Genomic DNA, 72,089 nt, shown 5'->3' on the forward strand with positions numbered 1-72,089 from the left:
AAAGCAAAAATATTTTACACTTTCTGGTTTTACATTCTGAAAAGACAATTATAAAGTTGTAAAGCTCTAAATCTAAACTATACCTTAATCATGGAGACCTTAAGGTAAATAAAATGAATTTTTGATTAAAAAAAGCTACCGATCGAGGGTAAGGGTTAGGGGTAACAGTGATAGTAAAGATAAAAATAACTAATAGAAATTACTTTGAAATATAAAACTGAAAGATAAATTAATTAAAAACCAAAACAAACTACCGATTGAGAATAAGGGTTAGGGGTAGCAGAAGTAGTAAATTAATATACTAATAAAAAATATTATAAAAAAGAAAATTAATAAATAAGTTAATAATAAAAAAGCTACCAATCAGGAGTAAGCGTTAAGGGTAACAGTGATAATAAAAAAACAACAACTGATAAAAACTATTAGTTCAATTTTATACTTGTCTTATCAAAATGTAAAATTAGAAAGTGTAAAACATTTTGCTTTGATATTGGTGCGAAATCATCATAGGAATTTACCCAAATAATTTTTAGCTACAACTTTGGACTCTGAAGAACTCATAAGTAAATTTTTAGATTAAAAAATATTTTTTTTTTTTTTTTATGGTAAAAAATACAATATATACAAATACAAATGTAAAGTACTTGAACGTTTGAAAGAAAATTGCTTTAAAAAATTATGTAATACCTATTTGTATACTTTTATGTACACTGATAACTTCTTGTTAGTCCTTACACCATACATTTTATAACTTTTTTTGAGCAGTTTTAATTAAAAAAAAACTCAAGATCAACAAAAAATCAATAAAATTATTAATCAATTGTTTTTTTCCAAGTACTATTATTTGAATTAACCCTAAAGGAAATTATTTATAAAATGAAAAGTTAGTGTGCACTCTTTTTAATACCCATTTCTGCCAATATTGACTATGAAAACCTTAGTTACCATGGGCACCACACTGTCTCCTCCCCTAGATATCAATTTTTACTATCATGTACGTTTACATTTTTCCTGTTGCTCTTTTAAGAGCAACCACAAAAAATGCAATATAAAGTTCTATAATGACATAAAAAGGGAGAAGTCTTAGAATTGCAGTGAAAAAGAAAAACATTTCTCATCTTTAAATATACAAATAAGAGTAAACACAAGTATAAATTAATAACTGTAAATCATACTATACTTAAATAATATCTGTAAATTTTCTTTGTATGTGCTTAAAGTTATTAAAAAAAAAGTACTTCTTATATTTTATTACTCAATTATGATTGCTAATTCTCATAACTATAATTGTTGTAAAGACTTGAGGCAATGATATATCCACCTAAGAAGAAATCATTCTTTTTAATAAATATGTTTTAAAGAAAACTTAACGGATACCTAATAAACTTTACATAAAAATAACTTAACAAATATCTAAATATCTAACAAATTTAATAAAAACAAGTTTGAAAGTAAAACTTAAATTATATAGTAAACTTGATAATGGATCAAGAGAAACATTTTTTGTATAAGTTAAAAAAAAAATAATACTGTACATACTTAAAAACTTTTATTACTTGTATAATGGACTCATCAGCTGTCTTTTTATGAATAATAATGTTAATAATCTAATAAGTAAATGAACTTTTCAAATTAATAAAGATAATTAAATGCAGTATTGTACCTTTATAAAAATAAAAACAAATCTATTCATCTAACTCATTAATTGATAATTGAGTTTAGTTATGTAAAATTGAAACTAAATAAACCTATTTTTAGCCATATATTCAATGGAGACAAAAAAGTAACACTAAATCCTAAACTTAAAAAACAAAAACCAAGTCATCTTGGCCCACACCCAGTCAAACCACCACCAATCAGCCCAAAAATGGATTACATATATACCAATACCAAAAATTTAACTTAATTATTAAAAAATATAGAGAAAATTAAGTTCGACTTCTATGCAGGGTTGCCACTCGGTCAGGAAAAGTCAGGAAATCAGGAAAAGTCAGGAAAAATAAAAAAAAATGACAAAAGTCAGGAAAAAATAGGAGGTTTTGAAAAAAATTAAGGAAAAGTCAGGAAATTTGATAAAATAAAAAAAAGTCAGGTTTTGTCAGTTTAAATTTACAAAATTCCTTGTTTTCCAAAGCCTTCAAATGGTAAAAATAATTAAAAGTCGGAAAAAATTCCATAATTTTCCTAGAAATTTACAAAAATGTTTAATATTTCCAATGCCTTTATCTAGTATAAATCAGTAAAATATGCCTTATAAAACTGCAATAATTTTTTATTAAAATATTGAACAAGTACCCTACTTGAACAAGCAGTTTTGTATAAGCTTTTTAGTATTGATGAATTGTAGCAAGGAGTTTTCCATAGTGAAACTGTGATATATACACAAAAGTTTATCTAGCATAATTTTAGAATCAAAGTGTTTTTTGTTTACGTAAGTAATTGAGTTCTTTATAACTAATCAGTTAATTTAATATTTTATGTAACAATTTAATGTGTATACTTTACCTCTTTATATTTTTTTCAAAGTTGTTTAAATTTATAAAAAAAGTTATAAGAGAGGTATATGCTAAGATTAAGTTTACTTATTATTTGTATTTTTTGTAGAGTAACTTAAATTTTTAAAGTAAATATGATTATATTTATTTGTTACAAATTTTATACTAAATAATAAGAGGAAATATTTTATACAACAAATATATAGTTTACTTTTTTATGTCTTTTTTTTTTACAGTTACTTAAGTATATTTTTTTAAATTGATTTTTAATTTAAGTATTCTATATTAAACAGTTTGGGTAGTATTTTATTAAACTAAGTAAACAATTTATATAAGTAAAACTGTTCAAAATATAGTTTTAATTGTTTGCTAATAAAAGATCCTAGTAAAGTAACTTCACTGGAATATAAATAAAAACAAATTATACAGTAATCTTCCTTTATTCTACCAACATATGTTTCTGTGTGTCAACGAATCAACACACTTCAACTGGGTTCTGTAAAAAAATAATTACTGTAATGAGAGAATAGAAGCATAGAATAAAGTAGGTGTATATATGTTTTCATTAAAATAAGATATATTCTACAGATAATAGTTATTAATAGGTGAAATACTTAACATTAAATCCGACTGTTATAAAACTTTATGATATTTGTAATTATTAAGTCTAAAATAAATAAGTAAGCTAAATTACACAACAAAATATAATATAAACAAACAACTTACGTTAATAGGAAAGATAACTAAATCAAAATTTACGGTTGTTAACTAACTAAAAAATACATTTTTACAACTAATAATTACGTCACAATGTAAATGAGGCCACCTAAACTATTCAATTTGTACTGCAAGAACATTAATTTTGTTTTTATGTAATCCATTCTGAACAAAAATAAAAACATCAACCATCAGCTAGTAAATGAACAAAATTCAACAAAACTTAACGGCGCTGAAGGCAATAAAAGTCACAGAAACTCAGTGTAACATGTACATTATATATTGAATGTTAGTAATGATTGAATCAAAGATAAGTAAAACATGTTTTAAGTAAATACTTTTTATTACTAGATATTTAAAACTTCTAGGTTGTTTTACAACTTATATGCTAAGTCTGACTCAAGTTTACTTTTTTAGTTAGATAAATAGCTTTTTACTGGTAAAGAGTAAATTTATCTTTTGTATTAAGGTGTTAGATTAGAATTATTTGTACAGAAAACTATTACTTTATGTATTGGGTTTTCAAACTCAAACTAACCATTGTTTTTTTTTCAGATCAGTATCTATTTTTTTTTATATTTTAATTATTCCAAAGTTTATATATTCAAAAAATTTGTGTTCTTTATTGTTTTAAGGTTCAACTGTAAAAGATTGTTATTGTTTTAAGATTTTATTTGTGAAAGTTCGTTATTAGTTCAAGGTTTTAATTGTAAAAGTTCCTTATATGTCGTTAGTTTATCTAGATACATTCATGCTAGGAAATGCAAAAAAATTGTGTCTTTTTTCAGGCAAGCTGTGTTTATAAGGTAATAAAATAAGTATTTTGCTGATAGAGCTGTTTATTACAAACATCAATCATACACAGATGGTTTAAGTGATGTACTTGAAGTTTGATGATAGAATTCAGCAAAAAACTGTTGTTTTTAACCTGTATTAAAATTATATTTAAAACTTTATATAGTTTCAAGTGTTAGATTATGTATTTTAGAATAAGTTTGATTTAGAAAAGTCAGGAAAATTTTAATAAAAAGTCAGGAAATTTTTCTCAGCTTGATCAGTGGCAACCATGTCTATGTGATTGATTTTTAAGTAAAACAATTTTTAGTCCAGATTGAAAAGCTCCAAGGTAGCTATGATCTTTTAGATTTCTTGAAATTTCCTCCCATTCTTCACATTCAAGATAGGATAAGGTTTAAGAACCATAATGACTATTTATCTAGGGATATAATAATTGGTCTCTGAAAATCTTGTTGAATAGTTGAGTTTTATTTACTCTTGTAAAGTAAGGCTTAAAGAAAACTAGCAAAGTATCTTATTTAAACTTGTGTATAAAAACTCCTAACTCATACTTAAACATATTTTCAACATTTAATTTTTATACTGTTAACACCTTCTTTCCCACCTTTAAAATGAATGCACCTTAATGCTCTGTTTATAAGTTTATCAATCTCAGCAATTTTAGTTTTACTCGCCCTTCCCCAACACAACAGACCATAACTTACATGACTCATCAGAAGTTAGTTAAAGATATAATACAAATAGTTTTGATTTGAAAAGTACTTAATTTTGTATAAAATACCTATTGTCTCCAATAACTTGGTTTTTACTGCTTCAATATTATCAGACCAATTGAGGTTACTATAAATTTTAACACTAAGATACTTATGGTTTTCTACCTTTAATATAGACAAGTTACCTTTTTTTATGTGTAAATTTGTGTTTTTCAATTCTTCTGTTTTACAAGAGTGAAAGAGCATGTACCTTGTTTTATTAAAATGAAGTTTAAGCCTATTGCTGATTAACCATTTTGATACATATCTTACTGAATTTATATATATATATATTCTCGTTGATAGGTGTTTATTTTTAGGGTAGTGTATAACTGGGTGTCATCTGCAAAATTCAAGACTTTTACAGTTGTTTTCTTTTGTAAAATGTTGATATAAACTAAAAGCAATAATGGACCCATAACTGAGCCTTGTGGCACTCCATGTCTTTACTTTTACGAGTCAATACATACCCATCAACATCTACTAACTGTTTTCTTTCAGATAGGTATGATTCTAATAACTTGAGCATTTTTCCTCTTATTCCATAATACTCTAATTTGTTTAACAATATTTTTCTGTCTACACAGTGAAATGCCTTACTCAGGTCTAACAAAACTGCACAAACAGCATTACCTTTATTAAAAGAGGACAGTGTACTTTCTACAAACTCTGATAAAGCTAGGGTAGTTGAATGGCCCTCGCTGAATCCAAACTAGAAAGTGTTAAGGACATTAAACTTAGTAAAAAAAATGTACAAACAACTATATATATCTTTTTCAATAATCTTATTTATGTTAATAAAAGTGATTAAATGAATTGATATTTGATGTTAATGAAGATACAGCTGAAGAAAAGTTTTTTGAAAATCATTAAAAAATAAATTGGATGAAAATTGCTATGTTTAGAAATTTGATTTTGCTTCATAAGTTAACAAATTTATCAAATCTTTTTATACTGCTTTAAAAAAACATAAGCTTATAGATATGCAATAAACTTGCCACTCCCAATTCTGCTGATCTTTTATCTTTAATTAACATTTAGAAATCTCTTTTGATTAAAACTTTTTAAGATTTACAAATCTTTTGAGAAACGTTTTAAATATAGTCTGCAAGAGTATACTTAAAATTCATGCTCCGAGTTATTTTGAGGTAAAAATATGTTTGAATATAAATATATAGAAACCTAAGGTAAAGGTATAATGGTTTAATAATCTCAGGATGAACTCAGACTACTTTATAGTAACTAATGCTAGTATTTATTCCTGAATGATTAGTAATCTTGTTAAGATTTAAATAGATGCTAATAACTTATAAAAATCTACAAATAAAATCAATATGTAAAAATGTAGGTAGAACCTCTAAATCAGAGTTTCCCAAACTTTTTTCAAATGGCCCCCTTTGAATAAATTAGAAAAGCTATGACCCTCTTGTACCAATATTACTTAAAAACTACCATAATAAAAACTAAAGACCTCTTTTTTTGCTTTTCATCAGCAACTCCACAATATCTAGGGCAAGTTTCAAATTATGACCTCATGGACCTCCTGGTGGCTCCTTTACTGATCATGGCCCCCTGAGTATCTGTCATGGCCCACTTTGGGAAACCCTGCTCTAAATAGTTATAAAACATTTAAAACTCTTAAATTTTAAAATTCACTAAAAATCTATCTACTCCTTCATTTTTCAAGCAATCTTCTCTAAATTTTCAGGAAATGTTCCTTATTTTAAAAGAAAAAAACATTATTTATGAATTTTAATATCTTGATAAAAATAAATTATCAAAAAAAAAAAAATTCAAAAAATTGTCCAAAGTAACTCTTTTTAGTATATTAAACATCAGACTATATTTTATAATAAATAAATGAACACTCAATTTTTTATTTCCAATATATTTCGTCAAATTCTCTTCAGGGAAATTACAATTGAAACAATGCAATAAAACACAACAAGTAAATATACAAAAATTTTACAAATTAGTTAACCAATCGATTTAGTAAATGTAAATGTAATCAACAAAAATGTAATCAACAAAAACTTAAAAAACCAATACAAAATGGTCTTAACTAAATAAGGCTAAGGTGTAGTCAAATTCTTTCTTTTTACATAAACTTGGTTTATTTAAATGTATTAAAATGGTTTCAAGTCTAATTAATTCCAATGTATTTGAACATTCTTGCATTACACTGAAATTAGGTAATGTAAACTTTTTTCTACAACTTGGATTATTCACAAGGTGTTCTGCTATTGCAGATTTTTTAATTGCATTTTTAACTGCAACACTCTTTTTGTCTTTTTTTTTAATTTTCTTTAAATTTAAATAAACCTAATTTATGTAAAAAGAAAGAATTTGACTACAATTTGTGTTGATTTTTAAAGTTATTGTTAATTACATTTTTGTTGATTACATTTACGTTAACTTTTATTTTTATTGTATGAAGATCCCTTAGGGGAGAAACATTGTAGCCTTTGTAAATAAATAAATTTAAAAAATTAACTTTGTCTCCAAAACTAAAATTGTCGAGACCTCTTGTGCCCAAGGAATAATCCTTGCATATATTATTGTATAAAGATTAGACTGTGAAAGTTTGAAGAAGGTTGCTTGAAAAATGTAGGAGGAGATAGCTTTTAAATAAAATAGCATTTTTTTGCTGTTTTTGTTTTCCCTTCCCATAGGGCACCTATTATGCGGCTCGACTTTGACTGGTCATATCTCAAAAAATAATTTGGTTTTTTAAACAATAAAAAACATCTTGAAGCTTAGAAAAAACTTTCTTATTATTTAAGAGTTATTAGATCAACTTGTAAAAAACATGGCTACCTCCCCTATGACCTTAATTTTATACTAATAATTCACTATTTATTTTTCTTTCAAAAGCCTAGTAAATTTTAGAAAACCTTGATTTTATTTAATAAGATATTAGGCAACCTTGCTGTTAGTATTTTACCAGTTTTGTTGAATAACCTAATTTTTATTGATTTTGTATTTTGTTATGATTCAAAGATTGAATTTATGGCTTTAAAAAAATTCTAGATGATTCAGGATAGTTTTTTGTTGCTTAAGGTTTTTTATACTTATAAAATCCAACTCTGTCTTTTAAATGTATGTATATTTTAGGCAATAGACATTAAAATGCTTAATACAGTAAAAAAAATTAAAGAATTCTTTTAAGTATTAAGGGCATGGAGGGAGGTAAAAACATTTTTTAAAATTTGATCTTATTTTATAGAGTTTTAACTAAGCTACAATATGCTTTTTACAGATTTTAAAAATTCAATATAATTTCTGAGATACAGCGTGTCAAAATTGGAGGTAACAATAAGATCCTTATGGGAGGCGCAAACTAAAACGGCAAATAACCAGAAATTACTAAAAATCTATCTCCTCCTAAGTTTTTTGAGATAAATACCTCAAATTTTCAGGAATTGTTCTTGCAATATTTAAAAAGTTCTGCCAGAACTAAATTTAAAAAAATTAAAAAATCTTAATTTTACAACAAAAAAAAAAAACAAAAAAATTTTTTTTTTCGTTTATTTTTTATCTAAAGTTTTTATTTTTATTTTTTAAAATTCTTTCCAAAAGAATTTTCTAAATATATCAAGGAACATTTCCTGAAATTTTGAGGTAGTTTTCTCAAAAAACGTAGTAGAAGATAGATTTTTAGTGAAATAGTCTTTTTTTGCCAATTTAGTTTGCGCCTCCCATAAGAAACCTATTGTTGCCTCCACGGGCTATATCTCAAAAGTTATTTTGAATTTTTTAAAACTGTATAAAGCATTTTGTAGCTTAGTAAAAACAATATGATATAAGATCAAATTCAAAAAAGGTGATTAACCCCCCCCATACCCTTAAGCTTTAAACAATGTTTTTTTGACAAAAATTTAAAGTTTTATGTTACTGCTTATTTACTTACTTACCCTAATTACTAGATCTTTAAGAAAATAAATTTATTAAAGAAAATTTATATGATAAATGAATTAATTTATTGAGAAAACTTGTAATGAATACTCATCAAGATAGCTCTTCTTGTTTTCAGACATTGTGCTTATTAATTATCTAATTAAAATTTGGCAGAAATTAAATAAAACATGTCTAAATCGCCTGCTGTAGGAATTGATTTAGGTACATCATACTCATGCATTGGTGTATTCCAACATGGAAAAGTGAGTATTTTATATTTAACACTAAAAAAATTAAGTTTTTTGAGGTTAGATTTGCAAAATCATTATTAGTACCCTCCCTAGTTAAATATTAACTTGTATATTTACAACTCTCATTATAAATACACAGGTTAGCATCGTTGAAAATGATCAAGGACACTACAAAACTCCATCTTTCATTAGCTTCACATACCCTGAAGTTCTTTACGGTGATGCGGCCAAGATCCAGGTTGAAATGGACCCCACCAACACTGTTTTTAGTTAGTTTTCTTTGGTTGTTACGGTTTATTTTACTGATTGTATGTACTTATGATGGTGTAGGGTGCGCAACTATTGTAGGGTGCACTGGCTCCTGACCCTACGATAGTCTCTGATCTGTCTTTTGGCCCTACAACATCCTCTGATCCGTCTCCTGACCTCAACTCAGTCTGTGATCTGTCTGTTGATACCTTCGGCATCCTCTGATCAGTTTCCTAGCCTCTCGTCAGTCTCTGATCTGTCTGTTGGTCCTACGGCATCCTCTGATCCGTCTCCTAGCCTCAAGTCAGTCTCTGATCCGTCTCCTGGCCTCACCTCAGTCTCTGATCCATCTATTGGCCCTACGGCATCCTCTGATCCTTCTCCTGGCCTCACGTGAGTCTCTGATCTTGTGCTTCTGTTTGTAGTCTTGTCGATCTAACTGAAGAAGAACTCTTGTCAATTTCCACAATAGACGTATGTGTTTTTTGTTTGACTAAAGTAGTTTTGTCCTGCGGTAGCGGCATCTCGCTTGCTGTTTTGTTTACGACCAAAACTAACCGAATTCTGATTTTTATGCGCCGTACTTGTGACATCATAACTTGGTATTGCGTGATTGCGTTTTGCTTTTCTACCAGCTATTCTGACAGTGTGCTTGCATTCGAGTGCGGCTAATTCGACTTCTAATTCGCGTATTTTTTTATCTGTTTCGCGCCTACACTTCTCACGAATTCTTCTATCGGTGTCACGTCAAAATAACTTTAAGATACTTGGATTTCTGTACTCAATTGTAATTATACTAAAAAATATACACATCTCTTTAGAAGGTAATATATTAGAAAATAAGACGAATTTGATTATCGTACTATGGTTTAGCTTGTCGATGCAGTTGTACCTACAAAAATTTTTGAATGCGTTAATTGCAACTTCCATATGCGAGAATTCTTCGATAAGACTTAATGAGGAGAGGAATTTCAAGACACTCTCTATTATTTCAAGCTCCCTAAAGGTTTCCCTTAATACGTCATAGTACTGTGTATTGCTTAAAACTAGATACTCGAACCATACCTTAAACTCGCAGGGTTCGTGCGCGTCAGGCTAAGTCAGACCAAATCAGTTTTTTTGAAATAAGTTTAAAAACGTCAGGCTAAATCAGTTTTTTATTTAAAAATTTGAGAATATCAGTTTTTCTCAGTTTAAATGCTTGAAAATTTTTGATTAAAAAAAATTGAGAAGTCTTTTTAAGATCACATTGAGATATGAATTTATAATTTAAAGGCTTTATACCAAATACTTTTTAAATTAAAACTCTTAGCAGTTTATTCATATATTTTACTGTTTGTTTAAAGTTATTAGAGATATACATAACACTAAAACTTAGCTTTAAGATATAAGTACTAAGTTTTGTGGGAGTACAAATTTTAGGTACAACTCATTTTTCTTTACAAGAACAAACGTTAAAGATTTTTTATTTAAGTTTAAGCTTTTTATATCTGATATGACATCAACAATCACTGTATTTATTTAGAGTTTAGGATTTATATTTATGTATCACTTTTAAGTATTAGTCAAAATACTAGTAAAAACGTTTTTTACTTATTTTAATACTCATGTAAGCGTTTCATTTTAAATTTTAATAAACCACGACAATGCACGTCGTTTTATTATAAATCTTCTGGTTATAATGTTTCCAATTAGTGTTATTTAAATTGAACAATTGTATTAGTAATTTTAAATTTTTACACTGGTAATAGATTAGATATAACAACTATTTTAAGACTTATCACTGATTTTGTTATGTTAAGGGCATACGGGGGTAAATCACCCTTTTCACAATTTGTCTTATTTTATTGAGTGGTAACTAAGCTATGAGTTGCTTTTTGCAGATTTTTATAGCTAAAAATATTTTTGAGATAAAACTGGTTGAAGTCAGTAACTATAAAAGTACTAATCAAGACCCCCCAATACTTAAATTGACTTCTAAAGGGGATTTTCCTTACTTTGAAAAAGTGTCAGGCTAAATTGGTCTCAGTCAGGCTAAATGAAAAAAAAAAATCGCGCACGAACCCTGACTCGTACTGTGTTTTCTCAAGTACATCGTGCCTACTTTGTCTTTGTTAATCTCAGCTCTTTACAAATCAATTTTAAGATTAAAATCATAATTTTGTTACAGTATTCTATAATATTTTTGAGATGTCTGTGGGCTGATTCGACTACTCTTATTCGCCTATATCCTTTCCAATGGAAATCTCTCGAGCCTGCTAGGAAGGCTTGGTCACGTCCCCGTTCGATAGCCATTAAGCAGTTAGCTACGCGCTCTTCTCATATACCAGTTGGTAGATGTCTGTATCTAGAGTTTGCAATAATTTGTAGTACTTACAATTAAGTTATCTGTAGGCTACTGTTTTGAGAGGACGATACGCGGGTAAATCAGAAATAAATAGCTTATATTTATCTGTTTTAAATTCATTCCAGTCAATAACAAATTGGCTGCTACTAGACCTAGAATAATCTATGTCCATAATAACTTATCAGACTCTGATGTATCCTAACTTTAAAGTCTTAATAAAATGATCAACTAATTTTCGGTCACTATCTACAAAACGTAGAAATTAAAAAGAACGTTACGGACTTAATTACGGTTGCGTGCGCAGTGCCGGTGTCACCATGAACCGGTCACACAATGTTGTTACTCAGTTATACGTGGGCCTGGCTCTTAACTGACTTAACGCGCTTATAACAATATCGGTGACGGTTACTTAAGTTAATGTTTAGAATTGACTTGGCTGAGTTATTTAGCTAAGACGATTTGTCAAACGCAAATTAAACTTATACTAGTATTTAAACTTAGCTTAACTAAGTAGTAAGATTGTTGGAATGCTTAAACTACTAGCATAAAGAAATCGAGTATCAGAACAAACAGCTATGTATTTAAAATGAATAATAATACGACAAAAATCCAACAACTGTACTAAAACAGTCGGAAATACATAGCTCCATAAAAAAACATATCATAAATACATCACGGCGGCTGTTAGCGCAACACAACTCCAAGCAACTCAAGCTTACGCGACTAAAGCAAACGACTAACCAGCCATTCGAGCGTAACTCGAGCTCTTTTAAGGTAAATACTTTGAGAGAAAAGAAAGAAAGCTACTTTCGACTGCGAAAATGCCAATAGCATTACAGTATAACTATCCAGGGATATCATTATAATAACGCGTTTTAGTCAGTAATCGCCAGGCCCGCGTATATATAACCAACCATATCCCTCGTATTGGTTCAGTGTAGATTCCGTTTTTAACTGTTATCACGACTGTGTGTTCTAGAATATTCTCATCTATGCAATTGAGTTTGTGTAAATTAATCATAAAGTGTCTTTTTAATTAAAATTTATTTGTTATTGGAGTTTAATCCAGCGATATCTAAATGTTTCAAGTTTGTGATTTATTATAATTTTATAACCATCATAATTTAAAACAATCAGCTTTCCGTCTTTGTCTGATTTACCATTCACTATTTAGATCAGGGTTTCTTAATATTTTTCAAATTGCCCCCGTAAAAAAATAAAAAATGCTATTGCTCCCTCCAACAAGACTACTCAAAAAACTTCTATTTAAAAACACCTAAGACTTTTTTTGCTCTTCATCTGATACTTAAGAATATCTAGTGAAAGTTTCTAAATTTTATGACTGCCCAAAATTTAAAATCGCTTATATAGTTATTTCTCCCGACTTACTAAAATTGACCACTTTGGGAATCCCTGATTTAGATATTTTGCACGTTTCTATTAAAATCATATAATGCAGTTCTAAGTTTTGGATTGAAATTTTATTGTCAACTAAGACATTTAAAGGTCAATTGTGTTTTTAATTTTGTTGGTTAATTAATCTGCTCTTTGAAGTTGTTTCGTTATCATTACTGTTTAAGATGTTTGCCATCAATATTAACCATAAGTCTTAACCAGTCATTATCTTTTAGATTTGTATACCACTAAACAGTAGGTACAAAGTTTAAACCATGTGTTAGTAAAACTTAACACTTATTGGTTATTTTTCTATGATTTTTAACCCTTATTGATATTGTTTGTTCTAAAATACTTTATTTAAAATTTATTTGATTTTTCTTTTAGATATTTATATCTTTCCTAACTTTTTTGGTTTTTAGCTGCTTGTTTAATTTTATATTGAAGTTAATGATTTGAATTTTTTGTTTGTTGAATAAAAAGTTAAATTTTATAGCTTTTCTTATGTTTGTTTTGTAAATGTGCATAACTTAATTTACCTGCTGTACCTTCTGGTAGTTTGTTTTCTTTTTGAATTGCGATTCATAGTTCTTAATAACAACTTGTTGTATTTTAGTCTTTAAGTTTTTTTGTTTAATTAGAAGTAAGTCTTGCTCTACCTTTTTTGAAATTTGATTGTAGTATTACATTTGTTTTAATAGTTTGTTGCAAAAATATGTTTAGTTCTTTAAGTTTGATATAAAGTGCTGTTTCTTTTGAAATGTGTTAAAAAAAAATTAAATTAATTTTGTTACAATTAAAGATTTTTATCATTTGTTTATTTGATATTTTCTCTTTATATCTAACAGTTTACAAAAAATATTTTTTGTTAAAATGTTTAAGCTTATTTTATTTTGAATTTTGTTTCAAAAAATATATTTAATATTCATCGAAAATACTATTACTTTAAGATAAGAAGTTTGTAACGAACAGTTTCTTATTAAGATAGGAATTTAAACTTTTTTAAAGTTTTGTTTTAGAAAGGTTTTTTACCTGTATTTCATCGATAAGAACAAATGTTTATTTACAACAATTTACATCAAATAGTTGCTTACTAAAAATAGTTTTTATTTTAAGGTCTATATCGAAAAAACTTTTACTTTCGATTTCATTTGTTTAAATTTCCTTTTACATACAAAATAATTAATATATCATACTAAAAACCTTCTACCTTTTAATAAATTAATTCTTTACTACTTTAGTAAATCAAGTTTTGATTTACTACTTCAGAATAATTTTTTTCTCTAATTTTAGTTAAGTTGCAGAAATGTGTTTTAGTTCTAAAAGCTTATTGACAAAGAGTTTTGAACCTGAAAGTGTTTAAAATTTTATGTGCATTAAAAGTAAGTAAAATTTTATAAACAATCATTTGATTATTTTAATTACTTGATGATGCGTAGAAAAATCACAAACAAATGTTGACTGTGTCGTAGATAGATTTGAGCGTTGTTTTCAATATATAAATATTGTTTACTTTGAGAAACAATATGTGAAAATATATATCACCTACTGAAATTAATATATACTTTTAACTGTTTAAATATAAGACTTGGTAGTTACACAATTTTAACATTCTAGGTACCAATCGTTTAGTCGGTCGCAAATTCAGTGACCTTGATGTTCAAGCTGACATGAAACAATGGACATTCAAGGTGGTGAATGCCAATTCAAATCCTAAAGTTCAAGTGAGACACAAAGTAAGTAAGGTTTTATGTATATCTCCTTTTTTTAGTTTTACTTTAAAATCTGAAGGTCCTTAAAGGTAAAACAGTGTTAGTTGAGTAACAATTGGTAAATAAATTTTTAGTAATTAAGCTATTTAGTATAGATCATTTTAGCTCATATAGCTTTTCAACTTATGTAAAGTCACCTCTCGCGAATCTACGCACTTGTTTGTTACACACTCTCGTTTAGTTACGCATTTTAGAATTCTCAAAAATACAGAAAAAACTTTATTATTGTAGTTTTGATGCAAAATCAGCAAAAGTTTTCTAAAAACCACAACTTAAGAGTTTCATATAAGGTATGCAATTTTTGAAGAAAATTTTAGCTTGTATACATAACTTTATGGTTCAAGTATTTGTTAAAATTAGTTTTAATCGACGCACTTAACAATAAAACTGATATTTTGTTAAATCGATTTTATATTTTAAGTGATTATCTTATTTTATAAGCACAAAACAATTAACTATGCATTAGTAAAATAAAAGATAGTAAGTATATATTTATCTAACTATATAAAAACTATAATTTATACAGCTGTTTCATATATGAAATATAAAGTTTCATGTACTCCTCAGTAAGCTACAGTTTATTATAATAGTAAACAGAAATTTAGATTTTGAAAATTTTTATAATAATTGTGACGTAGTAATAATACAGTTTATTGTACAGTTTGCTGAATTTGAAATAATACGCTGTAGTTGTTAATTTATGCATTTTAGAAAAATGTTTTAAGCTATTAGAAAATTAGCTCAAATTTAGTTTGTCGAGCACTATCGACCAGAACTTTTTATAAAACCTTTAATAGTAAGTATATATATACTCTAAACAAAAAAATCAGAAGTTAAAATATTTTTAAATTTACCCTTTAGGAATAACATACACAATTGATTCAAGTATTATAAACTTGACCAAGTCGTGACCTCACACTGCAAAAAACAAAAAAAAAAAAAGTCTAAAGCAATTGACAAATTTACAAAATAGTATTTTTAAATCAAATATAATAAAACAGCCAATATAGTAGGTATAGCTGCTACCTCTCGTTTAGTTACGTTTTCTCGATTAGTTACGCACTTTTGCTGTGAACACAATGTGTTTAGATTCGCGAGACGTGACTGTATGTATATCTATAGTGAAGTATCATGAAAAAATCAATATTTTCATTATATCTTTACACCAAAATATCTTTCTGCGCAAGAAAAATTCAAACATTTTAAAATGTTAATTAAATATCTTGTTATTCTAAATTGTTTTCTCTACAGAATGCGGAAAAAAAATTCTTCCCTCTAGAGCTTAGCTCAAAGATTCTTCTCAAGATGAAGCAGACCGCCGATGCTTACTTAGGTAAGACCGTGACCGACGCAGTCGTCACTGTCCCTGATTACTATAATAACCACCAGCGCGAAGGGATTTCTTTATGCGGAAAAGAATGCGGATTGAATGTCAAACAAGTATTACACGGTAATCAGGCAGCAGCTATTGCAGCATGTTGTAAAAAGACATACAATGACAGAGAAAACATGCTCATCTTCAATCTGGGTGGAGGCTCCTTAAATGTTACCATCTTATCAATTAAAGATGGTATTTTTGAAGATAAGTATACTGCTGGAAATAAACATCTTGGAGGTAAGTAACTGAATATATTTGTTTTGTATTATAAGTATAACATACTAATTATGAATATATACTTCAATTAATTATTAAACTTTAAACTTTGTTTTGAGTTAAAGTATGATTATTAACATGGATGCAAAACAAAAGTTTTGTTAACAATTCCCATTATAACTGTAGCTTAAGAAATCTATACCTTTTTAAACTTCCTTATGTAATTTAACCAAAATTATTCATAAAACCAGGTGAAGATTTCGACAACAGGCTCGTCGACCACTTCATCCAGGAGTTCAAACGCCGAAACAACAAGGACATCACCTCCAACAAGAGGGCTCTTCTTCGTCTTCGCACCGCCTGCGAACAGGCCAAGAGAGCAATTTCCTCGTCCGCCCAGGCCAGAATCGAGATTGAATCTCTCTACGAGGGAGTGAACTTCAAAACCAACATCACTCGCGCTCGTTTTGAAGAACTCTGCCGAGACCTCTTCCGAGCCACTCTTGACCCAGTCAAGCAGGCATTGGATAAAGCTAAAATTAAAAAGAACGAGATAGACGATATTGTACTTGTTGGAGGCTCCACCCGCATCCCGAAGATCCAGAAGCTATTGAAAGAATTCTTTAACGACATGGAGCTCAACAAGTCCATCAACCCCGACGAGGCCGTTGCCTACGGTGCTGCTGTCCAGGCCGCCATCCTCAGCGGAGACACCAGCGAGGAAGTGCAGGGTATACCTCCATTGCACGTCGCTCCGCTCTCACTTGGAATTGAAACTGCTGGAGGTTTAATGAAAACCATCATAAAGCGAAGTTCCTCCATACCATGTAAAAATTCAACAATTTGCAAAAGTTTTTTGGACAATCAAAAAGGAGTGCAACTAAAGGTGACATATTTATTATAAAGTTTCGATTAAATTAATTTTAAAATTTAATAACTACCATTAAAAGTGCCGAGTTAAAATATTTTATTGTTATTAAGTATTGAAATTTTAGTCTAAATAACCATTTATTTTCAACCAAATTTTTCTAGGTTTTTGAAGGTGAACGTGCCATGGCCAAGGACAATAACTTATTGTGCTCGTTCAGGTGTTTTGGACTAGAAACAACCCCTGGCACAAGAGCACAGATCGAAATAATCTTCGACTTTAGTGCAATAGGTGACCTTATAATCACAACCCGCGAATTAGCATCAGAAAATACGAACAGGATAAGAATTGGATTGTACAACGTATCCTACAAAGGTGGTTTAAACTAATATTTGATGTTTTTTTTAATGTATTAATCGAAGTTTAACTTTCGTTCTCCTGAAAAACATAACTTATTACAAACAAATATGATTTAACCTTATGACTAATAAATATAATTCATTTATATTAAAGTTAAGTATGGTAAAAGTTTGTCTTTCTCCAGGTCGTCTCAGCAAGGAGGACATCGAAAAGATGATCAACGACGGCGAGAAGTACAAGGCCGAGGACGACAAACAGAGAGAGCGCGTGCAGGCCAAGAACGAGCTCGAGTTGTACGCCCTGAATGTCAAACAGTCCGTCGAAGACGATAAGGACGAGATCAGCGACGAGGACAAGAACGCCGTTGTGAACAAGGCCAAGGAAGTGTTGGAGTGGCTCGACAACAACCAGACCGCCGAAAAGGATGAGTACGAGCACCAGAAGAAGGAGCTGGAGGGAGTTGCCAACCCGATCATGACCAAGTTGTGCCACGATGAAGCAGGCATCCTCTACATTAAAGATTGCGTCATAGTGAAGGAACAGATTCAATCCTTACAACAAAGGGTTGAAAATTATAAACACTTTGGATTGAATCACTACAATGATATTCTTAGCCAGATGACATGTTGGCACTATGAAATTCATCGTAGTGAATTTATAACAAAAATAAAAAACTTTGAAAATTTGAAAACAAAAATTTCCCTGCCGTATTGGAAAATTTGTGGAATTGTTCTTGATAAATTGGCATCCAATGGACTTTGCTGTGGCCCAGACTTAATAATCAACAGAAGACTAAAGTTAAAAGAATTAGAAGATCTGATGAATGAACTTTTTAGTGAGTTTTATTAATATTATTAAAGTTTTAAAACCTGAGCTGCTTAAACAATACACATGAAAAAAGAAACAAACAAATTACATTCAATGAAAGATAAAAAACTAAACATAACATAGTAAAAAATTACAAACAAATAGTCTTGTATGATCAAATACAACTTAGTATGCACAAAAAACAAAACAAAAAAATCTCCATATAAAAACTTATGTGTTGACTATAAAAGATTACACACTTACAAAAATTATATATAACAATTTATAATATGTAGGGGAAAGGCGTAGGGAAGAAAAATTATTCTTAAAGATACTATTACTTTAAAATAAGAAAGTAAAATTTACTTCAAGCCTTCATTAAATGAATTTTCAATTGATAATCACTGTATTTACTGGTGTTTATAATATTTAAATCTAGTTTTTGTAGTTTTAATCGAAAATGTTCCACCCTTCCACACGAAACCACATCCTGTGCTAACTTGTTCCACATTTTTGTTGTTCTGTAGAAAAAAGAATTTTGCCACTGACTGTTATTGAAATTATATTTGCATTTTATTTTTTATCATTTCCTCTAAAATTATAATTGGTCAGAGAAAAAACAAAAAAACTGATTGAAAAATTCTTTATATTTACCATTAACATTTAAAAAAAGTGTCATCAAATCAAACTGCCATCTTCTATTTTTTAGAGACTCCAATCCGAGCTTTACCAATCTATCTTTGTATGAGGTATTTGAAATGTTGCATCTGTTACAAACAAAACGGGTAAAGTTTTTCTGCACAGACTCAATAATAATAAAATCTTTTTTTAAATAGGGGGACCATATTGGGGTATTGTATTCGAGTTTAGGGCGAACGTAGATTTTAAGTAACTTAGTAAGAATACTAGCAGAACTGGTCTTAAAACTTTTGTATTTGATAAGATGAATTTTGAGCAATTTTATATAAATATTTTACATATTTAGTCCATTTTAGATTTTCAGATATATATATTCCTAAGTATTTAAAAAATTTTACTGCTGGTATTTTAGTTTTATTAATTAAAAGGCTTATAGAGAAGGCTTTATTTTTATTGATAGATAGAACTTGGTATTTTTTTGTATTTAAATCAAGTTTTCTTGTTTTTAGCCATTCGTAAATATTATCTAGTGTTAATTGTAAAGAAGTTTCTGACTTGCTTACTTTTGCGTCATCTGCAAATAGACTTATTTCGCTTTAAATGTGAGTATTTAAAATAATATCGTTGATGTATTTCAAAAAAAAAAAGAAGAAGACCAATGAATCCACCTTGTGGTACTCCACTGTGAATTTTCAGAGGATCTGATAATGTGTTGTTAATGAGTACACTTTGTGACCTATTATTTAAAAATTCGTTTAACCAATTCACTAAGTTATCAACAAAACCATATTAAGTCAAATTTTTTTAAAATTTATTGTGTGACACAGAGTCAAAAGCTTTTTTGATGTCAGCATAGACCACTGTGACTGATTCATTGTTCAAGTAGTTATTAACCATGTATATAAACATGTCAATAGTTGAATTCCTGATGATCGGTGGGGAACAAAGCCAAATTGTTTTGGTGTTAATAAATTAAAGTCGAAGAGGTGATTAAATATTTTTTAAGAAATAATGCGTTCAAAAATTCGGGAAAACGTACTTGTTAAGGATATTGGTCTATATCTTGCTGCGTCGTGTTTGTTACCTTTTTTATATACTGGAATTACATAAGATGTTTTCTATTGTTTTGGTACTTCTGATAATGCTAGTGAGCAATTAAAAATTAATAATAAAGGAAAAACTAATGATAGAATAGAATGCTTAATAAGATAAAGTTGAGTTTTTTCTGGCGTTCTGATGATTTTATTTTTTGAGTGCTTAGTCGATGCGTTAATGTCTTTATAACTTATAAAAAAACTTTTTATTTTACTGCATTTTTTGGGGTTGTTTGAAACTTTGATGGTTTTGATCTTGTTTAAATACATTTTGAAAATTTTTATTGAAAAGTGAGGCTCTTTCAAAATCTGAATTTACTGTTTTGTCTTTATGGTCATCAAATAGGGTAGGCAATGAAGTATTTAATTTAACTTTAGATTAAACGTAGCTATAAAACTTTTTTAAATTTGGGTTAGTGCAGAAGTTTTTTTCATATTATAAATTGTAATTTTTAAGAGCTAATTCATATTCTTTTGATTTACTTTTATAATCTTCGGAGAATGATTTATTTTTCTTATTTTTTTGTAAAGAATAAGTTTTTTTTTAATAATTTTTTAATGTTAGATAGGTATTTTTTGCAATTGTTATTTTTAGGATAAGGTGGAATAAAGAGTTTAAATGAAGTTTGAATTAAGTCGATAATTTGGTCATAAAAGTGTTGGAGCTTTTTTTATTTATTGAATAATAAAGTCCAATCAATGTTTTACAAGTATTTGTTAATATTTTTAAAATCATCCTTCTAAAAATTATACGAAACTACTTAAGAATTAAGTATTTTTTTACTTCCAGTTTTAATGTTAAATGAGATCAAGTTGTTGTCACACGTGGTTGTTAATGGGAAATTAGTTTATAGGGATGTTATTTTGTCTAAACCAAAATGGTTGCAAATTAATAGATCGAGTATGTTTCTATTTTTATTTGTAGGTTTTTCAATTACTTTACGAGTTAAAAAATTATCTGTGCAGAAATCAAGAAACAATTTATGGGATTAAAGTTTGTACTAGGACTTTTCCAATTTATGTTGGCAGATTGAAATCTCCAAGAACAAAAAAATAGCTATTCGGCAAAAACAACTTAATCAGTTTAATTACATTTTTAACAGTTGGGGCGCATTTTGCAGCCAGTGGAGGAAAGTAGATATACAAAAATCTTAGTTTAGTCTTTTTATTAATCACATCTATACCTAAATATTCAAAACAGAGGATATTAACAGGGTTGCAACATGGTCAGGAAATCAGGAAAACTAAAAAAATAAAAAAAGACAGGAGAAATGGGGGTTTAAAATATTTTTTCTTTCTTAAACAGAAGTTAGTATCAAATCGAGTATCTGTGTTGAAGAGTTGGAAACAAATACAACCATCCAAACTTTCTTCAATGGCTTTGAAACAATTCTTAAGGCCCTAGGAAGTTCGGAAATATTGACATACCTTACAAAAACGATGAACACTACAGGTGTGTTCTTGTGCGGATCGCTTGGTCTCCATGGAAGATACGAAATAGATGATATTCAGCGAATCACAAGGAAGTACTTAAGTAAGTGCTAATATGAACTGAACTAAAATTAATTAATAAATATATTCTTTTAAACTGTATTATGAAAATTAAGTTTTGGTCAAAGACCTCGTCAGTGCTTAAATAAATAAATCTAAAAAGATATGTAACAGTCATAGAAAGTACATAGTTATTAAACAATTGAGTAAAAACAGAGTTTTACTTCAAACTTTTACTTAAAAAAAAAAATATGATTGAATTTATGGTAAAGTTTAATTTTTAGTTAAGTTTGAAAATCGAAATAAAAATAATAATAAGAACCTTTATGTAGGCTTCTTTTTTCTTCTGGTTAGTTTTCAAAATAAACATTGCTTAAAAAAATAAGTAATTAGCAGTATTTTAATGTAGCTAAATTTTATTGTGACGTAACTATCCGAAAGTTGAGTAGTTTAATACTTGTGTTAGCTATGAAAATTTGAATTTTTTCTTGAATGGTTTTTATAAAAAAAATATTTTTAAGAAAAAAGTAGCTACATTGAAACTTTTTAAGAGCATGCATAAAACCTATATTACAAACAACTTACGACTTAAGTTTTGAAGTGGATTTTTTGTAAGTGCGGGCAGGAATAAAAGAGTTCGTACCGTTTATTTAAATTATCCCTTCAGTTGGTTTTGGTAATCGCGACCTTTTCTAGTATGCAAGTACTGCAAATACTTTGTGGCTTTTTGGCTTTGCCAATATGGTGGATTATTTCCAAGTCTATTTTATAATCAATGTTGTTATTTTTAAATTTCCAGATGTATTTCGATATTTCTGTGCCGTTTTTTTTGTAGTTTTTAAAATTACTGATATGGTTGTAACATCTTTTTTTTAAAAGTTCAACCCGTTGATCCCAAATAGTTTTTTGTACTGTTTTCTGATCTTATTGATGCTTTATATATGACATTTTCAACTAAGCATTTGTTATTTAAAAGAAATTTATATTTTGTTCGACAGTTGCAAAGTTTTTCTTTTTTTTTTAAGTTTTTTGTGTTTAGGTATTTTCAATTATGTTTTTAGATTAATTTCTTAATAATGCTCATGCAGCAATATGGAATTTTACAGTTATTTCTATTAACATTTTGTTTAATTTGTGAGATTCTTTAAAATGTTTATCTATTAGTTGCAGCAAAGCTTTAGCTATATTGGATCCTACTGACTGGCAGTAGGGTGGGTTGAAGTAAGTTGTTTTTCTTGTTCGTGTTGGTTTCTTTTTGTTTTGGTGGTTTTGGTAATTTGAGGATTTAAGTTTGGATTTGACTAATATTAGTTAATATAAATTGTATTATTTATCTGTATTTTAGTTTAACTTTTCTTAAGTAACTTATATGAATTTTAAAAAATTCTTTTTTTTCTTGTTTTGTTCATAGAAAAATATACCACTTGTAAGGAGTGCAAAGGAAGAAATTCGAGGATTGTCCTAGACGTAGATCATAACCTAAATTTTTTGTGTGATAGCTGCCAACTTTATCGTGTAATTTATATTTGTTTTTTTAAACAAAAATTTTAATGTATATTAAAAATTAAAAAAAAAAAGATATTTTATATAGAAAAAAATCATATTAGGTATCAACAAAGTGTTCTTTATTAGTTATTGTTAAAATTAATTATCAAAAAGGAAATCCACACTGATGAAACATTTATTTATGAGAATGAAGAAAGTCAAGATGTACCTTTTTTGGACCCCACACCGCTCTCTCTCGGTATTGAGACCGCCGGAGGTGTCATGAACACTTTGATCTACAAGAACAACTGTGTACCGACTAAAATATCAAGGATATTTACTACCTACGTCGAAAACCAAACTGGAGTCCTTATTCAAGTGATTTTTTGAATAAATATTTTTATTAATAGTAAAGTCTTAAAATATATTACTATCATGGATGCAAAGGGTTCAGAAACATGTTGTTGTTGACAATTTCCAATATGGTAATGAGAAATAAATTGCTAAAATTCTTTTAAACTTTCATAATTTCAATTAACTTGTTTTTTTTCTTAATCCAGGTTTATGAAGGTGAACGTGCCATGGCTAAGGACAATAAGTTGTTAGGTAAATTCGAGCTCAGCGGAATTGCACCAGCACCCCGCGGTGTTCCACAGATCAAAGTCACCTTCGACATTGACGCAAACGCAATCTTGAATGTCACCGCTTGCAACATTTCGACAGGAAAAGAAAACAAGATCATTATCACCTACGAAAAAGGTAGTTTGGGTGAAGCAAAATTTTTATGTATTAATTAAAGTTCAACTTTCGTTCTCCTGAAAAACATAACTTATTACAAACAAATATGATTTAACCTTATGACCAATAAATATAATTCATTTATATTAAAAGTTAAGTATGGTAAAAGTTTGTCTTTCTCCAGGTCGTCTCAGCAAGGAGGACATCGAAAAGATGATCAACGACGGCGAGAAGTACAAGGCCGAGGACGACAAACAGAGAGAGCGCGTGCAGGCCAAGAACGAGCTCGAGTTGTACGCCCTGAATGTCAAACAGTCCGTCGAAGACGATAAGGACGAGATCAGCGACGAGGACAAGAACGCCGTTGTGAACAAGGCCAAGGAAGTGTTGGAGTGGCTCGACAACAACCAGACCGCCGAAAAGGATGAGTACGAGCACCAGAAGAAGGAGCTGGAGGGAGTTGCCAACCCGATCATGATCAAGTTGTGCCACGATGAAGCAGCTGGCGGTGGAATGCCATACTTTATTGAAGGTACTAGAATTGTCTATACATATCTTCTAAAATTTTTTTGTAGTTTTTTGGTAACACTGTAAATTATTAGGAATATTCTTGGATAAAGTTTAAAAAATTGATTACTTTATGAGTACACTTGGTTCAGAACCATATTATTGAAAATTTTGCTTACGATATTCAACAAATATTGTTTATTGTGCAATGATAGACCCAGGAAAGTTGTTATCAAAGACAGTTGTTATCTTAGTGTTATTGATTAAAAGGTTCGGTTTAATGGTTAGAATATCATATTTGTAAGGATTTAAATGAAGCTTTCCAGTTTATAGCCTTATGTAATTATTATCTATAAAATCAATTGTAATGAAATGTTAACTTATTAAAAATTTCTGCATCATCTGCAAGCAGACGTATTTCACTTAAAATGCTGTATTAGATATCATTAAGACACATTTAAAAAAAAAGAACAATTACATCACTTTGTGGTACTCCATTGTAAATCATAAAATGATCTGGTAGCGTATCATTCATGAGTACTCTTTGTAATCTACTATTTAATAACTTATTGAGCAAAATCTTTAAGCTTTCATGTAACCAATACTGAGTTAAAAGTTTTAAAAATCTTTTGTGTGACACTATGTCAAATGGTTTTTGAATAGTATAGATGAATATTTTAGATTCGTGTTTAAAATAAGTTACTAACCAAGAACATAAGCAAGTTTGCCACAAGGTCAGGAAAAGTCAGGAAAAACTTAAAAAAATGACAAAAGTCAGGAAAAAATGGGAATTTTTGAAAAAATGTCAAGAAATTTGACAAAGTTAAAAAAAAAGTCAGGTTTTGTCAGTTTAAATTTACGAAATTCCTTAAATTCCAAAGCCTTCGAATGTAAAAAGTTTAATTAAAAATCTTTTAAAGTCAGACTAAAATTGCAAAATTTTTCTAGAAATCTACAAAATTATTTAATTTCTAATGCCTTCACCTGATATAAATTAATAAAATATCCTTTATAAAACTGCAAAACTTTTCTATTAAAATATTGAACAACTACCCTACAAAAACAAGCAGTTTTTTATAGTGATGTACCGGATCCGGAACCGGACCCAGATATTTTTTCAAACTAAAATCCGGCCGGATCCGGAACCGGATTCATAATACTCTAAGTTATTTGTAATGTAAGTAGTATAAAAACTACTATGTGCGATTGCGAATTTAATATAACTAACTTTTAACTAAGTATAATTGTGTGAAGTTTGTTTATTATGTCTTATATCTAACTATATACTTTTGAATTTTGAAAACTTAAAGTTTAAAAAAAATTTAGACTAAAAAATATTAATGTGCTGGTAAAATAATTAAATAATAAGAAAGTTTATGATATGTAATTAAGGTCTAGTTTAGATTAACAGTTAAAAATAGTAGCTGGTATGTTTGCTAATTTTTTGAACAATATTTACATTTAAATTTAATTAAAATTGAAAGAACAAAAGAAAAACTTAAAATTGAAAGAACAGTAAAAAAACTTCAAATTAAAAGAACAATAATAAACACTAAAATATCTTTTTTGCTAAACTAATAAACTTTCCATGATTTTTCGCAACCAGAATATCACCTAATTTTAGCTAATATCAGGGTTGCCACTCTTTGATTCAAAAAACTAACCTGAGTGATTATAAACTTTCTTGAGTCAGAATGAGGTTTTGAAAAACCAAAAAATAAATACTTTAAGCTAATAATCAGTAGAACAGCTAGCCACAAGGTTGAACATTTAAAGTAATGTTTACAATTAAGGCTACAGGGGGGTTAAACACTTTTTTTTACAAGTTGATCTTATTTAATAGAATACTATTTTAGATACTAGATGCTTTTTATAGCTTTACAAAATTCAAAGTAGTTTTTGAGATATAAGCGGTCAAAGCCGGAGAGTTCCATAGGGACCTAATGGAAGGCGCAAGCTAAAAACGCGGAATTAAGCATTCAACTAGAAATTTATTTCTTACTAGGTTTTTTAAGCTATGTACCTCAAATTAAAAAAAAATTCTTTACATAGTTTAAAAGCTTTTGAGTGTTGGAATTTCAAATAGTTGAAATTAACAAATTTTAGGTGTAAAATTTAAAAAAAACACCTTTTTTTGAAAAAAGGGGACTTTTTCTCAACATAAAAAAATTTCCTACACTTAAGTTATTTAAAATTTAGTAAAAAGTAGACTGAAAATTTTAATAAGATTACTTAAAAACTGTAGGAGGAGATAGGTTTTTAATAAAATGTTTTTTTTTCGCCTTTTTAGTTTGCACCTTCTGTAAGGAAGCTATTGAGCTGACCGGCTTTGACCCCTTGTATCTCGAAAACTACTTTGAATTTTGTTGAGCTGTAAAATGTATCTAGTAGCTAAGATTAACAAATAAGATCAACTTGTAAAAATCAAGGTGGACTCCCCTATAGCCTTAGTTGTAAACATTACTTAAAATGTTCAACCTCTTGGCTAGCTGTTCTACTGATTATTAGCTTAAAGTAATTATTTTTTTGGGTTTTTAAAACCTCATTCTGACTCGGAAAAGTTTATAATAACTCAGGTTAGTTTTTTTAAATGAAAGAGTGACAACCCTGATATTAGCTAAAATCAGGTGATATTCTGGTTGCGAAAATTGTTAATTTAAACAAATTTAAGTTAGTCACGTGTACAAAATGAGCCAATCACGGTAGGTGTTTAATTTTCGAACGTATTTTCTGACGAAAATGACTCTTTTTAATTTACACAGGGTTTGTTTTAGAAAAAATACATTTCTGTATGCTCTTTTTTACTAACTAGATCCGAATCGGCCGGATCTCTGTTAGGATCCGGCCGAATCCGGACTTTTTTTTCAAATTAGGATCCGGCCGGATCCGGATATCAGACAAAAATGGCAATATCCGGCCGGATACGTACTCGGATAGTGAGTCCGGTACATCACTAGTTTTGTATAAGTTTTTTAGTATTGATGATCTGTTGCAAGGACACTTCCATAAGGAAACTGTGATATACACAAAAAAGTTTATCTAGCATAATTTTGGAATGAAAGTGTTTTTTGATTTAAAGTAAATAATAAGAATTCTTTATAATTAAGTAGTTAGTTTAGTATTTTATGTAACAAGTTGATGTGAATAGATTACCTCTATGTAGTTTTTTCAAATTTTTTTGAATTTTTGAAATAAGTTATAAGAGAGAGGTGACCAGATGAAGAAAACCATATCTTCATTAGATGAATAGGTTAAAGTGCTAATAAACAAACAGAGAAAATAAATTTTAGTACATATAAACAGGGTTGCCACTTTACCTGGAATCCTGGAAAAACCTGGAATTTCAAAATTTAGTCAAAAACACCTGGAAAAAACTAGAATTTAAGGAATTTAGAAAAAAAACCTGAAATTTTGATCAAAAAACCTGGAATTTTTAAGAACTTTAACATCTTCAAAGTAAAGTTTCGGTTTGACTCAAAAAATTTATCATGAGGATGAAAAATTTATCTCATTACCAAAAATTTTTTTCTTAAAAAATACATTTCAAGTAGCTTTACAGTATCTTTTTATACTATTTAGCACAGTTTCTTACCTTAAATTTAACTTTAAACTAAAAATAGACCAAAAAATGTTTACTTATAAAAACCTGGAAGAAATTTGAAAAAACGAGTGGCAACCCTGATATAAAAAACAACAGTCTTTAATTAAGATAATTATTGTTTTAAGGTTTTAATTGTAAAAGTTCGTTTTTGTTTTAAGATTTTAATTGTAAAGTTCACATTAATTTAAGGTTTTTATCGAAAATATTTTTTGTAAGTCGTTTCGTTTATTTAGTTAATTTATATTAGGAAATGCTAAAAATTTATGTCTTTTTCAAACAAGCTATGTTTGTAAGGTAATAATACAAGTATTTTGCTGATAGAGCTGTTTGTTGCAAATACGTCAATCATACACAGATGGTTCAAGTTATGTAATGGAAGTTTTGTCGTGGTGAACACTCGATAAATTTATTTAAAAAGCGAATGTTGTGGACTGTTTTACGCAGACTTTGTGACGTGCTTCCAGTATTAAAAAAACAAACATATTTTTATAAAAAAACAAACATATTTTTATATAAGGAGTAAAACTTCCTTTGAATTAATATAAAATCAGCGCGTTTTCTTAAAAGAGTGAGTTCTAAAAACCATCCGTCACTAAACATTGTTAAACTGTGGGAAGTAACGTCGTAGAGAATCTATCACTCAAGATATTAAATCAATAGTTGCTATCGACGCATAAGGGACTAAGAGTTCGGAAATTCACTACGATTGTTGGGTGATAGTTAGTATAAATTCGAAGAAACTGTTAGTCTTTTGACTATTGTATTATTTTTTAATCACGTGTTGTAGTTTTTGCATGCACTTATTTCTCTTATAATTTTGTAAATAAATTTCACAACTAAAAAATAAATATATTTTAGCTTAAACCTACTTTATTAAAATCATATATGTCGAAACATCATAATAAGAATAAGGATAATTATAAACCGTTGTCTTTACAACAAATCACCACGCGCTCGAATAAGAAGAAAATGGATACCAGGGCAGATACAGCAGCTCACAGTTTGATGACTGATATCAGCAAAAAACTTATTTTAACCTGTATTAAAATTAAATTGAAAGCTTTATATAGTTTCAAGTATTACATTATGTATTTTAAAATAAGTTTAAATTAAGAGTTTGATTTAGAAAAGTCAGAATAATTTTAGTAAAAGGTCAGGAAGTTCTTCTCAGCTTGGTCTGTGGCAACCATGCGTAAGCATATTAACAGCTGAATGCTGAGTGGTAAGGGAGGAAACAAAATTGTTTATTAGTTTGTAAGCTATGGTCAAAAGGTAATTATTTTTTTATAAATATAATGTGTTCTTTAACTCGAGAAACACCACTAGTTAAGGATATTGACCTATAGTTTGTTGTTGCGTTGTGTTTGATACCTTTCTTATGTTCTGAAATGACAAAAATGTTTTTTTCCACTTCTTTGGTACATCAGATAATGCTATGAAACAACTTGAATCAATGATAATTGAACTGTAAATGGTGGACTAGCATACTTAATAAAATAAGGTGAAATTTTTTTAGCGTACCAACAGTTATATCTTTTAGGTGGTTAATTGAATTGTTGATGTCATCATAAGTTGTAAAAAAAATCCACTTTACTTCCAATTTTTTTGGGCTGTTTTAAAACTTTGGTGGTTTTTATTCTTTGTATATAATTTTTGTAAATTTATTTTTTAGAGTGAAGGCGCCTTCTCAAATAACACCTTGGCTCCTTCTCAAATTTCATATTTTTCATTCACCTTCTACATACACACACACACATTCACTTAACATATATTATTATAATTATATATCCTAAGTAACTTATAGTTTTAGCCATTTATTATTTATATCTTTTTCACACAAGTCACTTTCTATTCTCCGAATTTCATATATTCACTTTACCCTCCGACTATAATGCTTCACACCTTTATACGTTAAGTCCCAAGTTTAATTAGAAGCCTGTATTCAAATCACAGATAAACCGTGCTTTTTTACCAACTACGCCCAAGAGAGCTAGTAGGTTTTTTACTGCAGGTTTATACTTAGTATATGCCTACCTTGTTGTTTTACATTTTAACTTTCATATATAACACAATTTACTTATTAAATATTTAAAATATCTGTATGGGATATTTAATTTGAACAGCCGACTGCTACTTTACCAATCAATTATTTTAATAATTATTAAATACAATATATATTTAATTTAAGTCATTGTGATTTTATGTATGTCGCTGTAAATTAATTATCGGTCAGTACATTGTAAGCTCAATAACAATTTTTTTTTGTGTTTTGTTTTCTTAAAGTTTATTTTTTTCTTTTTTGACTTTTACATTTGAACTAAATCTGCTTCCTAATTGTATATAGCTTTGATTCAATCATTATAAACATTCAATATATAATATACATGTTACATCGAGTTTCTGTGACTTTTATTGCCTCCACCGTTGTTAAGTTTTATTAAACTTTATTGATACACTAACTAATGATTAATGTTTTGTTTTTGTTCAAAATAGATTACAAACATAAAAACTGAATTAATATACTTTGCAATACAAATAAAATAGTTGGAATAACCTCATTAATATTGTGACATAATTATTAGTTGTAATGAATGTATTTTTTCATTAGTCAACAACAGTAAAATTTAAATCAGATATCTTTCCCATTAACGTGAGTTGTTTGTTTATATTATGATTTGTTGTTTTGTTGTTTAATTTAGCTTACTTTACTTATTTTAGACTTAATAATCACAAATATCACATAGTTTTATAACAGTCGGACTTCATGTTAAGTATTTTACTTATTATTAACTATTATCTGTAGATAATATTTTATTTTAATGAAAAGATGTATACACCTACTTTATTCTAAAATTCAACTATTCATTTATATTAAAGTTAAGTATGGTAAAAGTTTGTCTTTCTCCAGGTCGTCTCAGCAAGGAGGACATCGAAAAGATGATCAACGACGGCGAGAAGTACAAGGCCGAGGACGACAAACAGAGAGAGCGCGTGCAGGCCAAGAACGAGCTCGAGTTGTACGCCCTGAATGTCAAACAGTCCGTCGAAGACGATAAGGACGAGATCAGCGACGAGGACAAGAACGCCGTTGTGAACAAGGCCAAGGAAGTGTTGGAGTGGCTCGACAACAACCAGACCGCCGAAAAGGATGAGTACGAGCACCAGAAGAAGGAGCTGGAGGGAGTTGCCAACCCGATCATGATCAAGTTGTGCCAGGATGAAGCAGCTGGCGGTGGAATGCCATACTTTATTGAAGGTACTAGAATTGTCTATACATATCTTCTAAAATTTTTTTGTAGTTTTTTGGTAACACTGTAAATTATTAGGAATATTCTTGGATAAAGTTTAAAAAAATGATTACTTTATGAGTACACTTGGTTCAGAACCATATTATTGAAAATTTTGCTTACGATATTCAACAAATATTGTTTATTGTGCAATGATAGACCCAGGAAAGTTGTTATCAAAGACAGTTGTTATCTTAGTGTTATTGATTAAAAGGTTCGGTTTAATGGTTAGAATATCATATTTGTAAGGATTTAAATGAAGCTTTCCAGTTTATAGCCTTATGTAATTATTATCTATAAAATCAATTGTAATGAAATGTTAATTTACTAAAAATTTTGCATCATCTGCAAGCAGACGTATTCACTTAGAGCTCAATAATGCTGTATTAGATATCATTTAGACACATTAAAAAAAAAAGATCAATTACATCACTTTGTGGTACTCCATTGTAAATCATAAAATGATCTGATAGCGTATCATTCATGAGTACTCTTTGTAATCTACTATTTAATAACTTATTGAGCAAAATCTTTAAGCTTTCATGTAACCAATACTGAGTTAAAAGTTTTAAAAATCTTTTGTGTGACACTATGTCAAATGGTTTTTGAATAGTATAGATGAATATTTTAGATTCGTGTTTAAAATAAGTTACTAACCAAGAACATAAGCAAGTTTGCCACAAGGTCAGGAAAAGTCAGGAAAAACTTAAAAAAATGACAAAAGTCAGGAAAAAATGGGAATTTTTGAAAAAATGTCAAGAAATTTGACAAAGTTAAAAAAAAAGTCAGGTTTTGTCAGTTTAAATTTACAAAATTCCTTAAATTCCAAAGCCTTCAAATGTTAAAAATTTAATTAAAAATCTTTTAAAGTCAGACTAAAATTGCTAAATTTTCCTAGAAAACTACAAAATTATTTAATTTCTAATGCCTTCATCTGATATAAATTAATAAAATATCCTTTATAAAACTGCAAAACTTTTCTATTAAAATATTGAACAACTACCCTATTTAAACAAGCAGTTTTGTATAAGTTTTTTAGTATTGATGATCTGTTACAAGGTCACTTCCATAAGGAAACTGTGATATACACAAAAAGGTTTATCTAGCATAATTTTGGAATGAAATTGTTTTTTGATTTAAAGTAAAAAATTGAATTCTTTACAATTAAGTAGTTAGTTTAGTATTTTATGTAACAAGTTGATGTGAATAGATTACCTCTAGGTAGTTTTTTCAAATTTTTTTGAATTTTTGAAATAAGTTATAAGAGAGAGGTGACCAGATGAAGGAAACCATATCTTCATTAGATGAATAGGTTAAAGAGCTAATAAAGAAACTGAGAAAATAAATTTTAGTACATATAAAAAAAAACAGTGTTTAATTAAGATCTATATTGTTTTAAAGTTTAAATTGTAAAAGTTCGTTTTTGTTTTAAGATTTTATTTGTAAAGTTCACATTAATTTAAGGTTTTTATCGAAAAAAATTTTTATATGTCGTTTCGTTTATTTAGTTAATTTATATTAGGAAATGCTAAAAATTTATGTCTTTTTCAAACAAGCTGTGTTTGTAAGGTAATAATACAAGTATTTTGCTGATAGAGCTGTTTGTTGCAAATACGTCAATCATACACAGATGGTTCAAGTGATGTAATGGAAGTTTGATGATTGATATCAGCAAAAAAAACTTATTTTAACCTGTACTAAAATTAAATTGAAAGCTTTATATAGTTTCAAGTATTACATTATGTATTTTAGAATAAGTTTAAACTAAGAGTTTGATTTAGAAAAGTCAGGAAAATTTTAGTAAAAAGTCAGGAAGTTCTTCTCAGCTTGGTCTGTGGCAACCATGCATAAGCATATTAACAGCTGAATGCTGAGTGGTAAGGGAGGAAACAAAATTGTTTATTAGTTTGTAAGCTATGGTCAAAAGGTAATTATTTTTTTATAAATATAATGTGTTCTTTAACTCGAGAAACACCACTAGTTAAGGATATTGACCTATAGTTTGTTGTTGCGTTGTGTTTGATACCTTTCTTATGTTCTGAAATAACAAAAATGATTTTTTCCACTTCTTTGGTACATCAGATAATGCTATGAAACAACTTGAATCAATGATAATTGTAGTGTAAATGGTGGACTAGCATACTTAATAAAATAAGGTGGAATTTTTTTAGCGTACTAACAGTTTTATCTTTTAGGTGGTTAATTGAATTGTTGATGTCATCATAAGTTGTAAAAAAAATCTACTTTACTTCCAATTTTTTTTGGGCTGTTTTAAAACTTTGGTGGTTTTTATTCTTTGTATTTACTTTTTGAAAATTTCTTTTTTAGTGTGATGCTCTTTTAAAATCTTACTTTACTGTTTTATGTTACCATTGTCATCATATCTCTGTCAAAGTGCTAATGAAGTGTTTAAATTTTATGTAACGATAAAACAAGTGTTTATGTAACGATAAAACATTTTTAAAGTTTGGGTTCTTTTTTAATGTTCAAAATTTTTTGTACGGCTTATTGATATTTTTTTAACTTGTTTTTATAGTCTTTAGATAGTTATTTATTTTTCTTAATTTTTTGTTAAGATAAAGTTTTTTTTTTTATGAGATGGATATTATCACTTTTGCTATTTTTAGAAAAAAAAAAGAATAAAGCGTTTAATTGAAGTTTGAATTAAGGGCATAGAGGGATAAGAAAAACTTTTTACATGATAATCTTATTTAAAGATTTTTAACTTGGCTAGCAGTTGCTTTTACCGCTTTGTAAAATTTAAATTAGTTTTTGAGATATCAAGGTACACCTGATAAAGCTCAATAGGCACCCCATGGAAGGACCATAAGTAAAAAAGCAAAAAAAAAATTTATTAAAAATATTTCTGAAACTTTCTTAGTATAATCTTAAGTAAATTATACACATTACTATTGTAGGATTATTTATATATGGATTAAAAATATTATTTTTTAATATTAACATTGAATTATATTTTGTATCTTAGAAAATATACTATAAAATACTTTGGAAAGAACAATAAAACTTCGATTATCTTTTAAGATATAACCAGTTTTGTAAAAAAAAAAATGCAATACAACCCCAGGGAATCAAAAATTTCAAGGCCAATTTTCTCGAAATTTTGAAAACTTCACTAAAAATCTATATCCTTTTTAATTTTAAAGTAATTTAGTTCAAATTTTCAGAAAATTTAATTTTCAATATTTCAAACAACTTGTAGGAAGCAGATTTTTGAAAAAAATTATTAAATTAATATATGACCAAAATTATTAAAAAATGTATTTTTGTTTATATAGAAAAATAGAAAAAACTTCAAAAATACATTTTAGATGACCTTGTAACAATTTTCAAGTAATTACTCAAAAACTGAAGGAAATGATAGATTTTTGGTAAAACAGTTATTTTTGCCCTTTAAGTTTGCACCTCACATAAGGACTTATTGAATGTTTTTACTTTAATCGCTTATATCTCAAAAATTACTTCAAATTTTAAAAATAAATATAGAGTACTGGTAGTTTTTTTTTACTTATGTAAAATACTAAGTTAATAGCCTAATAAAAATAGACTAAGTTAAAAAAAAAGTCTTCTACTACCCTTAGTATTAAATGAAATCAAGTCAGAAAGTCAACCATGTTTCAGTCAAAATAAGTTAATAGTATCTTTTAAGTTGAAATAATTCTCTATAAAATTAATTTTATTTAAAACATATTTTATGTTTGTATATCCAATTCTGTAATGATTGTTAGAATTTTTAGAAATTGTTATTTGGTAGAATAACTTGTTTTTATGTTTACTAAGGTTATCAAATAAAATACTATGTTTAGAAATATTTTAGAACGTTGACTTACAGTTTTTTTATTGATCCCAGATTTCCTGGGTGTGGTAACGAAAGGGCTTACTTGTTGTTTCAATTACTTTATTTTTTTTATTACATGTTTCGCATTCAAATTGTTTTTTCTTCTATTACTTGCTTACTTTTAATTTTCCCTTAATTTTTAAAAAGTTTTAAGCCCTTTAGCAGTTCGATCTGGATTTATGTAGACGTTTAATTTTATTCCATGCTCTAAATAATATTTTTTAAATTAGTAGTCTATGTCTTTCATTTTGGTCAATTAATTTCACTATAAAAGGCCTAATTTTGTTTTCAGCAATCATACCAACATGATACAAGGTTTTTAGCTAATGTTTTCTCATTCTATCTTCTCTAAGTACTTCTACAGCAGCGGTTCTTAACATTTTTTTCATGTTTTATCCCGTTTTGGAACATTGTTACCAAATTTACCCCCAATATCCAAAATAGTGTGTGATTAAGAGAAAAAAAAATTTTTTTTGAATTTTAGGATATTTGAGTATAAAAAAATATTAAGTTTAAAGGGTTTTTTAAGTTAAAAAAATACAGTTAAGTATTAACTCTTAAACTCATAATAAAATTAATAAGCATCAATTGATTATTAATAACACATAAAAAGTAGAGCTTACATTTATAGTTTCAAAATTTTATTTCTATAAAAGCTAAAAAACTATGAATAACTTTAAATTTAGTATAAGGAAAATTGATAGAAAGATAAAGTACATCACAGAAACAATATCTGGTAGCTAAGATGAAAATCTATTAAATAAGATCAATTTATAAAAATCAAAGAGGACCCCGCCTATAGCCTTACCAATCTAAAATCAATTAAAATCAAGTTCTTGAACAAAATTAACTAGAAAATCAGAAAGTATTGAAAACTGGATCAGCTTAAACTCATTCAAAATCTAAAAGAAAACTAGCCTGAGTTTTTCAAAAAATCTTAAAACTAGCCTAACAATTTGGTAGTAAAGTTTTTTATTTTACAACATAGGTAAAGAGTTGCATTTCTAAAATGATTATTTCATAGTTTAAACGTAAACAAATGTAATTTAGTCACGTGTTCAAAATGAGCCAATCACGGTAAGTGTTTAATTTTATCTGACGAAAATGACTCTTTTTTATTTACAAAGGGTTTGTTCTTGAAAAAATACTTTTCTGTATGATCTTTTTTACTAACTAGATCCGAATCGGCCCGATCTCTGTTAGGATCTGGCCGGATCCGGATATCAGACAAAAATGGCAATATCCAGCCGGATCCGGACCCGGATAGTGAGTCCGGTACATCACTAGTTTTAACTCAACTACAATAAATTTAGATAAGTAATTTTTGAGGTATACCCGGTCAGAGTCTGAGACTATTATAGGTTCCTTATGGAAGGCGCCAACTAAAACGGCAGATAACTAGAAATCACTAAAAATATATCTCCTACTTTTTTTGAGATAACTAGATCAAACTTTCAGGAAATGTTCCTTGCAATATTTAGAAAATTCTGTCGGAACAACATTTAAAAAAAAATTAAAAAAAAAGTTTTATGACAAAAAAAAAAAGTTTTTTTTGTTTATTTTTTATATGAAATTTTTCTATTTTAGTTTCTTAAAAATTTTTGTCGACAGATTTTTCTAAATATTAAAATGAAACTTTCCTGAAAGTTTGAGGTTTTTATCTCGAAAAACGTAGAAGAAGATAGATTTATAGTGTATAGTCTTTTTTTTTGCAATTTTAGTTTGCGCCTCCCATAATAAGCCTGTTATAGCCTCAGAATTTGACTTGTTATATCTCAAAAATTATTTTGAGTTTTTTATATCTTTAAAAATCCTCTTGTAGCTTAGTTAAAACTCTATAAAGTAAGATTAAATTGTGAAAAAAGTGATTAACCTCCCTATGCTTTAATTTAAAGTTTATATTAAAAAAGTTTTCAAAAGCTTGTTTATTAATTTTAGTTACTATTTCATTACATGTGTTGTTTACTTTATTTTCATTAGTTTTTATAAAGTTTATTAAGTATTTTTTAAGATCATGTCCAAATTTTCAATATACATCATGGTATATATTTTTTTCAAGTTTTCAAAAAGTTAATTACAAATGTTTAAATTTCTCGTTTTGCAGAATTTATTATGAATTAGTTTAAGGGTTTTAATTGAAAATTCTTTGCCAGTAGTTTACTTCACATTTGCGACACTAAGAGATTATTTGCAAAGAGGAAGCAGTTAGAAAAAAGTATACCTAGTTCAGGGCATTTTTTTTTAGTTATTAAGTTTAAATTATTTTTATTTACATTCCAATAATTTATTATTACTGTTTGTCGCTGAAGTACACATTCTGAACACAGCAGCTACTCAATAAAAGTTTTTTAGCTAAGAATTACTAGTCTAAATAAAAAAGAAACCTGACAGAGAGTTTTTATTTTTGTTCAAAAATGTGTACTGAATAAGAAGTGCGTACTAAAATGCGTACTTGTCAAAATATGTGTACTCAGAATGCGTAGACAACTGGAAGCGCCTACTTAAAAAGCGTACCTAAGAGGAAGGTAAAAGACAAGCTAAATTGGTCAAAATCTTGAAAAGTCAGGGTAAATTTACAAAATTTTTTAAACACTTTCTCTATTTTAGTAAATTCAACCAGATTACGGATTTCAGCTTCAGTTGACATTGCTTTTATTTAAAAAAATCACTTTAATATATGTTATAATAATATGATTTTGACATAAATTATGATACGACTTCTCACGATTACATGGCAACTCATATTCTTGAAAAATGATTAATAGGCCATATCTCTAAAAAGTAAAAATTTTTAAGTATTTTTTTAAATAAAAAAAGTGGTTGTACATCTATTAAATAAAATTATGATATTAAAAAAACTATTAAAAGAGACATTTAAAAACCACTAAAATTAAGTATATTTCAAAACTTATTAACCATACCTCTAAAAACATTCAAAACTTAACAAAAAAAAGTGAGTAGGTATTGGTTATACCTACATACGTTTTTTTTTTACAAATTTTCTTTTGTAAGTCATGGCCATTTATGAAAAATTTAAAGAATTTAAACTGCCGGAATTTGAATTGTCGTGCACCTACTTCTGACAGTAATGTTGAGATAATTTTTCATACTAATATATCTTATTTAATCTAATAATCTGTAAGTTAATGATGAGTTTTATTTAACAGATTGTTGCCTAGAAGCAGGTTCCCAACAATCAACAGAAGCCGGTGATACCTCTGGACCAATGGAAGAGCTCGATTAAATACCACGTTGACGATGTTCATTTCACCTTTCAGTTCTATATATAAATTAGTTATGTTAAATTGAATATTTAAACAGTGCACAGTTCATTTTCACGACTAATAAATTTTAATAATAACTAGTATTTATATATATAAATAAATTAAGAATATAATGTAAGGTAGTAACAAATTTAAACAGTACTCTTTTTTTATTATACTAGTACATGTTTATGTGTGTTTATAAAAAATAAGAACTAATACAAAATATTATTGTAGAATAATGGTTAATGATAGATACAGTATATAATACTAAATCCGACTGTTATAAAAGTGATGCTAACGAGGAGTGTTCTACTTATACAAGGTTTATAATTGATAAGATCTTGTTTGAAAGAGGTCTTGTTTATAACGCAACGTGCTCTTTAACTTATATAAGAGATGCCCCTAGCTAACTATATTTGTTAAGTAGACTAATATAATTTACTTACCATTTACTAAAGGTTTAATAAATGAGTTAATTATGTCTTATACTACTGTTAAACGTAATTCGAGTCTGTGGTGATCAATTTTATTTACAATGAAATTGCGAAACTAAAAGATGATAAAATACTGTACAACATAAAACCAATAAATCGAATTATCAGTTCTTTTAAAAGACTAAAATACATGAATCAAAGAAGCTGAAAACTAAGTGTTCGTTTAGACTAAACTCATAAAGTAATATAAAAGCGAACTAAATTCGTTTAAACAAGATCGAAACCATGACAAAATAACTGCAGCAAAAAATAACTTAAAGGAGAAAATTCAAATAGCATTACAAAATTATACAATATTTGTATTTATCAAGTACAAATATGATTTAAAAAAATACAAAATAAAATAACAAATCATAATATAAAGCACTCATATGAAACGTCAAGTAATACTGATTCATAAGATTAAACTTTTCTTTAACGGTAGGTCTTTTTATGGGTGTCATAGTTGAAGTAGTTTATTTTTGGAAAATTTTGCTAAACTGTTTAACTATTTTTTTAGATAACGTCATCAAAATACTTATATAATTTTTCGTTCTCTAACTATAGCAAACAATGTAGAACAGCAGTGCTTAACCTAAGGTAAATTAGTTTTAGGGGTAAATTATCTTTATTACAAGTTAAGTAAGTTGAATAAACTTATAAAGTTTAACAATTTTTATACTTTTTAAGCTTAAGTTCTAAGTATTTAGATTTTTCTTCTAAATTAAATACTATTTTGTAGAATGGGTGTATTTTTGTTTTTTTTTTCAAAAAGAGGTGAATTTGGTAAAAATTTTCTAAAAAGGGGTAAAACATAAAAAAAAAAGATTAAAGACCGCTGATGTAGAAGCAATCAAATCAAGTTTTAAATATTTACAACGTAAATCTAAATAAAAAATATTTATTAGAAAATTGTTTATGGTATATTAATTGTTTCAAATGCGGTAAAAACGTTTAAAAAGATATCTTTTAGCTTAACTTAAATTTTTATATGTATGAAAGCTATTTTTTACTTAATCAATGCTGTTATAATTTTAAAAAGCTGTGACCAGGTCTTCTAAACTCTAACAGAAGTTAAATTTGAAATAGTTTGTTTAGATTTACATGACAAAAAATGTTTAAACATCTGTGTGTTAGCCAAGTTTTATAGCTTGTTGTTCAAGTATTATTACAACGCTTTTCCAACGTTTAAAAGATTTTGGCTAGGCCTTTTTAATTTTTTTATGTTTTATTATAAATATATACAACTGTTAGTTAAATTGTCAGAAGTATCAAATAGTAGTAGATTTAATACATCAAAAAATTTTAGGACATTGAATGATAAAAGTTATACTTTATCACTTTTTTAATTTTCAAAAAATATTTTGTAAAGGCCAAAAAAAGAAACAGCTAAATGCTAGATAGTAAAATAAACGGGTAGGTGTCAGAAAAGCACAGCGTCACTTTAGCACGGGGTGACACTTTAGCACGGTGTGACACTTTAGCACGGGGTGACACTTTAGCACGGTGTGACACTTTAGCACGGGGTGATACTTTAGCACGGTGTGACACTTAGGCACGGGGTGACACTTTAGCACGGAGTGACACTTTAGCACGGTGTCACTTTAGCACGGAGTTGCACTTTAGCACGGAGTGACACTTTAACACGGCGTCACTTTAGCACCGAGTGTCACTTTAGCACGGGATGACACTTTAGCACGGCGTCACTTTAGCACGGAGTGTCACTTTAGCACGGGATGACACTTTAGCACGGCGTCTCTTTAGCAATTGGTGACACTTTAGCACGGCGTCACTTTAGCACGGAGTGTCACTTTAGCACGGTGTGACACTTTAGCACGGAGTGTCACTTTAGCACGGCTTCACTTTAGCACGGGGTGATACTTTAACACGGAGTGTAACTTTATCACTGATTGATTCTTTTGCACAAAATGATTCTTAAGCACGGAGTGACACTTAAGCGCCATCGATAGTTTTAAGTAACTTAATCAAATACGTGTAAAGTTTGTATTTAATAAAACGTTTAAAAATTAATTTATATAACCAGCATGCTGTTAGTTATGCAATTTAGACACTTTAAAGTGTGATTTCAAGAAAGAGTGTGTCTTCCAAAATTATTTTTAATAAAAATATTATTTAAGTAAGATGTAAATTGTAAGACAAAGTTTGGCAGTCTTTTCGAACTATATTTGGAAAAATCATTTGTAGGTAGCAAAACGTTAGAAAACATCTTTAGTGGCCTTTATTTTCTAAGAAAAACTATACTTAATAACAAAAATAAGTACTGAAAAACAAGAAGTTGGTAAATTAAATGGTAACTAGTTTTAAAAATCCTTAATTTTATAAATGTTCTTATACTGTATTCTTTTTTACTTCTGTTAATAAAATAGTAATACTTTACTTACATTTAATTACTTTGCTCAGCTGACATGGTTAAATAACTTTATTTATGTAAAACAATAATAAAAAATTTATGCATAGCACTAAATTTTATTATAAAAACGAACACAAACGAAATTTACAAATATATACATTTAATCTATATCAAAATTGTATTGAATACCGCGTAGGTATTCAAGTATATTATTATTTTCATTAAAACTTGACACCAGATAAAACAGACGCTCATCTGCTTGTCTGAACCTTATTCTTTTGGGATCTGGTTTTATCCCTGCCAGAAGGTGTTCTAGTCCCATATACCGAGAATTCTGAGTCGTTTTCAGAATATTTATAAAACTCTACAGATTGGGATGGTTTCCATTTAATACTGCGTACAAAGCTCGATGCGCTGCTTCCGCAATATTGTTCGTTCGATCACTTTTTGTAAGTACTCGTTCGTACTGACTCAACAAAGGAATTGGAAACAATGGCTCACCTCTAGCACCTTTAAGTTTAATTTTTTTTAACCTAAAGTTTATGTACATTTCAAAATATAAACTCATAATTTAAATTCAAAAAGTTACGCTTAAATTTTAAATAAATATACCAATCAAACATTAACAAATAAAATATTTAATTTTAATATTTACAAATTTATTCTAACAAACTAAAAAACAAATTCAAATAGGCAATAAATTAAAGTGTACTTAACATTAACACAAACTTTTAAATGTATTTAACCTTCAACATAGTAGTGTCGAAACCACTCCAGAACTGTCACTAGTTCTTCAGAAATGTTAGCAATTAAAGCCTCTAAACCGTCAACAACTTCCTCTGTGGGTAAAAATGCTAATGACAGAATCATTTTTGCATCTCTTGCAAAATTAGAATCTGTTTGAAACCTAAAAAAAATGTAAGCTAGTTATTTGAATAATTAAAATAGTAGTGTTTATTTTTAAAGTGATAACATATGCGCTTTTAGTTTATATTCGTTGGTAAAATGACTAAAAACCTATCCTATCTATTTGAAATGAATTAGTTGACCGTAGTGTTTTAATAATAATATCTTAAAAACAAAATAGCTCTTGTTGTGGTAAAATAGATAGTATATGTAAATTGTAACCTTGATTGAAGACCGGACCTTTGCAATTTTCTTAAAACATTTTGACCTAAATGAAAAAGGCACCCTCTAACATTATAGCTTGGAAACTCATTCTGATTCATAAAAAGTTACATTTAGCTAAATTTATTACAATAAGCTTTACAGTTAATATTACTTACTTTTACGGCATTTATTAATCCGAGCTCAAAATCGCAGGAAACGGCCGATGGTTGAATACCATGAATGATATTTTTAATCATTTGAAACATTGCGATGTAAGTTCGCTCAAACTTGTTCTGAAATGTTATAGAAAAATTTGTTATAATTTAAAATAAACTGATGAATTATCAACTTATTTTCTCATGATAAACTTATTTTTTCATGATAAACTTATTTAACTAAAATTTCACTTATAAATACCTTTTGTTTGATTGTTACAATCAAAAATTACTGAAAATAGTCTAACCTGTAACAAGCAATACCGAACAGGTACCGCCAGTTCTCTCTTCTTGCCTATGATGACAACCACCTGTGAAAATTTTGGCGGAGAAAGCTTAAAGGTTCCATCGATGAACAAACACTCACTCTGCATCAAGATATCAAGTAGTGCTTCTCTAAAAAAGTCATTAATAACTAAAAGGCAAACTACATTTTAGTTAATTTAAATGAAAGATGATAAATTTTACCTTCCAAAAATTAAAATTCTGTTTGGGACATTCCCACTGTCCCCAAGCAAAAAGTTTTCATTGACTCCATTCCCTTTATAAATCTTTAGATATTCTGGGATTTCGATATCCTCTATTTTGTCTGCAATGGGTGAGTGAACATTATGTGATTTTCTTGCACGTCTAAAATTTATAAGAAGGTTTTTATAAAAAGCTTACTTTTAAACTTGGTTATCTTTTAACTTGGTTTACTTTAAAAGTACAAAAACTCATAATCTAAATAAAATAAAAACTCTATATCTAAAGGATATTGACTGGTATAAGCTAAAACTTGCAACTAAACATGCACTTTTTGGAAATAAAGCTGTTAGTCCAAAAGGTATTGATACTAATTTGAACAAATTGAAATCCGTACTAAAATGAACTTTACTTACATTGCAGCTCTTTTCAATGACTTTTCTTTTGGTAATGAGCCTTTGATTGATAGTGGAATTCCATTTATTGCCGAACTCACAAGTCCTTTTGGACTTGTACTAGGAACTAGTACTAAAGTTTAAAATAACATTTACGTAACAAACAAAACATACATTTTTAAACCTATACTAGCTTGTTCAAAACATAAACAAACAAAACATAAACTCTTTTACACTTTCTTTAAACACAAGAACTTGTATTGTTACTTTTACTTTCACAGCTTAAACGTATAAGTAAACTATGTGTTTAAATAAAAGAAACATTTATATTTTATTTTTGTATTTTCACTTATATTTTTGTGTTAACAACTGTTCTTTCACCCTATTTTTTTAATAGTCGGTAAGTTTATGTTGTTAAATTTTTTAGACCTTACATTTAAATTATGTTCAAATTTTTTTTTAATAAAAAGCTTAAAATAAATAAATACTGCAACGGCTTTGCGTCGATTAGCGGGGAAAATTACTTTTCTTTTTATTGGGTTCATTTTATTGTACTGTTTTGGCAGTAACTTGTTGCCGTTGTTATGAGCTCATTTTGGCTGTGCTTTTGCACAGTTAACTTGACGCCATTATTATCTTGCTCAGTTGTTCAAGAATTTAGTTTAAACGAAAATTTTGTGTTCTGTTTCTTTGATTCGGTATTTCGATTAGTTGGCATTCATGTTCTTTAGTTTTTTATCATCTTTATGTTTCGCAGTTTATTAATTGTAAAAACACCATTTCCTTGACTCGATTTTATTACAACTAGTCTAAATTTAAATAGTTAACTAGTTTTTAAATCCTTTTTAATAAACAATAGTTCGTTTAGCACCTATAAAATATTAAGTTAATAGTAAAAGTTTAATTCGGATTTAATACATCGACTTTATTAACATGTCAACTTAATTTAAAAGTACCTTAAGAAACTATCTACGACCTATCTTATAATAACGTGTTAAGTCAGTTAAACGCTAAACCTAAACTACTTTATTTTTATATTTTTCAACATAACATATAAGCACAAACAAATGTGTCATTCCATGCTTAACTGACGCCGTGCGAAAGTGTTACTCCGTGCTAAAGTGACGCCGTGCTAAAGTGTCATCCCGTGCTAAAGTGTCACCCCGTGCTTAAGTGACGCCGTGCTAAAGTGTCACCCCGTGCTAAAGTGTTACCCCGTGCTTAAGTGACGCCGTGCTAAAGTGTCACCCCGTGCTAAAGTGTCACACCGTGCTAAAGTGACACCGTGCTAAAGTGTCACCCCGTGCTAAAGTGACACTCCGTGCTAAAGTGACGCCGTGCTAAAGTGTCACCCCGTGCTAAAGTGTCACACCGTGCTAAAGTGACACCGTGCTAAAGTGTCACCCCGTGCTAAAGTGACACTCCGTGCTAAAGTGACGCCGTGCTAAAGTGTCACCCCGTGCTAAAGTGTCACACCGTGCTAAAGTGTCAAACCGTGCTAAAGTGTCACACCGTGCTAAAGTGTCACCCCGTGCTAAAGTGTCACACCGTGCTAAAGTGTCATCCCGTGCTAAAGTGTCACACCGTGCTAAAGTGTCACCCGTGCTTTTCTGACCCGTTCCCAATAAACCCGGATTAGGTCATGTGATACTTACAACTTATCTAATGTATTTTTTTTAACATTTTTCTTTCTATTTTCTTACAAAAGTATAAAGTCTAAAAAAAAAGTTTAAAACATACAATATAATTTTAAATTGCTTTTTGTATTAGATAATCAAGTTGAAGAAAGTTTGCCACTTTCAGGTAGTTAAGTATTTTAGATAAAATCAGAATAAACTGAAAATTCAGAACTTTGACTGTAATTTCAATGCAATTTTCATTTAAATTGAAATAAAGTTTTCTTAAATAAATAACTTATAAAATTCATGTTGTTAATTAGACTAGCCTCTTTTGATTAATTAATTATTTTTTACTAATAATTGAGTGTGCACTTTTGTTAAAACATAAATACTAATCGAGCTATTTCTGTTTAACTATTTAACTTATTAATATTTTTACTATTCATCAATAAAAAAAAAACCTAAAGAAAAAGACAGAAAACTTCTAATTATTAAAAATTGTTATCATTTTTAGATTGATAGTTTCTAAAGTTAAAAGTATATGCATAATCAAGGTTATTTTTTATGTAATTTTAGTTGTAACACTTTTCGACCAAGCATTTATTTTTATTTCAAAACAACTTAGAGAGAAAAAGAAATATTAAATTTACCTTATAGAAAAAGTAATGCTTTTTTTTATAAATTGTTTACTTAATTTACTGTTAGACATTTCTGTAAATTGAATTTATGTAACAAGAATTATTTAAGTAATTTTAGATAAAATTGTTTAAATAAATTTTTACTACTAGTTTTTGTAAAATTGCACTGTTTGTTTAAACTATTGCAAACAAATTACATCTTAAGGAAATCTCAGAATGATTTTTATTATTATAAGTCATTATTTTTTTAGACTTCAGGCCTCTGAATTATATTAATAATAAAAGTTTTAAAGTAAAAGACGATGATTTGCATAAACAAAGTAATTTTTATAAAACTCTAGTTGTAGAGTTTTTTACCTCAACATTTAATTCAATTTTGGACAATTGTTCCAGGCAATCATATTTTATTGATATAAATTGAATTTTATAGTCTAAGACAGTTTTTGATAATAAAAGTTTTATTTTTAAAGAATTTAACGGTCTTTTTAATATTGAAAGACTTTGCTTTGTATAAAAACAATTTATTTTAGCTAATTAATTATCACATATAACGTCTTCAATTGAGATTATTTTTAATGTTTTTTTAATAATCTGGGACACCCTAGCTTAGTCAACAAAGTTGTGCTTATAAAATAAATAAAGTTATTATTCCCTTTTAATCTAGTTTTTAAAATAATATTTGAATTTTATATTGCAGTTATAATAATATATTTTAAAAACTTATTTTTAAACTTAGCTAGTTTTTGATTGATAATAAAACTTATTATATATATACAACAAGTGTTAATATTTACAATAATTAAGAGAAATTTAAGTTAGGGTTAATATGTCAAGTGTTAAATGTACCTATGTTAATTTTTATTCTTTTTATGGGTGACTTTTTAATTTTTACACAAAAAAGTGTAAGCATTATTTTAAGTTTAATAGTAAAATAAATGTTTTTAGCAACCTTTTTTGAATTTAAATTTAGCAAGTACTATAAAAAGACTAAAGTTGTGTTTGTTATTTTGTTAAAAATTACAAAAGTTCTTGTTTAAAACTATTAAATCACCATTATAAGTTTTATTAAACAACAACTATTTTATCTTAGTATTTAGTTTGTATATAAAATTATTTTTGAATAGGTAAGGTTGATTTTTACATGCAGTTTTTAAATAAAATATTATTTATTTAGATATTTTAAGCTTAAAAACATAACTAGTTTGTACAAATAGCGAAAGTTAGACCGAAAGTTAGATAAAGTATTGCGTAAGAAAACAGTAAAAAACACTTGAAAATATGCCCGTTTAAAACTTGTATTTAAATTTAATTTTTCCAACTTGCATTGTTTTCATCGCTATTTAACTATTTACGATAATGAACTTTCATATTAGATAACTGTAAGCTTTTTTTAAACGTTGAACACTAGCTTAAAAAAAGCTATCTTTTGTGCTCAGTAGAGCGAAGGATCTGTTGGCTAAACGCCAAGCCACCCATAAATCACAATAAATTTATGATAAAAAAGAAAGAAAAATGTGAACGCTCACAACTGTGGTCAAAGACTTGGTGTGGAGAAAGACCTTTCAGTCATCAAACCTTACACCATTAACAAGAAGTTATCAGTGTATATAAAAGTACACATATGCGTAATAAAAAGAAATTTAAGCAATTTTCTTTTAAATGTTTTAGTACTTTATATATTTTTTTTTAAATCTAAAAGTTTACTTATGAGTTTTTCAGAGTCCAAAGTTGTAGCTAAACAGTATTTGTAACGATTCAATGATTTTTAATAATAAAAAAAACATTAAAAAAAAAAAAACAACTCAAACAACTGATTTGAGTAGGCTAGTCGAATCAATTTTTTTTTTTTTTTTTAATTATCTTTCAAACGTTTAAGTACTTTATTTTTATTTTTAAGATCTAAAAACTTACTTATGGATTCTTCAGAGTCCAAAGTTGTAGCTAAAAAGTATTTATAACGATTTATTGATTTTTAATAACAAAAAAAAAACACTTAAAAAAAAACTACTCAAACAACTGATTTGCGTAGGCTAATCGAAAGAAATTTGGTTTTTGCAATTTTCTTTCAAACGTTTAAATACTTTATATTTATTTTTAAGATCTAAAAATTTATTTATAAGTTCTTCAGAGTTCAAAGTTGTAACTAAAAAGTATTTGTAACGGTTTAAATATTTTTAATAATAAAAAACACTTTAAAAAAAGATAACTCAAACAACTGATTTGCGTAGGATAATCGATTGAATTTTTATTTCGGTGAAATCAAATTTAAATGAACGCTTACAGAGAGTTAATTACTTGAGAAATCATATTTAAATTTGCTTTGAGTTGGAATTAATATAATTTTGTAAAAAGAATAAATACTTTTAATAATGTTAAATTAAAGATTAATTTGTTGAAGTTTTTAAAAAATAATTAAAGAAAACAGCTTAGACATAAAGCTTAAAAGAAAAATCGAACTTTGTGTACAGAAAACAGAAATCTCGAAATAAAAGAAAAGTTTAGATAAAAACATATGACGATATAATTACTTCTAAACTTTAGTAATTTTTTGTAATGTATAAAGTTCAATATTATTGTTTTACTTATCGATTTTGTTTTTAGTTTCACATTAATTAGATACTTATTAAATTAATAATGAGAAAAACTATCTAAAAGTATTTAGACTTAATCATGAACCTGTTTACATAAAAAAAGTGAACTATTTAAAAACCTAGCTTAAAATAAATGAACAGAAAATACAAACAGAAAAATAAATGCAGTGGCTACATACTTTCCTCGTGTGAATTATCGTTAGACCCCAAGTAAGAACATGGTGTGCAACTCCAATTTACAATTTCAATATCTTTAGGCAATTGTCAATACAGCAACTATGATACCACTTTTGGCAACTATCGCATGGTACCTAAGATAGGATACGTTAAACAATTAGGGTTATATTAGTTTGTATATTACAGCGAAAACCTATATTATAAATAAAACAATGAACTAACCCATATATAATCATCTTCTTTTAAATTCTTATGTTGTGTTGTGGAGTCTTGACCTTAAGCATGCATATGTAGCAGATAGTCGTTTTTTATAACTGAAAATTTAACCAGATTATCTCATATAGATTTTGTTTTTGACGATTAAAGTACCTTAGTTTGGCTAATAATTAAAACTAAGTTTTACATCAAGTGCTTTACATCAAACAACTTAAGATTCTCAACTTAATAAGTTTATATTTTAACTGACAACTAACATTTTTGAAAAGAGTATTACTTGTAAGGTATACTTATAATTTTCTTTTTATTTTACGTTTGTGAAGCTTGGTTCTAATATTTTTTTGTATATCTAGCTGTTTAGACAATGTTTCAAAAGCTTGGTTTTCATCATTGTCTAAATTAGTCAAAAAATTGCACCGTTTCGCAACTTTTTTTAGGCTGTCTTTGTCTTTTAATATCTTATCAGCTTTTGATAATTTCTTTACTTTAACACGCATTTTCAAAATATTTAAAGTACTATAAAATAAAAAATTAAGCTATTAAACAAAAAGTATAAACAGAGTAGATAATTTTTATTTGAAATTACTTTTAAAAAAATTATAATATTTTTGATAAATAACTAAATAGATCAAGGAAATAACTGTATTTATAACTAACTGTATTTCCTATAGAAAAAGTTTTGAATACAATTTTTAACTCTTTAGTTTAGGTTGTAAGTTTACAACATTAAATCACTTAAAATAAAAAATATACAAGTATAACAAACATCAAAGCTGTACTTAACTATGTTTATTTTAGCAAGTATAACTTTTAATTTAGAAAAATATTTTTTGTAAAAATACTCGAAACATTTTAACACTACTGTAAAGTTTATATTTGTTCATTTAGGATAACCACTCTCTGGTAAAAAAAAACACAAACCAGGGTGTCTAAATTTAATAACTAACCACTTATATTCAACTAAAACTACGCAAAATTGATGTCAGTCAAAGTTATATGCCTTAAAATTACAATCTTAAAAGATTTAACTATTTAATAAAGTCAATAAATCTAGCCTAAGATTTAAGAAATAAGTACTAACTAGCGTGTAAAAAATAAAAAACATTGTTATAAAGTACAGTAGTTATCTTATCTATACTTTGTTCTCCTAAAATCAAAAATTATTAAAGTTGTTTGTTTATTTTAATATTTCAGTGTTTCCGAATGTATTAACAGCATATTTGACAGCCATAATTTTTTTTTGCTTTATATCAATGCTTCTCCTATGCTTTATGCATAAATAATATCTAGAGTACAAATACATAACTAATCAAATTGTAACGTTACATTAGTAATTGCAACTGTAATTACATCAGAAAGATTGCAACATTACATCAGTAATTTCTTAGCTGCACTTAATTTTCTCCTTATCTTAACTGTAATAATGTTGCATCAGTAAAACGCGTGACCGTGAGAGCTTTCTCTGAAACGCTAGAATGAACTATGAATCTAGCTCAAAACTTTTCATCAGATCTAAACAGTAATCAAGTGCAACGTGAAATCCTGTTACTATTCCGTACATTTTATAATAACTGTATGTTTTATTATAAGTTTTAAGCACCAGTAATTATTTTAATAATATTAGTATATATAAGGCAAAGTTTTACACAATAAGCGATTGATTACTTGATAAGAACTTGCTTAAAATGTCATGATTGAGTATTTTTTCACCATTAAAAGGATTTCGGTCATTAAGGGCTACGTTTTTGTACATACGTCCAGATGACTAAGAAAGTTTGAGAACTTTAAAAAAATAAAATAAATAAATATAAAGTACTTGAACATTTGCAAGAAAATTGCAAAAACCGAAATTCATTCGATTAGCCTACGCAAATTATTTGTTTGAGTTGTTTCTTTTTAGTGTTTTTTTTATTATAAAAAATCAATGAATCGTTATAAATACTTTTTAGCTACAACTTTGGACTCTTAAGCACTCATAAGTAAATTTTTATATAAAAAAAATAAATATAAAGTACTTAAACGTTTGAAAGATAATTGCAAAAACCAAAATTCATTCGATTAGCCTGAGCAAATCAGTTGTTTGAGTTGTTTTTTTAAGGGTTTTTTTTTATTATTGTAAATCATTGAATCCTTACAAATACTTTTTAGCTACAACTTTGGACTCTGAAGAACCCATAATTAAATTTTTAGATCTTAAAAATAAATATAAAGCACTTGAACGTTTGAAAGAAAATTGCAAAAACCAAAATTTATTCGATTAGCCCAAGCAAATCAGTTGTTTGAGTTGTTTTTTTTTATTTGTATTTTTATTATTAAAAATAATTGAATAGTTACAAATAGGTAATTTTCTAGGATGATTTGCATTAATATCAAAGCAAAAATATTTTACACTTTCTAGTTTTACATTCTGAAAAGACAACTATAGAGTTGTAAAGCTCTAAATCTAAACTATACCTTAATCATTGAGACCTTAAGGTAAATAAAATGAATTTTTGATTAAAAAAAGCTACCGATCGAGGGTAAGGGTTAGGGGTAATAGTGATAGTAAAGATAAAAATAACTAATAGAAATTATTTTAAAATATAAAACTGAAAGATAAATTAATTAAAAACCAAAACAAACTACCGATTGAGAATAAGGGTTAGGGGTAGCAGAAGTAGTAAATTAATATACTAATAAAAAATATTATAAAAAAAAAAATTAAAAAATAAGTTAATAAAAAAAAGCTACCAATCAGGAGTAAGCGTTAAGGGTAACAGTGATAATAAAAAAACAACAACTGATAAAAACTATTAATTCAATTTTATACTTGTCTTATTAAAATGTAAAATTAGAAAGTGTAAAACATTTTGCTTTGATATTGGTGCGAAATCATACTAGGAATTTACCCAAATAATTTTTAGCTACAACTTTGGACTCTGAAGAACTCATAAGTAAATTTTTAGATTTAAAATTTTTTTTTTTATTAATGGTAAAAAATACAATATATACAAATACAAATATAAAGTACTTGAACATTTGAAAGAAAATTGCTTTAAAAAATTATGTAATACCTGTTTGTATACTTTTATATACACTGATAACTTCTTGTTAGTCCTTACACCATACATTTTATAACTTTTTTGAGCAGTTTTAATTAAAAAAAAAAAAAACTCAAGATCAACAAAAAATCAATAAAATTATTAATCAATTGTTTTTTTCAAAGTACTATTATTTGAATTAACTCTAAAGGAAATTATTTATAAAATGAAAAGTTGGTGTGCACTCTTTTTAATACCCATTTCTGCCAATATTGACTATGACTTCAATATTTTTTTATAAATTTTTTTTTTAAAGTGATCTACAAACATTAAAGATTTGATGAAAACCTATTTTAATCATTGGAATCGTTTTAAAATTTTTAGGATATCGAATTAAAAACTCAACTGAAATATGTCTGAAACGCATCAATTAACCATGCTGTGAAAAGAATAGTTAATTTTGTCGGGTTTTTTGAATTTGTATTTAATTTTTTTGTTAGTATTTATTATTTTTTAAGCTAAATATGTCTCTATAAACTATAAAAAAAAAAAAAAAAAAAAAAACGACACCACTTAGATTTGAACCCGTGACCTTCTGATCATTAACAAAGAAAAACTAAGTCAAAAAAAAAAAAGTTTTACAACCGCTAGATTTGGGTCCGATTGTACATGTTCCGGAATTCCCAGTATGGTCGTTTTTTCGCTGGACAAAATCCGACTGGACAAAATTTTCAGCTTGATATTGGGCTAAAAACACAGTAAGTTCAAACAAACTAAACTGGACACTTTTGAGGAGGACAAAAAACTCACTGGACAATTTTGAAAAGGACGAAAAATCTCACTGGACAATTTTGAAATAAAAAGATAAATAAAGAAATATTATAAAAATTAAATATTTTTTTTTACATCGTAAATTAATAAAAATAAGAAAAAACAAAGAGTTTTATTACTTCATAAATTATATTAACTGAAATAAAAATTTTTTTTTTTTTACTTAGTAAATTAATAAAGATGAAATAAAAATAATGATTTTTTTTTCTACTTCTTTAATTAATAAAAATAAAATAAAACAAAAATAATTAAGGAAAAAAAAAGAAAATAAATTACTAACAAAAAGGAAGTTCTAAATAAAAAAAAAATAAAGACCTTTTAAAGTTTATAATTCTGTAAACAAAAAATACAACTAAATAAAAACAGTAAAAACAGATTATTGAATTTGTAAGCATTTGTATGAACGCAATAATGCAATAACATAAAAGTGTTCTAAAAAAATATTAAACCGTTGTGTAAAATATAATAAAAAAAAAAACAGTAAAAACTTAACATAACTTTTTTAAAAATTTTATAATATAGAAATTAATAAAAATATAATAAAAGTACACAATAATGCTATAATATTATAAAACAATATTAAGTTTTTCTTATTAGAAAATAAAAATAAACATTTTTATACTTCGTGATTGTGTTTTTAACTTACAAACACTCGGAATATTACACTATAACACTAAGATAATCGCTTTTTGATATAAAAGCATTTCCTAAAGCAGTTCTTAAATGAAAAATACTCAACTAAACTTTTTCAAACTTTGTATTTGTGTTTTCCAAGTGTTTGTCTATGCTTGATTTTTATTAAACTAACTCAAACTTATTTATTTTTTAAATTACAAACACTTACATTATTACACAATAAAACAAACATAGTCGCTTTTTGGTATAAATGCATTTCCTAAAGCAGTTCTTAAATGAAAAATACTCAACTAAACTTTTTTAAACTTTTTATTTGTGTTTCTTAAGTGTTAGTCGATGCTTAATTTTTATTAAATTAACTCAAACTTATTTATTTTTTAAATTACAAACACTTACATTATTACACAATAAAACAAGCACAGTCGCCTTTTGGTTTAAAATCATTTCCTAAAGCAGTTCTTAAATGAAAAATACTCAACTAAACTTTTTTAAACTTTGTATTTGTGTTTCTTAAGTGTTTGTCTATGCTTGATTTTTCTTAATTTAACTTAAACTTATTTATTTTTTAAACTACAAACACTTACATTATTACACAATAAAACTAGCATAGTCGCTTTTTGGTTTAAAAGCATTTCCTAAAGCAGTTCTTAAATGAAAAATACTCAACTAAACTTTTTCAAACTTTGTATTTGTGTTTTCCAAGTGTTTGTCTATGCTTGATTTTTATTAATTTAACTCAAACTTATTTATTTGTTAAACTACAAACACTTACATTATTACACAATAAAACAAGCATAGTCGACTTTTGGTTTAAAAGCATTTCCTAAAGCAGTTCTTAAATGAAAAATACTCAACTAAACTTTTTTAAACTTTGTATTTGTGTTTCTTAAGTGTTTGTCGATGCTTGATTTTTATTAAATTAACTCAAACTTATTTATTTTTTAAATTACAAAAACTTACATTATTACACAATAAAAGAAACATAGTCGCCTTTTAGTTTAAAAGCATTTCCTAAAGCAGTTCTTAAATGAAAAATACTCAACTAAACTTTTTCAAACTTTGTATTTGTGTTTTTTAAGTGTTTGTCGATGCTTGATTTTTATTAAAATAAATCAAAATTATTTATTTTTTAAAATACAAACACTTACATTATTACACAATAAAACTAGCATAGTCGTCTTTTGGTTTAAAATCATTTCCTAAAGCAGTTCTTAAATGAAAAATACTCAACCAAACTTTTTCAAACTTTGTATTTGTGTTTTCCAAGTGTTTGTCGATGCTTGATTTTTATTAATTTTACTCAAACTTATTTATTTTTTAAACTACAAACACTTACATTATTACACAATAAAACAAGCATAGTCGACTTTTGGTTTAAAAGCATTTCCTAAAGCAGTTCTTAAATGAAAAATACTCAACTAAACTTTTTCAAACTTTGTATTTGTGTTTCTTAAGTGTTTGTCGATGCTTGATTTTTATTAATTAAACTCAAACTTATTTATTTTTTAAATTACAAACACTTACATTATTAGACAATAAAACAAGCATAGTCGACTTTTGGTTTTAAAGTTTAGTTGAGTATTTTTCATTTAAGAACTGCTTTAGGAAATGCTTTTATACCAAAAAGCGACTATGCTAGTTTTATTGTGTAATAATGTAAGTGTTTGTAATTTAAAAAATAAATAAGTTTGAGTTAAATTAATAAAAATCTAGCATTGACAAACACTTAAGAAACACAAATACAAAGTTTAAAAAAGTTTAGTTGAGTATTTTTCATTTAAGAACTGCTTTAGGAAATGATTTTAAACCAAAAAGCGACTATGCTAGTTTTATTGTGTAATAATGTAAGTGTTTCTAGTTTAACAAATAAATAAGTTTGAGTTAATTTAATTAAAATCAAGCATCGACAAACACTTAAGAAACACAAATACAAAGTTTGAAAAAGTTTAGTTGAGTATTTTTCATTTAAGAACTGCTTTAGGAAATGCTTTTAAACCAAAAAGCGACTATGCTAGTTTTATTGTGTAATAATGTAAGTGTTTGTAATTAAAAAAAAAATAAGTTTGAGTTAATTTAATAAAAATCAAGCATAGACAAACACTTGGAAAACACAAATACAAAGTTTGAAAAAGTTTAGTTGAGTATTTTTCATTTAAGAACTGCTTTAGGAAATGCTTTTATACAAAAAAGCGACTATGCTAGTTTTTTTGTGTAATAATGTAAGTGTTTCTAGTTTAAAAAATAATAAGTTTGAGTTAAATTAATAAAAATCAAGCATCGACAAACACTTAAGAAACACAAATACAAAGTTTGAAAAAGTTTGGTTGAGTATTTTTCATTTAAGAACTGCTTTAGGAAATGCTTTTAAACCAAAAGTCGACTATGCTAGTTTTATTGTGTAATAATGTAAGTGTTAGTAATTTAAAAAATAAATAAGTTTGAGTTAAATTTATAAAAATTAAGCATCGACAAACACTTAAGAAACACAAATACAAAGTTTGAAAAAGTTTAGTTGAGTATTTTTTATTTAAGAACTACTTTAGGAAATGCTTTTATACCAAAAAGCGACTATGCTAGTTTTATTGTGTAATAATGTAAGTGTTTGTATTTTAAAAAATAAATAAGTTTGATTTATTTTAATAAAAATCAAGCATCGACAAACACTTAAAAAACACAAATACAAAGTTTGAAAAAGTTTAGTTGAGTATTTTTCATTTAAGAACTGCTTTAGGAAATGCTTTTAAACCAAAAGGCGACTATGTTTCTTTTATTGTGTAATAATGTAAGTTTTTGTAATTTAAAAAATAAATAAGTTTGAGTTAATTTAATAAAAATCAAGCATCGACAAACACTTAAGAAACACAAATACAAAGTTTAAAAAAGTTTAGTTGAGTATTTTTCATTTAAGAACTGCTTTAGGAAATGCTTTTAAACCAAAAGTCGACTATGCTTGTTTTATTGTGTAATAATGTAAGTGTTTGTAGTTTAAAAAATAAATAAGTTTGAGTTAAATTAATAAAAATCAAGCATAGACAAACACTTGGAAAACACAAATACAAAGTTTGAAAAAGTTTAGTTGAGTATTTTTCATTTAAGAACTGCTTTAGGAAATGCTTTTAAACCAAAAAGCGACTATGCTTGTTTTATTGTGTAATAATGTAAGTGTTTGTAGTTTAACAAATAAATAAGTTTGAGTAAAATTAATAAAAATCAAGCATAGACAAACACTTGGAAAACACAAATACAAAGTTTGAAAAAGTTTAGTTGAGTATTTTTCATTTAAGAACTGCTTTAGGAAATGCTTTTATACCAAAAGGCGACTATGCTTGTTTTATTGTGTAATAATGTAAGTGTTTCTAGTTTAAAAAATAAATAAGTTTGAGTTAAATTAATAAAAATCAAGCATAGACAAACACTTGGAAAACACAAATACAAAGTTTGAAAAAGTTTAGTTGAGTATTTTTCATTTAAGAACTGCTTTAGGAAATGCTTTTATACCAAAAGGCGACTATGCTTGTTTTATTGTGTAATAATGTAAGTGTTTCTAGTTTAAAAAATAAATAAGTTTGAGTTAGTTTAATAAAAATCAAGCATCGACAAACACTTAAGAAACACAAATACAAAGTTTGAAAAAGTTTAGTTGAGTATTTTTCATTTAAGAACTGCTTTAGGAAATGCTTTTAAACCAAAAAGCGACTATGCTTGTTTTATTGTGTAATAATGTAAGTGTTTCTAGTTTAAAAAATAAATAAGTTTGAGTTAAATTAATAAAAATCAAGCATAGACAAACACTTGGAAAACACAAATACAAAGTTTGAAAAAGTTTAGTTGAGTATTTTTCATTTAAGAACTGCTTTAGGAAATGCTTTTATATCAAAAAGCGATTATCTTAGTGTTATAGTGTAATATTCCGAGTGTTTGTGAGTTAAAAACACAATCACGAAGTATAAAAATGTTTATTTTTATTTTCTAATAAGAAAAACTTTAATATTGTTTTATAATATTATAGCATTATTGTGTACTTTTATTATATTTTTATTAATTTCTATATAATAAAATTTTTAAAAAAGTTATGTTAAGTGTTTACTGTTTTTTATTATTATATTTTACACAATGGTTTATTATTTTTTTAGAACACTTTTATGTTATTGCATTATTGCGTTCATACAAATGCTTACAAATTCAATAATCTGTTTTTACTGTTTTTATTTAGTTGTATTTTTTGTTTACAGAATTATAAACTTTAAAAGGTCTTAATTTTTTTTTTATTTAGAACTTCCTTTTTGTTAGTAATTTATTTTCTTTTTTTTTCCTTAATTATTTTTGTTTTATTTTATTTTTATTAATTAAAGAAGTAGAAAAAAAAATCATTATTTTTATTTCATCTTTATTAATTTACTAAGTAAAAAAAAAAATATTTTTATTTCAGTTATATTAATTTATGAAGTAATAAAACTCTTTGTTTTTTCTTATTTTTATTAATTTACGATGTAAAAAAAAATTATTTAATTTTTATAATATTTCTTTATTTATCTTTTTTATTTCAAAATTGTCCAGTGAGATTTTTCGTCCTTTTCAAAATTGTCCAGTGAGTTTTTTGTCCTCCTCAAAATTGTCCAGTTTAGTTTGTTTGAACTGGCTACTAAAGGGTACCCGCAGTCTGTTTTTAGTTTTAGTCAGTAATACACTGCGCTTTCAGTTGAAAAAATGCAAGCTAGAGAAAGGAGCTCAAAATTCAAATAATTAGAAATTGACAAAAAAACAGAAATAAGAAAAAAAAAAAGCTACACACAAGAGTTTTAGTTTACTAATATTACTAATATACTATAGTTATATTAGTATACTATAAGTAGTATATACTACTCATAGTAATATTACTATAAGTCATATGTAAGTGTTATACATTATCACTTACATGCACAAAATTATTTCAAATTCTAATTATTATACAATAAAATACTTTTTTTTATATGTGTCAACCACTAGGTTTCAATTTGTAGTTTGGTAATTACAGAGAATGATATTTCACCAATATCAATCTGAAATTGTATTATATTCAATGTGTTTTTTGACCATGATTTTAGACAAAGTAATAAACAAAATTTAACATATTTATGTTAAACTAATAAAACTTGAATGTTTAATCGCTTTAATCTACATTATTTAATGATTATTTCAATAAAACAATTTATATAGACTACCAATATCAAGCTGAAATTATAATACATTTGATGTGTTATATAATCATAATTTTTGGCAAAAAAATTATCTATTAAAAATACATGAATAAAATTAATCTATATATAAAAAACTAATAAATTAAAGTATTTAATTGCTTTTATTATGGTTAAAAAAGACATCAAAAGTTTTATATTTTCAGTTTGTTATTGGTGCTGACATGAAGAGCATAATCAAATGTTATATATATATTATTTATTGATATTAGTTGAAAATCATTTTAATTCTCTGAATAGGTTAGATACTACAAAAGATTTTTTTGTATATGTGTCAACCACTAGGTTTCAATCTTGCAGTTCAACTCAGAGAGTTTTAACGTTGTCATTAGGGCTCCTATGCCCTCAGACCACACATTAATAATAATTTTCAAAGAAATTTTTGTAACACTGTTGCAGGTCAGAGTAACTATTTTCAAAGTGTTTTGTTACAGATCAGTTTTTTAGGAAAATTTCCAGTATTTACCTAGCCTAGTACTATGTTGCACCAATATTAAACTGAAATTCAATAATAATCCTCAAAATCAATTTCCCAATTACTATAAAAGTTCTTTGTCTAGCAATAAAAATCCTAGATTAATCACTATTGTTTGGACCACTGCCTCTAATATTGTACAAACAAATAGTATCAATTATACATTTAATCATTTTTGTCCAGTTAAAAAAAAAAAAAAATTTTTGTACCATACCGGATTCCCATTTTAGAAAAGTTAATAACTTAAAAGATCATTTGTTTAACCCGTTAAAAGACACCAACCACCCATGTAGTTTTGATTCTCTCAGGATTGCCACACACTCAGGGAACTCAGGGAATTTTCAAACTGTAGAAAATCTCAGGGAAACTCAGGGAATTTTGGCATTTTTCTTTTAACTCAGGGAAGTTTTGATTTTTTCTCTAATTTTCAGGGAAGTTTTTGAAAATCTCAGGGAAATTTTTTTCTAGATATAGAATGAGGTTTAGTTAATCCAGTTTTAATATTATGTTCAAAAGTAGTAATTTTTATTATTTAAGTGGTTATTTAGAATTTTTTTAGCCTTGCGGCTAGTTCTTCAATATTCTTAGTATTAAGCTTTGTTTTATGCTTTATATTATTTATATTTGTATTAAGCTTTAGCTTTGTTGCCTCAATTTTGGTTCCATATTTAACTAGGTATCAGGAAAACAGCCCAAGCATTCCTTTCATGTATGATGATATACAGAAGTTAGTATACAAGTTAATGAATATTGTTTTTACTACTTCTTTCATGGAAGCCCATTCAAATGGAAAAAAGCTACTTGAACTAAATAATGAGCATTTTCAAAATAAAAGTTTTCACAAAAAAGATGTAGAGTTAGGATGTGCTGCTTCTCTTTTAATTCAAGATTTGCTAAATCAAGGTAAAGTTTCTAACATTTTGTTCAAGTCATTTCGCAATGAATGTAAACTTTTTATATTTGCTATAATAAAAAAAATTAAAACAAGAACGACTGTTGGTTTGAACTTATTAAGAAGGGCTGCTGTTTTAAATCCGGCATGTCTAATTGGAATGGGTAAAGACCGTTGTGTCAGAAACTTTACAAGCTTGGTCCAACAACTTGTCAGCATGAAGATACTAAAAGCAAAAGAGGGTGATAACAGCATTAATCAATACATTGATTTGTTAAGTTCTTCTAACACTCAAATACTTTTTGAAAATTTTCTTGAAAAAAGTCACAGTTTAGACACCTTTTATTTTGACACACTTGATATCCCAAGCAAGTATAAAGATTTAACAAGAGTCCTTGAGGCTGTTTTTGTGCTTCACAATGGCCAGGCAAGTGTTGAACGGGGCTGGAAGCAATATCAACTAATATGGGAGAGATGACAATAAGGTCCCGAAGAATGATCAAAGATTATGTATGTATTAAGATTATGTATTAAAGGTCTTATGTGTATAGTTTATGAGTAACCTATATGTTGAAGGGGGCCATTGCTTTTTCAAACTCTTTAAAGGGGGCCATTTGCAAAAAAAGTTTGGGAAACCCTGGTCTAGAACCAAGCACAGTTGAACTAAGTTCTGAATTGTTAAAATTTGTAAAATCTTCTAGGGCCCAATATTTGGCATATCTTGAGCAACAGCGCTTTGCTAAAAATGTTCCAAATAAAGGTGATGCTTTGAGCAAGTTAGGAGAACAAAAAAGTAAACTTACAAAGCAACTCAAATGTTTGAATGAAGACTATGACAAATATACTGCAGATGCCAACAAACAGTCTGATTTAGAAGCAATGAAAGAATTATTAGCAAGAGGAATAGCTGCTAAGGACAACGCAAATAAACTTGAAAATAAAATTAAAACTATTGATTTAGAAATTGCATACTTAAAAAAACAGTATTAAGATTGTTTTATTAGGTAATGTGAAATTGTTTTAAAATAAAAATTATGTTTTCAGTTATTTAAAATAGATTGTGTATGAACATCTAAAAGACATAAAAAAAAATAATTTTAGATTATTTTGTATCAGTTGTTAGGTATTAAGTTGTACTTTGATATGAGATATTTCTTTAGCTATTTCTTTAAACTTTCTTTTTGCAAATTTCTTTTCAAACAAATTAAACTTTATTCTTTTATGTAGAAAGTTAACTAACAAGTTTACACAAAGTTGTGCAAAAATTTAGTTTTTAAATTTTAATTGGTTTAAACCTTTAAAAATTGAGTTTTTGAAAACAGTTTTTTTCATAAATTTAATGCAGAAGCATACACATACAACCTTCCTTTTATTATTAAAGAAGAAAAATGAGAATGAGGTATTAATAATTTGTGTTAGAAAGAAAAAAATTTTTTTAAAGATTTGAAAAATACTCAGGGAAATTTAAGGTTACTCAGGGAAATTTTTGGTCACTCAGGGAAGATTTTTTGGCTCAAAAAGTGGCAACCCTGTTCTCTTGAGAACTTTCAACTAAAATCTATTCTAGCACCTATTTTGGGAGGAAAAAAATAAGTTCTTTCATTAAAACCTTTAAATTAGTGGATAATAAATATGATTCACAAAATTTTTGCAACAGTTATATTAAAAACAGTGAACTAATGAATAAAAATAAAATTATAAATAATGATAATAATTCTAATAATGTTGTTAAATTGGTTAAGTTACAGGATAAATTCAGGCTGTGTTGTGTTTTTAACTTTGTTTTTTTTATGTAAAGCAATGTTTCAACACAACGCATTCTGTATTGTCACATCAACTTCTAACCATTACTATGGGTCACTAACTTTTTTTTTTCATTTTGCAAAATTGACCCTTGGGGCAAAATTTTCTTTGTGCAATTTTGTCACTTTGTTCAATTTTGACACTTGGGATTGGGACCCATGCTTTCACATGGGACCCAATATTATTTTTAATTAAAATTAAAAATGTTCCCCCCCCCTATGCCATTACATTGGCAGATTTGTTATACAAAAATTTAATCGATGAAAATGAAAAATTTAACTATCAGTTTTATATTTTTAGTTTATATTAAATATTTTCTGAATAGAAAATGACTTTGGACCAATATCGAGCTGAAAATTAGCCATCCCCTATTTCCATTTCGACAGATCTTTTTAAAAGAGTATTTCAAGTTTATATTCAATTTTGATAATAATATTCAAATTTTCAAATTTATATTCAAATTATGTCTACAATAGGGCATATTTTTTTTTAATTAAAAATTACTATAAAATAAAATAATAAAAAAATTTATACGACTTTTTAAATTTTACAATAAAACAAAATTTAACTCGTTTAAACAAAATCAAACGAGGTCATCACAATGTAAACTACAATATATTTACACAGTAAAAAGTGCACAATATAAATAGTGTGAAACATAAAAGTTTAAAAAAAACTTGAAACATAATTATTTAATTAAACAATATGTAATCTTTATATTACGGTAATCAAGTATTTAGAATTACTCTGAATTCATATAAAATATAAATGGTTAATCAATGGTACATTATGAATAATCAAACCTAAAATTTTTTACCTTGACAGTATGCATGATCAATGATAATGAATAAATATATTTATCTTTTTAAGTTTTGTTTAAATTTCACGTTGCACATTAAACTTATGTTTATTAATATGTTTAAATAAAATTGATTTTGTTTGTTTTAAATAAAATGATAATATGCGATATATAACTTTATATTATTTATATTTTTAATTAAAAAATAGAAATATAAAAATAATACTAGTATTAATATTATATTATTACTAAATAAAATTTAAACTTAAATATATTAATTTTATCTTATATATTAATGTATTATGCAGTTTAAGTTATAATATATTTGTCTAAAACTTTAAATTTAAATCGCATTATATAAATATGGTAAAATTTTAATAATTAAAAAAAAAGTCAATAAAAAATATTTTATAGATACTTTAATTTGTATATTTCTTTTATATATATATTAATAATATATTATAAGCAAATTAAATTTGAACTGAAATATTTTAATTTAATAAAATATATATTGTATTATGCAGATAAAGTTTTAATGTATTTCTCTAAAACTATAAGTTTAAATCGCATTACATAAAAGTAGTAAAATTTTAAAAACTTAAAAAAAAAAACAATTAAATATATTTTAAAGTTACTTTAATTTGTATATTTCTTTTACATATATTAGTATTGTATTAAAAGTAAATTAAATTTAAAGTGAAATATTTTAATTTAATCTAATATAATAATGAATTAAGCAGCTAAAGTTTTAATATGTTTCTCTAAAACTATAAATTTAATTTGCATTATATAAAAATGGCTACTAAAGGTATGGTATATAATAAAATTTTAATAATTAAAAAAAAAGTCAATTAAATATTTTTTAAAGATACTTTAATTTGTATATTTCTTTTATATATATTAATATTGTATTATAAGCAAATTAAATTTAAACTGAAATACTTTAAATCAATAAAATATATAATGTATTATGCAGCTAAAGTTTTAATATTTTTCTCTAAAACTATAAATTTAAATCGCATTATATAAAGATAGTAAAATTTTAATAACTTAAAAAAACGTCAATTAGATATATTTTAAAATTACTTTAATTTGTATATTTTTTTTACATATATTAATATTTTATTATAAGTCAATTAAATTTTAACTGAAATATTTCAATTCAATCAAATATTTAATCTAATATGAAGCTAAATTGTTAATTTATTTCTCTAAATATATAAATTTAAATCGCATTATATAAAGATAGTAAAATTTTAATAACTAAAAAAAAATTCAAAAAGATATATTTTAAATTTACTTTAATTTGTATATTTCTTTTACTTATATTAGTATTGTATTATAAGTAAATTAAATTAAAAGTGAAATATTTTGTTTTAATCTAATGTAACAATGAATTAAGCAGCTAAAATTTTAATAAATTTCTCTAAAACTATAAATTTAATTTGCATTATATAAAAATGGTAAAATTTTAAAAACTAAAAAAACAGGTCAATTAAATATTTTATAAAGATACTTTAATTTGTATATTTCTTTTATATATATTAATATTATATTATAAGCAAATTAAATTTAAACTGTATAATATAAATTGCAATATTTTAATTTAATTTTACGTTTTAATGTTGCATGCCGCTAAAGTTTTAATAAAGTAAATTAAACTGAGATATTTAATTTTCGTTATATTAAATTCATTAAAATGAAATATTTTAAAAACTATTAATGCAATTAAATGTTTAATATATCAAATTATTTTTTTTGAATTTATTTTGCATATTATTATAATATATAATAATTACAGTTATATAATAATTATTATATATTACAAAAGATATCCGTCGTGCAAGACTCAATAATCGAAAGGTTCTTTGTATCGAATAACACGTCTTAGGACCAAAAGTTTTGTGCGTTTTTAATTTTATCGTTTGATAAACTACATTATTAAACTTTCATCTTAATTTTAGGCCCTGGTAAAGATACAATTTGAATATAAGTTTGTAAACATGGATATAAATATCAAAATTATGTAAACAATGAAAAAAGGGAATTTTACCTAACTTGAAACCCACTGCGCTTCTACTTTACTTTCCGTTTGAACTCACTGTGTTTTTAGCCGAATATCAAGCTGAAAATTTTGTCCAGTCGGATTTTGTCCAGCGAAAAAACGACCATAATTCCCAGTTTTTTGCTGACTTTCGACTTTCAACTTTAAAACTTTCAACAAATTGTTCTTAGTAACAACAAAATGTAATAAACAAAAACAAGAAGTATTAACTAGTTATCCTAGTAACAACAGGGTGATATAATGAAAAATTAAGAAATAAACACTAATCAAACAAATATAAATGTGAGATTAACCCTCATACTATTTATCTTCTATACAAGATTATACACTTATATTTTTAAGCTATGATTAAATAGAAAATTTTATCATAGCTTTGTTTATTTTCAGATTTTGTTTAGAATTAAAAATGGCCAACAACTTCATTAAATTTATTTTTGAAATTAAAGAAAAATTTCCATAAGGTATTTCAAATAATGATTTTGAAAAATTATTATTAAAAAATAATGAATCTTTTCTTTTTATAAAAAAAATAGTTAAAAATCTTGAAAATACACTTCATTTAGATTTTACTAAAGATTACATTTTTCCCTCACCAGGACTCAACAAATAGTTTACCTAGTACACATAGTGGTCATGTTTCAGGTCCATTAAAATTGGTTAAGAAAGGGCTGGTACCAAATTTTCCAACCTCTTCTAAAGTTTTTGAACCACTGAATATTCAGGGTAAGAGGGTTCTAGGTACATCAAATAGTATATATTTAGTATATATACCCCCCCCCCCCCATCAAATAGGCCATAGGGGGGGTCCGCTTTGTTTTTTACAACTTGATCTTATTTTGTAGAATTTAATCTGAGCTATCAGACACTTTAAACCGCTTAAAAAAACTCAAAGTAACTTTTGAGATATTAGCGATCAAAGAAAGGGCATTCAATAGGTTCCTTATTGAAGGCAAAAACTAAAAATGCAAAAAAAGACTATTTCACTAAAAATCTATCTCCTCCTTCATTTTTTGAGTAATCTTTCTGAAATTTTCACAGAATATGTATCATTAAACTTTAAAGAGATCTATTGTAGGAATTTTTTTAATTTTGAGTAAAAAAAAAATATTGTCAAAGAACTACCTTTTTTTTTAGTTTTTTGTGGATAAAAGTTTTATTTTTCAAAATTTAAAAAATTCCAACATTAGGATTCTTCAAAATATTAAAAGGAACATTTCCTGAAAATTTGAAGAAGATTGCTTGAAAAATGAAGGAGAAGATAGATTTTTAGTGAATTTTTAAATTTCCGAGAAAATTGACCCCAAAAAATCTGCGGTCCATACGTTTGCATCGGAAACTGTTTACAAAAAATAAAATATCTCAAAAGTTAAATGATATTTTTGAATTCTATAAAAACAGGCTTGTAGTTTGTATTTTAAGCTTTCATATAAAAGCCAAAGTTAATTTTTGTAAAAAAAAATGTCGGACCCCCCCCCTATGGCCTTACTATATGCATTTAAAAAAATGTTTTAGATTATGTAAAACATAAATTTGCAGATTACCCTTTTTAAAATAGTTTAAGACAAATTCTCCTGTGACTTTTTTATAAGAGTTTTTTGTTTGTTATATTTATTTGTTAAAAATAATAACAAATGTTGATTTTTGTTAGTATTTTAGAATTTAAAAATATTTTTGTAGAGTTTTTAATAGTTTTAATTAGATATTTGTTGGTTTAAAGTTGCAACAGCTGATTGTGAGTTCACATTGGTGGCAATGACCACACAATTGGATTGTTAATGTATTTTTTTGTTTCAGCGTCGGCATATACTTGCTTGGGAATTTAATCTTCATGATTTTCCCACACTTTGTGGTTTTAATGTTGAGTTTATAACCTTGTGAGTGTTTGCTAAATGACATGTCACCAAAGGATTTTTATTTCAGTTAAATAGATAGTTTTTTTTGGTTAGTTTAATGTTAATTTTTAAGGGGAAGGTAGAATTACAGGTGATGACAACTCACTTCAAAATACGTTTATTGTTGTAGAGAAACAATGAGACTGATGTTTTTCTACCAAAATTCAATTTTGACTTTTAGTTTTGGGCTTAATGATTTTCCCACACTTAGTAGATTTTAATTTTGATATTTTAACCAAGGATTATCTACAGAATAATGTTCCCACCATGGGATTTAAAAAAAAATAATAGCTTTAATAACAGACATGTACCATATTTTATACTTCAATGTTTTTCAGATTTATACTAATTAATTGTAGTATAAAACAAATGGACATGACTAAAACACCAGAGCAACTCATAGAATACAGAGTACAGACAGCATTTGCCATCACAATTTGGGAGCCTATAGAATCAAATCTTTGACACATACAGAGGATCAAAAATAACTATATTCATTGACAATGATACAAAATATATTCAATATGTATTATTTATTTAAATTTTTTATTTATTTAATTATTAATATGATGATATAATAAGTAATTTTCAAAAAAAGTGTAAGACAATTATAAATGATAGATAAGTTTTTATTTTCATGTTGTTTGTCATCTAAAAGTTTAAGAATTATAATTTTGTTTATTTATGTTTTATTTTAAAAAATTTACTAAGTTGTAGATCATCAAATATTTTTTTTTTTAATTTATAGTTATTTATCTGAACAAATGAACAGTTGAGATTACTTAACAAAAATATTTCATTCATTTTGTAAATACAATTTTGTTTTAACATAATTTTAATCAAAACAATGGTATTTATTAAATTTTTTTTTATCAAAAAATTGTATTTGTTTGAAAAGACTATGCATGTTAATTATTTTCTAGAAAGTTTTCTCGTATACTTGATTAGTAACTTACAATATTTTATAAAATTTTTTGTCTTCATTTTTAAACTTGTAAAGCAAGCTTTTCTTATGGTCATAGAATAGTCTAACATTTTTTTAAATATAAAATAAAATTGGTTATAATATGCAAAATTTAACTATAAACTACAGTGCATATTTATTTAACTAAAAAGATTTTCTGAATTTTTTAATATGAATTATTTTTCTTTTAAGTCATTATGTTTGTGATTTTTGTTATATTTTTTCTTGAATTGGAGTACTACATTTTTTCCTTAATTAAAAGTTTTATAAGGTATGGTATTAACTCCATTAGAACCTATCGAGTTCACTAACTTTGATCGCTCATAACTCAAAAGTTACTTTGAATTTTCTTAAGTCTTTAAAAACTTCTGGTAGCTGAGTTGAAACTCTTAAAATTTGATAAACTAATGGTGGATCCCCCACCCCTACTGTTTTAATTTATAAAATATGATTCATATTTTTAAAGGGTCGCTTTTCAACCTTGTTACATTTTTATGTTAAACAAAACCGAATTGTATAATAGACTCATAGAATTAAAAAATATTATCAAATATTTTATAAAATTCCAATAAACTAATTTAAGGGCATAGGGGTACTAAAACTTTTTTTTTTAATTTTGTCCTTTTTTGTTTATAATCAGATAGTATACTTGTTACACTTTACCGCTTGTTAGATTAAAGTAGCTAACAAGATATAAGAGAGGGACCAAAGTTAGATTCAGAGTAGTTGTTTATAAATTTTAAACAACTTGTTAGAAACAGATTTTTAATTTTTTTTTTTAATAAATAATATTTCTTTTTTTAATAATTTCTATCATAAAATTTTTAATGCCATTTTTTTTAACAAAGAAAGTTAAAAATTTGAATTATGAGCTAAAATCACTGATAAAATTTTAAACTAGCAATAGGTTGACATATTTTATGATTATTAGTGTTTTTTATCTTAATATTATTGTTATTTATTTATTTTTACTATTTATTTATTTTTTTCAAAAAGAAAAAATTTATTTACTATTTTCAGTGTTTTTTGTGGTTGTATACATTATTATTTTGGTATAGTTAAACTCATATATTTAAACATTTATTTAAGTTTGTATAAAAAAGATAGTTTTAATTAAAATGATGTTTGTTTGTAAAATTTGTTTTATACTATTTTTTAGTTTAAGCATTTATTTTTATGGAAACAGCTTTATTTTACTTTTTTTTTAATTATTGCAGCTTTATTTATTATTTTTTTTTTCAATGTTATAGCTTTATTTTACTGTTAATTATTTTTGGATAATTTAAAATAAGTTGGTAGTAGAGTCGAAATTCTTAAACACACATAAAAAAAATAAAAACATCAAATATTTTTATTTTATTTATTTTTTTTTTTTGAGTAAAATATTAAATGTTGGTTGTAAAGTTTAATAATCTCATTTTTCAAAGAGCTCTTTGTTTTAGAGTTTAAATTTCTTTTTAATTTTTAGCTCATTATAATTTTGATTAAGTTTGGGTATGCAACTCGATGACCGAGAGGTATTTTTGTTATTCAGGTCATTAAACCAAAAAAATTGTTGATCAAATTTTAACCAAGTTTGTTCTAAAATACATTTTATGATATTTTAAATTATATTGCTTTTAAAATGAAGGACGAGATAGGTTTTCGATGAATTTGTTTTATTTATGAGAAAATTGCCCTTAGAATTTTTAATTCTATATGGTTGTATCCTAATTACTTTACAAAAATTGTTATATCTCAAAAGTAATTAGTTATTAGTTTTGTAAAAACTATCTTATAGCATATAACTTAAGCTTTGAAATGTAAGGCTTATTTATTTGTTTAAAATGTTAGAACCCCTTATCCCCTTAACATTGTAAAAATTTAATAATTTATATTTGCTAGTTACTTCTTTCAAAATTAATGTTATAAATTTTTCATGATAACAAAAAACTAGCTTTTGAAAAAAAGAAGACAAAACTTTAACCTTTTACAATGTAAATCGTTCAATATCGACTGATCTTAGTGTCAAAATTCCAAAAAAAAAAACCGGTTAGGACTATTTAAAAATTAAATGCTTTTCTTTCTATCAAGCTGCAACTATAAATTAAAAATTTTAATCGTTTTACAATTATTACGGCCAAAATGAAACCTAAATTTTTCTTTTTATTAATATATTAAAATTAACTTTATATAAACTTATTTATGTAAAAAACATAAAGTATAGTGTAAAAAGTGTAAATGTTAAGTATAGTTCAAATATTATAATGATTTTAAGAATAGTTAAAACAATTTTTTCAAATTCTATACAAAAAATACTTAAAATTTGTAGTTATATGATAAATTATATGTTCAATAGTTAGCCTTGCTTGTATCTTATATGCTTAAGTTGACTAGGCTATTTATTTACAAACTATACAGTTTTAGTTATAGAAAATAAGTAAATAATAATAAAAGTCTAAATTTTAGTAAATTTTAAACTGTATATTAAATTTTAAGATTTTGTTTAATTTAAAACAAACTTGTTTTAATTAGCTTTATAATTAAAAATAAACTTAATCTTATTTCTTAAGTTCTTACTTTAAAAAAGTTCTTATTGATGAAAATCGATTTTATAACGTAAATACCAATAATTTTCTTCTAAATCTTGTATTATAACCAAAATTTTAATTTCTAAACGTCAGTTTATTTCTTTTATAAAAATGTTAAGTCTATGTCATAACATTTGCTTTAAAAAAATATCGTTGATTTAAAATTTGTTTGTCAATTGCAATTTTACTTTAAAATTAAAATATAATTTTTACTCATCCTAATATCTAATCAAACTATTAATATTTAATTTTGTGTAGTTATATATTTATTTTTTTTAAATTTAAGTTAAAATTATTTTTAAAATTTAACCCTAGAAAAGTAGTAAATATTTTTGTATCATATTATGGTCTTGATTTAGGTGAAATATGCAAACTGAGTGTATTATCGGTTTGTATATTTAACCTTTCGAATTTATTTTTTTCTTCATTTAACGCTCAATAAGCGGTCGATAAGTGGTTTTCAGATTAGATTTTGCGATATGATGATAAATGTTACAATAGATAAAAAATATTTTTTTGTCTCTGATTGTTCAGGTATAATTTACTATTTAAACATTTAAAGTTTTGTTACTGATTTAAATTATTTAAGCTTGTTTTGTCCCTGATATTAAATTTTAATCATCTAATGATAGTAGGGGATTTCCGGAATTTCGACAAAATGACTCCTAAATTATGAAACGATTTATAAATAAATCATTTTGCGTCAAGTCTGACTAACTACTATCGAAAAATAAGAAGTTTACAACCGCTAGATTTAATAGAACCTTATTTACTACCACCACAGACGAATTTCAATAAACTTAAAACGACCTAAACAGTTAGCTAAACTATCAAACAATTTATAAATAAATCATTTTGCGTAAGTCTGACTAACTACTATCAAAAAATAAGAAGTTTTACAACCGCTAGATTTAGTGGAACCTTATTTACTACCACCACAGACAAATTTCAATAAACTTAAAACGACCTAAACAGTTAGCTAAATTATCAAACAATTTATAAATAAATCATTTTGCGTAAGTCTGACTAACTACTATCAAAAAATAAGAAGTTTACAACCGCTAGATTTAATAGAACTTTATTTACTACCACCACAGACGAATTTCAATAAACTTAAAACGATCTAAACAGTTAGCTAAATTATCAAACAATTTATAAATAAATCATTTTGCGTCAAGTCTGACTAACTACTATCGAAAAATAAGAAGTTTACAACCGCTAGACTTAATGGAACTTTATTTACTACCACCACAGACGAATTTCAATAAACTTAAAACGACCTAAACAGTTAGCTAAAATGTCGGATGGCTTGGCGTTTAGCAAACAGATCCGTCGCTCTACTGAGCACAAAAGATAGCTTTTTTAAAGAAAGTGTTCAACGTTTAAAAAAGCTTACTTATATCTAATAAGAAAGTCCATTATCGTAAATAGTTAATAGCGATGTATTGTATATTGAAAAGAATTTAAACTTTAAGATATAAAAATTATTTAAACCGGTAAACGAATATACTTATTTCTCTTAAAACAAAAAAGAAACTGTTAAAACGTAATAAAACAAATTGTTAGATTCAAAGGTTGGAATTTGATCAATTTTAAATAAAAAATAGCATTAATAAAGTTTATGTTTAAAATAAAAACAAAAATCTTTATAAACGTTATAACTAAAACTCATTTTTAGTAGTTATAAGTAATAATTTTAAAAGTTTCAATTAAATGCTTTCAATAATTAGTCTTTCAGTTAAAAAAAGCACAAAAAACTGTTTAAACGTCCTTAGTAGAACCCTTTTCTACATATTTAACATTAGTAATTGGTCAAGGTATGGCTTTATAGGCAATTTAAGTAAAGAATATGAGAATAAATGTACTTTTAACGTTTAATAGACACGAAAATAAAGTTATCGCATCCAAAATTCTAAAATATTACTTTAGTACTTAATTAGACAGACAGTTTTCATTTAAAGTTAACAGTTTTAATATAAAAACTATTTATTAGACTTTTTAGTAACAAAAAACATAAAAACGCTTATAAAACCTCTTATGTAGAGGTTTTTAGCACAAAAATTACAAAAAATAATAAAAATGCAGTTTGCGCAAGTATAGTATATAAACTTACAATAAATAAACTTTTTAACAGAAACAAAAACACAATTTAAGTGTCTTCAATGTTTTTATAAACAAAGTATTATGAAAAAATTCAATTACTGTACTTAACAAAGAAAATTTCTTTTCATAAAAATCTATACCTACAATCCTTATTGACAACATATATTACAATTCAGATAGCTTTATAATCCGTAAAGCAGTTAAACTTAGTAATAGTTTGTATAAATAATTTAATTTTCTATGACAATAAACAATTTAAAATGGTTTGG

The 72,089-nt window shown here is 26.5% G+C and overlaps 2 protein-coding genes across 2 annotated transcripts; one reads left to right on the forward strand and one right to left on the reverse strand.

Annotated features, from left to right (window-relative positions):
• The first annotated feature begins 8,847 nt into the window (after window positions 1–8,847).
• Window positions 8,848–38,313, forward strand: LOC145845755 (heat shock cognate 71 kDa protein-like). The gene is made up of 10 exons (XM_082952824.1): window positions 8,848–8,922; window positions 9,050–9,179; window positions 14,519–14,637; window positions 15,925–16,288; window positions 16,519–16,998; window positions 23,235–23,389; window positions 23,572–23,770; window positions 23,934–24,281; window positions 30,766–31,113; window positions 38,168–38,313. Exons 1-10 carry the CDS (start codon window positions 8,848–8,850, stop codon window positions 38,242–38,244), a joined length of 2,295 nt encoding a protein of 764 aa, XP_082808950.1. The 3' UTR covers window positions 38,245–38,313.
• Window positions 38,314–41,474: 3,161 nt separating this feature from the next.
• On the reverse strand, window positions 41,475–43,925 carry LOC145836586 (uncharacterized). The gene is made up of 8 exons (XM_082944382.1): window positions 43,916–43,925; window positions 43,317–43,428; window positions 42,904–43,065; window positions 42,684–42,831; window positions 42,397–42,513; window positions 42,239–42,330; window positions 41,857–42,017; window positions 41,475–41,620 (listed from the first exon to the last, which is right to left on the reverse strand). The coding sequence occupies exons 1-8, from the start codon at window positions 43,923–43,925 to the stop codon at window positions 41,475–41,477; spliced, it is 948 nt and encodes a 315-aa protein (XP_082800508.1).
• Window positions 43,926–72,089: the final 28,164 nt, after the last annotated feature.

This window comes from Thalia democratica, chromosome 1, assembly GCF_965202585.1.
Source record: "Thalia democratica chromosome 1, ktThaDemo2.hap1.1, whole genome shotgun sequence".
NCBI classification, from domain to species: domain Eukaryota; kingdom Metazoa; phylum Chordata; class Thaliacea; order Salpida; family Salpidae; genus Thalia; species Thalia democratica.

Excerpts from the sequence above, each read along its gene's own strand:
- LOC145845755 (XM_082952824.1), top strand. The coding sequence starts at position 8,848 with ATGTCTAAATCGCCTGCTGTAGGAATTGATTTAGGTACATCATACTCA. Across the intron at positions 8,923-9,049 it reads GTGTATTCCAACATGGAAAA|GTTAGCATCGTTGAAAATGA; the intron begins GTGAGTATTTTA and ends ATAAATACACAG. Across the intron at positions 31,114-38,167 it reads AATGCCATACTTTATTGAAG|ATTGTTGCCTAGAAGCAGGT; the intron begins GTACTAGAATTG and ends TTTATTTAACAG.
- LOC145836586 (XM_082944382.1), bottom strand. Across the intron at positions 42,018-42,238 it reads AGGTCCGGTCTTCAATCAAG|GTTTCAAACAGATTCTAATT; the intron begins GTTACAATTTAC and ends CATTTTTTTTAG. Across the intron at positions 41,621-41,856 it reads TCGACACTACTATGTTGAAG|GTGCTAGAGGTGAGCCATTG; the intron begins GTTAAATACATT and ends TTAAACTTAAAG.